Source organism: Amphibalanus amphitrite, unplaced genomic scaffold, assembly GCF_019059575.1.
Source record: "Amphibalanus amphitrite isolate SeventyFive unplaced genomic scaffold, NRLGWU_Aamphi_draft 000227F_arrow, whole genome shotgun sequence".
Taxonomy (NCBI): Eukaryota; Metazoa; Arthropoda; class Thecostraca; order Balanomorpha; family Balanidae; genus Amphibalanus; species Amphibalanus amphitrite.
Window position 1 is genome coordinate 568,412 of NW_024881722.1, and position 71,769 is coordinate 640,180.

A 71,769-nucleotide genomic window follows, 5' to 3' on the forward strand; every position below is an offset into this window, starting at 1 on the left:
GTACACTTCGCACCGTATGGCGCAGGAGCTGACGGAAGAGACGAGAGATGTGACGAGACCACTGCGAGGACTCAGACCGCCGGAAATGGCCTCAGGCGGCGCCGGACCGCTCGGCCCGTCGAAGCCCGTATACCCTGAACGGCGGCAGCTGCTGGAACAGCCGAGCACCAGCAGCGGTGGACACCAGCAGGCTGGACAGGAGCAGCTGCCGGGACAGCCGAGCACCAGCAGCGGTGGACACCAGCAGGCTGGACAGGAGCAGCTGCCGGGACAGCCGAGCACCAGCAGCGGTGGACACCAGCTCATGGTACCGCCAGGACAGGAGCAGCTGCTGGGACAGCCGATCGCCAGAGGCGCTGGACACCAGCTCTTCGTACCGCCAGGACAGGAGCAGCTGCAAGTGTCCGGACATCAAGGGTTTCTTTATCCAACCTTTTCTGGACATCAAAAGGTGTTCTATGGTACCTTTAACAACTGCACGTTCAACTGAGGCTGACTGTTCTTACTCAGTGTGAGGCTGGCTGGTTGAGGTCTTTACAATGAGCCTCACGGATGGTGAAGATTCAGAACGGTAACGAAAATACAAAATAGTCAGCAATGCTGTTTTTACTACAGAGATTATCTCAGCAACGGAACAATGGTAAAGGCTGCAAATGCTACAACTAAACGAGGGAGGAACGAGGAAGACAGAGAGAGAGAGAGAGAGAGAGAGAGAGAGAGAGGGAGAGAGAGAGAGAGACAGAGAGAGAGAGAGAGAGAGCGAGAGAGAGAGAGAGAGGAAGAGAGGGAGAGAGAGAGAAAAAATGAAATATATTAATTAGGTACGGTATAATTTCTGTTATACAGTCTAGCAATGCTAATCTTCACAGGGAATAGATTCTGTTATACCCTTTGAAGTTAATCTCTTCCCCCAAAATACTTCCATGCCCCGTTTTCTTATTTTCGTCCCCCAAAGAAAACCCCTTTAACACTCATAGCTTCAGATGTAATAATGGTGTGGCCTGTCTGGCCGTCGCGTGTCGTCGCCGGTAACGGTGGCGCGCGCGCGGTCGACGGGAACCACCGCGTCGTTCGGCAATTAGCAACTCAGAACTGGCACGGACCAGGGGAATCCGACTGACTAATTAAATCATAGCATCGCGATTGCCAAGGTCGGTGTTGACGCGATGTGATTTCTGCCCAGTGCTCTGAATGTCAAAGTGAAGAAATTCATCCAAGCGCGGGTAAACGGCGGGAGTAACTATGACTCTCTATGACTCTCTCCACGCCCGACCGGTTTCGGCCGATTACCATCTCGTCGGTGCGTGTGCGCCTGTTCTCGAAGATCCTCGCACGTCGTGCGTCTAAACTGTGCCCACTGAACCCAGTGCAACGCGCTTTCATCCCAGCACATGGAACAGCGGAGAACACCTGGCTCCTCGATGCGATCATGCGCGAGTCGCAGCATCATAGGCAACCGCTGGCAATAGCCTGGATAGACGTGGCGAAGGCATTCGACAGTGTATCGCACCAGTCGATCAGCCGTGCTGCGGAATGCATTGGCATGCCGCCACCAATCGTGGACGTGATTCACGGGATGTACACCGGGTCCACTACAGAGATTCGTCGAGGCTGTGTGATCCGGACCACCCGCGGAGTCCGCCAGGGCGATCCCCTCTCCCCTCACTTGTTCAACAGTGTCGTGGACGAGGCGGTCTGCACCCTCGGCGTCTCGCCGGTCGACCCGTCAACCGTCCTGGCATTCGCCGACGATCTGGTTGTGCTGGCAAGGACCAGCCATGTGAGAGCACCGGCTGCAGGTGCTCACCGACACCCTCAGCCAGGCGGGGCTAGGCATCAGTCCGACCACGTGCCAGGTCCTCGTCCGTAAAGTAGACGGCCGGCACAAGAGGACGTACGTCGATGCACGTCGATGCCTCGCATCAAGTCCTGGTGAACGGGAAACCGCTTCCCAACGTCGGAGCGGTCGGTGAGGTAAAATACCTGGGCCTCCAGTTGGACCACACAGGTATCAAACCGGCTACCGGAGAGACGGTGCTTCGCCAGCTTGGTGAACTGACGCATGCACCCCTCAAACCGGAGCAGAGGATGCACTTCCTGCGCGAACCAGCATCATCCCTGGTGCCTTACACACCTTGGTGCTTGGGAAATGCAGGAGTACAAAGCTGAAACGACTCGACCAGTCGATCCGAAAGAGCGTCCGTTCTTGGCTCCACCTGCCTCCGGACGCCTCGGATGCGTTCATCCATGCGCGCGTGCGAGATGGTGGTCTCGGGGTACCGGAGCTCCGAGTAACGATCCCGCTGATGAGGTACGATCGAGCCAGTCGTATCCTCAACAGCAGTTACGAGAGTGTACGTGAGCTCGCAGGAGGATCCTACATCAGGGGACTCCTGCACCAGAGCGAGCCCGTCACCCGTAATGGAGTTCGACTCGACTCCAAAGCGGCCATTCGGCGGTATCATCGCGACACATTGTTGGGAACCGTCGATGGACGCGGCCTTGAAGCCGCTGCTGGCGTCCCACACGCCAATGACTGGATCCGAGCGTCAAAGCCCCCTCTGCGGGGCTGTCACTTTGTCGGTGCCATCTTAAGGTGCGCGGCAACCTCTTGTATACGGCCCAACGGGCATCCAGGGCCAACACAGAGGGCGGCCGGGCCACCTGCGATACGGGGTGCTCCGCGTTGGAGACCCTTGCCCACATATCGCAGGTGTGTCATCGAACGGCCGCACCGCGCACCGCAAGGCACAATCGGGTTCTAGACCTGGCGGCTAAGTTCCTCAAGGACCGCGGGGCGTCGGCGCTGATCAAGGAGCCCATGATCAACACCCCCGCGGGACTTAGAAAACCAGACCTCCTGGTCAAGATCCGAGGACAAGTGGCAGTCCTCGACGCCCATATTCTGGCTGACAACGGCGACCTCGATGCCGCAGACCAGCGGAAGCGGGCGTACTACGACACGCCCGTCATCCGAGAGTACGCCGGCCACTCTCTGGGTGTCGCGCCCGAAAGTGTCCGTTTCGGTTCAGTGACGCTCAACTGGCGCGGCGCCTTCTCCAAGGCCTCGGCTGAGGCCCTGACGGATCTCGGCCTTGGCCCCCGCCATCTTGAGCTCCTGTCCGTTCAGGCGCTTGAGGGCACTCACCAAGTCTACAAGATCTTCCGTAACTCCACTGCGACTGCAAGCGGTGTTGAGGGAAGGAGGACTTGTAGACCGCATCGGCTAGGCGAAAACGGACACCTCAAGCCGGTGCCAGGACTCCTCATGCTGCGACACGCTTCGGACTAAGAAGACTGGCTAGTGTGCGGTGCGTTGGCGGGCGCGGGGGGCGCCGCCGACAGCAAGATGACGGCGGAAGCCCGAGGCGCCCCCCGCGCTCTCCACCCGAAGTCGTAGAGCCCCGCGACTATAAAGAAAGGGGCTAATCATGTGATAGCGCCTGCGTGCGCCCAGTGTCCGTGGTTGTAAGGGCGCTTACCGTTTTGACGGTTGGTAGTTGGCTATTGTCCGCGCCCAACGCCACCTACGTCGAGTACAGAGATGCGTTGGAGATATAGAGGTCAGCACCTGCTAGGGTTTGTGATGGATGACGAGAATAGATAGGCGTAGTCGCGTATTTTTAGTGAGAATATCTATGTGATGATTTAAATTGTCTTTGCTGTAGAATGTTCGGTGCATTTGTCTTTATTTATCGCGAAAGGTTTATTCGAGAAAAGGTTTCTGTCCGAAAATGTTGTCGGTTATTCTGCTGGCCCTGTGTAGTAATAGAGCTGAAGGAGAATGGTTATCGATGTAAACAAAGGGAATATTTTCATGTTTCTGCACAAAGTAGCCTTGAGATGTATTTTGGGTATTTGCGACACTTCTCTTTTTCCCGAGTGCTAATTTGGGAAAGACCGATTCGCGCTTCGTAGATATTTGTGGTAATATTGTGTCGGAGGTGTTATCGGTTTCTGTCTGGCTCTCGGTGTCACTTTGGATTTTGGATTGGTTTGGTGTATTGGCGCGGCGTGCTCTGTAAGTATTTGTGTATTTTTGGACGTAAATTTGCTGGATTATGTTACGATCTTATGTCACTTTTTATTCATGGATGTCATTGTTTAACTTTCTGCGATAAAACTGCGGCTATAATCCATTTGTATGTCAATTACCGTAGATTCATTATTTGCGCCATGTTTTCCGTCTGCGCCACTTTCGTAAACGTGGTTCGTTTACCTGTCCAGGTGTATCACACGTACTGGCCGCCCGCCTTTGGGTGGTTCGACTTGGTTGGAGAGAACTGTGACTCGCCGACTTGGCCCGCTGGGCTGGTGGCCCGCCTTGGATCGGCGACTTGGTTTGGAGCGTTGGTGTTCGCCTGATGTTCGTCGGAGACCCCATTCTGATGGTACGGGTTTATGTCTATGGTAGTATATAAATCTAGCCAATAGCTTGGTATATGTTGCTTGGTCTATGGATTCGTACGTGTCATTGTGTGCAGTTAAAGAATATTGGAAAAATTTGGTACTCGTATCTTGGTATTGGATACTTGCACATGGATAGTTGGGTGATCAGAATGAGAGATTGATCAGTGGCGATGGCTGGTGCTTGGCTTGGTGTGAGCTTGGTTTGACAATTTTTCTTTCTTTCTTTCATCTACGTGTTTTTGCTTCCGCAGAAACCTCAGCCAAATACAGCGAGTGTTGATCATCAAGGTCTTTGGTGGCGAACAGCAACTACAGTGGTCTTACGTTAATGGCGGGCGCCGAGGCGCCGCCATCCGTAGTGTATGTTTGTTATCACCCGTCTTGAAAATTTTTATAAATAACGGGAACCACCGCGTCGTTCGGCAATCAAGAAGCAGCTTAGAACTGGCACGGACCAGAGGAATCCAACTGAGTAATTAAATCATAGCATCGCTGTTGTAGCGGCTGTGAAAATTTTGATACCCGTTGACAAAGGATCCCAGAGGTACGAAGTCCCGCGAACAGCGATAGAAAAGAAGAAGAACGAGCCCGAATTATTGTTTTGAAATTTGCACTGGAAGACTGGATTTTACTTGAGAAGATTTAGATTATTTGTTGTTTTTTGTTTTCATATCTAAGTTTATTGGCAACTGTTTCATCCGCAATTGTTTTGTTTTTATTTTGCGGCTACTGCTGGCCCATTAATTGTTAAAACCGCTTTTAGTTATGAATCAATACACAATCACAGTGAGTTTTATCGATTGGGCTTACTTGGAAAGGCAAAAGTGAAGTGGCGGCAGAAACAGTTTTAACAAGGGCTTAGACATTAAACAGTTGCCATTTGCCATTATTTCACATCTTAAATTCAATGTTCAGTAATTCTTAATCAGGATAGGACAATCAACGAACGAAGAACGATCGAAGCGATCCAGCGAAGACATCGAAATCAAACGAATACGATATGGACGACCTTAATGTGGCCGAGTTGAAACAGGAGTAAAGACAAGAATAAGCACTGATAAATTTTCAGGAAATTCGGAATTGCGAAGTCGCTTAGAGCAATTATTTGAAAAATTTTTAGATGAAGTAGTCCTGAGCGCTTCTGAGGATGACGCAGCGTCTCTTCACGAATCCTGTCGATCAAAAACCCAGTTATCGGAGAAGTGTCAGTCTCTTCAAAGTAAACATGAAAGAAACAGAAAAATTAAGACATTTTTCAGTTTGAAGTAGAAGAACAAATGAACCAAATCAAAAGAGAAATGCAAGAGTTATGGAATGATCGGAAATTTGAAAAGCAGCAACCGGCGAGAAGAAACTCGAATTCTCTTTGCGAAGAAACGGTAGATAATTCGGCATCATATCGTTCCTGTCGGTCACCAATGGCGCGTCCTGATCAAGAGTCTACGGTATTTGGCCAACCTACTTTACAAATTATTAGGCAAATGCAGCTTCCCCAAATGTCTCGGCTAACATTTGACGGGAATATAATGCAATATGCAAACTTTATAAGACAATTCGAAGCCACAGTATCGAACAAATGTAATAATAATGAAGAAAGATTATATTACCTTCATCAAATGACTAGTGGAGTCGCAAATAACATCGTTGAAACTTGCTTGCACTTGCCGCCAGAGAAGGGCTACTCGGAGGCTCGCCGTCTTCTTCACAAAAGGTACGGGGATGGAAATAGAGTGGTGGCAACATTAATCGATAACATTTTGTCGTGGAAATCAATCGAAGGAAATGACGTTACAAGTCTTGATGAATTCGGAATTTATCTCAGAGGTTGTTTAAATGCCTTGCAAAATATTCCTCACGGAATGTCTGAAATTGATTCCAAGGCGATAAGACAGATGCTTGGCCGGTTGCCGTGGGAGGCAACGGAAAACTGGCGCGTACATGTCTACAATATTGAAGAACGAGAAGAGCGAAAACCTGATTTTGAAGATTTTGTATGTTTTGTGGAAAAATTTGCTAGTATTGCAGCAAATCCATGGTACGAAAGGCACATGTTTCCCACCACAAGAAATCAACGAAACCGCAACACATGGTCATGGAGCGAAACCTGGGAGCAGTGAATCACGTTCAGAGAGCTGTACCTACTGTAGACACCCTCATGACGTATCTGAATGCAAGGAATTAGCCTCATTGTCTGAAGAAGCAAAAAAATCATATGTTCTAAAAATGGGATTGTGCTTTGGCTGTTTGGAACGCGGACATATGGCAAATTCTTGCAGGCGAAGACGGCATTGCGGACGCTGCAACGGCAGACATCCTACTGCCCTGCACAGAGCGCCTATTCCGCCAACGAATACGTCTAGCGAAGCCGCTGGGATCGAAACGAATAACTTGAACGAACGACGAAGCGAATACTTGAACTCGACTATGTATCACATTTCAAACGACACGAACACCTCGAACGAACGACCGAAAATCAGCCGAATCGAGCAGCCGAAAACGACCGTGAACCACATTTCAAGCGATCGAAGTTTCATTTATGGAGCGAAGCTGAACGTTGTACCTGTTTTGGCCGTCTGTGATGATAAATTCGTGTACACAAATGCATTCCTGGATTCAGGGTCTACTCATTCGTTTTGTTGTCCTTCGCTCCTGAAGAAATTGAACTTGCATCCGCCTGAAAACACTTCTATTCAACTAAACACCGTAAATAGCCGACAAAACATCGCAAGTAACGTCATTCGAGGCATGAAAATTAGAAACCTAGACGGTTCGGAAGACATTGATCTGCCACCCCTACTGACGTTACAAGAAATTCCGCTAAACATGGCTGACATCCCTCAGGACCAGGATTCTCCACCGTATTTGCAAAATCAGGGTGTCAAAATTTATCCCGTAGATGGCCCTATCGAGATTCTACTCGGCAGCAATGCAGCTCAGGCTATGGAACCACTGGAGGTGTTACGGAGCCAGCAGGGCGGTCCATTTGCTGTCCGTACCCGTTTAGGATGGATCTTAGGAGGGGCTAAAAATGCAAGCCAAATCGCAAAATTTCACGCCGTATAAGTACAAGAAAATTGGGATTCGATCGTAGACGAGATATCTTCACCCGACATGGGTCCATCTGTTGAAGATAGGATGTGGCTGACAAAAACAGAAGCGTCGTGTAAACGAACAGATACAGGTCATTATGAAATCGCCCTTCCGTTGAGAGACAATGTCGTCGACATGCCAAATAATCGTGCAATGGCAATGAATCGCCTTGGTTCTCTGAGGAAGAAATTAGAGAAAAATACGAAATATTTTGAAGATTACGCAGCACGAATGGATGAGATGATACAGATGGGATCATTTGATACAGATTTGATCATTTGATACAGATGGGATGGGAATGGATGAGATACAGATGGGATACGCCGAAAGGGTTACAGAAGACATATGCGAGAGAAACTGTCGCAAATGGTATATACCGCACCATGGTGTGTACCATACCACCCCAGAAAACTGAGCAAGGTGCGCATCGTTTTTGATTGTGCGGCCAAATTCAAGGGTATTAGTCTCAATGCCTCCTTGCTTCAAGGCCCGGACATAACCAATTCGCTGTTTAACGTTCTCGTGAGATTCAGACAAGAAAGGGTGGCTTTCATGGCTGACATTGAAGCAATGTTTATGAACGTTCATGTTCCCGAGAAAGACAGAAACTTACTACGATTTCTATGGTGGCCATGCAATGATTTGCACAGAGATCCCGAGGAATATCGAATGACGGTGCATTTATTTGGAGCGGCGTCTTCACCCAGCTGTGTCAATTATGCGCTACGTCGCACTGCAGTCGATTTCGGACACCGTTTTCACCCAGAGGCTGGCAAGACGTTGACAGACAATTTTTACGTTGACGATTGTTTAAAATCTGTGAACTCAGAAGACCGAGCTATTGAACTGGTGGCAGAACTGAGAAAGCTTTGTACAATGGGTGGGTTTCATCTCACTAAGTTCGTGAGCAATTGTAGAAGAGTTTTGCTTTCTGTGCCTAAACAAGAGCAGTCAACGCAAGTGAGAGATATTGACTTGACGAAGGACAATCTTCCAGCAGAACACGCTTTGGGAATGTACTGGAACGTTGATGAGGATGCCATTGGTCTAAGCTTTGACATACATCGTTTTGCGATGGCACCTCACACTCGAAGAGGGCTACTGTCTGTGGTGGCATCTATTTATGACCCATTAGGGATAGCATCTCCATTCATTATGGTCGCAAAAATTTTGATGCAAGAGCTTACGCGCGCACAAGTTGGGTGGGATGAAATTGTGCCCCAAGCATTCCAAAGGAGACGGGATGTCTGGACAAAACAAGTGGCCATACTGTTGCAGTTCAAGCTGAGTCGGTGTATGTATAAAACCGCCAGATTTTGATCTTATCCAGAGCGTTGAAGTACATCATTTCTCAGATGCAAGCGAGAACGGTTATGGGACAGTTGCCTACATACGTCTGCTGGATAGAACAGGAAGGGTCCATTGCTCACTCTTATGCAGCAAATCAAGAGTTGCGCCCATAAAGACGGTGAGCATACCTCGCCTTGAGTTGTCGGCTGCAGCATTGGCTGTGAAAGTAAATCACACAATCATCAAAGCTTTAAAGCTACACGTCAACAGAGTATACTTTTGGACAGACAGTACAGCAGTTCTAAAGTATATCAGAAACGTCACTGCAAGATACCATGTGTTTGTAGCAAATCGTGTCGCGATCATCCGTGATGGATCTGATCCTGGTCAATGGCGGCACGTCTGTTCGAAAAGCAATCCTGCTGACTTTGTGTCTCGTGGGCAAAACGGAGCCAGCCTCGTCACGAACAAGGCGTGGAAAATTGGACCTGAGTTCCTGTGGAAGAACGAAGAGGCATGGCCAGAAGAAAAATAGACCCATTTGTCGACAACAATGATCCTGAGGTAAAGAAGGCTGTAACGGCCTGCACCATTCGAACTGTTGGTGCTGACAATACATCTCCAATACAAACACTTATCAACTACTACTCATCATGGTGGACTTTAACGCGAGTGGTGGCATGGCTTCTGCGCGTAAAGTCAGTGTTGTTGCGTAGAGAGAGGCGTCTTGAAGGTCTGGGAGTTGAAGAGTTACTGGAATCTGAACGCGTCATCTTGCTGCAAGAGCAGGACATACATTTCCATCAGGAGAAGCTAAACTTATCTGTAGACAACGTTCGAAAGCAGAGTACTCTGTATCGTTTGGATCCGGAAATGCATGGCGGTCTGCTTCGAGTCGGAGGGCGTTTGAGAAACTCATCACTGCCTGATGCAGCGAAATTTCCAATCATTCTACCCAACAAGAGCAAGGTGACTGAACTCTTGATACAGAAGGTTCACATAGAGATTGGCCACGGGGGACGAGAACACGTAGGGTGAAGTATAAGAGTACGCACTTAGTGGATTTCTTGCTCTCATTTGTTTAATATTTGAAAGAAAGAAATCGCAAATATGGAATATTAAAGTCCATTGAATTAGCCATCAACCCATGAGGCAACGATCCTTCAGCGTAAGTAGAAGTGGTCTAAAACTGACGTTTTCTGAATCGCTGCTGTTGCGTACTCTTACCACATGGGGTGTGTATGAGTACGCACACCATGCGGGTGGAGTACGCAAGCTTATGAATTCACACCTATGCAACTTGTACTGCCCAAATGCTTAACATCAAACTCAGAAGACATTTGAGTTATTTCTAGTACCAAAAAAGAAAAACATAAAATAAATTTTGCAAATATATAAATAAAAAATAATCAAGTCATGTGGTTCTATAAAAATGTATAATCAAAAGGGCGAATAACTCGTATTTAGAAGAATTTCGGTTACGCATCTGCCTCACAGTGCGCCATTGATGATATACCTACAAAACAAACGTCATTGAGCGATAATTAATAATTTTATATTTCTGTATATTCGATATAATGTATAATTCTGCGTACTTTTACCCTCATGAACAGTGCGTCCTCTTACCAGACATGCAATTCGCGCACTAAACAACCCTGAACATCGTGCAAAACTTCACAAACAGAATATGGCACTGCACAGCATTTTCCAAGAGAACCTCACAAGTTTCCCACAACAATCACGAAAATGTGCCTTATCTCAACTGCCAAGTATGAAAATTATTGTACCATACCATAATAATATAATAACGCTCCAAAATAATATTCATCGCCTTAAACTCAACAGCGTCGCCGCACAACACCCACGTTCCGTTGGTGACAAGCACGCACTGGCGGCTTCATGTCACTTCATTAACTCGACAAACTCGCGTTGCTAGGCAACCGAAACAGCTGATGCGTACTCTTATCGCCCGCGTCCTCTTACCCGCCCTTACCCTACTTTCAGAGTTACGAAAGTCATATTGGATAATCAAAGGAAATAGCGCCGTCAGGCGTGTTCTTGCCAAATGTCACCACCGCAGACGTTTGTACGGACAGGTCAAGAAACAAAAGATGGCGGATCTGCCACTAGACCGGGTAACTCCCTTCGATCCACCCTTTTCAAGTTCTGGAATCGATCTTTTTGGACCTTTTTTCATCAAGAAGGGCCGAGGACAAGCAAAACGATACGGGGTCATATTTACCTGCTTGAGCATGCGAGCTATCCATATTGAAGTCGCCAACAGTCTCTCAACAGATTCGTTTATATGCGCTTTACGGCGCTTTTTAGCACGCAGAGGACCAATCAAACAGATGAGATCCAACAGAGGTACCGATTTTGTAGGAGCCATGCGTGAGCTTGGCAAGGAGCTGGAATCGTTCGTGGAACAAAACAAAACAATGCAAGAAACATTGCTCAAGAACAGGATTCAGTGGCGTTTTAAAGGGACTATCCCACCTTTAACATGGGGTTTGAGTTGAGATAGCCAAGTTTGCGGCGAGGTTCAGAAACCACTATCTATCTAGGTTGCAACCCCCGCGGCCTCTTGGTGTTGAAGAAATTCGTTCCCTTCATTTGAAAATGGGCCTTGTACAAGGCCCTATCTTCAACATGGAGCGACCGTTAGTGTGACGTCACCTCGTTTAGCCATTCTGATTTAAATGGGTTTGTTCGTTGAAAAATTGCTTAAAACTTGGTCTGAACTTTGTTGTGGTGCCTACAGAGTAAAAAGAATCAGCTTTATGACAGTAATGTGGCCTGGGGAAGGAGGTAATTTTGGGATGTGACGTCATATATTTGAAAGTTTGTGTTTGGAATATGGGAAGCCTAAGATGTTTAATGAAAAAATGAATGCCAGAACCGTGTTCCTGGTCATCCAATCTATAAAGTCGGGGACAATTTAACTGGTTTTAACAACATTTTAGAAGGTGGGATAGTCCCTTTAATCCTCCAGGTGCTTCCCACTTCGGCGGTGCATGGGAACGTATGATCAAGAGTGTACGCAAGATTTTAGATTCTTTGCTTCACCTGCAGTTCCTCACCAAGGAAACGCTTCACACATTCCTGTGCGAAGTTGAATACATACTGAACAGCCGCCCATTAACACCTGTGTCCGCCGATCCAAAGGATCTGGATCCTCTGTCACCGAACGATATTCTTCTTTCAAGAGGATCGCTTTCGATCCCAGTTGGCGTATTTAAGGGTGAAGACCTTCATGGACGAAAACTTTGGCGACAGGCTCAGTATCTAGCAGACCAATTTTGGAAGAGCTGGCAAAAAGAATACCTACCTCCCGCTACTACAAGAAAGATCATCAAATCAGACTCGGCAGAACAATTTAGCGGTAGGTGATGTGGTTCTTGTCGCCGATCATACGATAACTCGAGGCCAGCGGCCGCTCAGCCTGGTGACATCAGTGAAAAGAAGCACTGATGGCCTCGTGCGCTCTGTATCGGTCAGAATGCGTGGCAAAACAGTAGAGCGTCCTACGAACAAGTTGGTTTGGATCGAGCGACAGAGCCAGTAGGGTCAAGAGACACAGTAGGAACGACATTAGAAAACAGAACTAACTAAAGTACCGAAGAATTTGAAAACCGTACCCGGTTTTACGGGGGGGGGGTGTTGTAGCGGCTGTGAAAATTTTGATACCCGTTGACAAAGGATCCCAGAGGTACGAGGTCCCGCGAACAGCGATAGAAAAGAAGAAGAACGAGCCCGAATTATTGCTTTGAAATTTGCACTGGAAGACTGGATTTTACTTAAGAAGATTTAGATTATTTGTTGTTTTTTGTTTTCATATCTACAGGGTGACTTTTTTTTTACTTGTTAAAAAGTAATGAGGTCTAGTGGCATTAAAATATAAATATATATTGCAAAATTATATACCAGGATGACAAGCATTCTGGGACATTTTGATTTCATGCAGACACGATGTGAAGGAACGTCCATCGTGTATTTTACTTGTGCTTGAAGTTGCCCCCTCTCTCACCGACACGAATATGCCCGCCTGAGCACGTGTTGAACAGCACCGTGGACTCCTAGACCCTTTAGGCGGACTGAAAAGGCTCCTATCACCCATTTTTAGCTCTGCCAGATATTTCCAATGTTTTCTTGTTATATCTGCCATAGCTGGGTCCAAAAACTAGAAGTCTATGAAGGGCAGGTCGAGGATTTCGATACTGGCGGCCCTGGTGGTGTCTGATTCGCTGTTTTTCTTTCTCCCTGAAGACTGATTCTTCAGAGGCTACACATACGCCAGATGGACCGTTTGAAGGTTATTTATGACTAAAAGCTTGTTCGTGCATTATTTAACGTCTTTCTGGGATATCTCCTCGATGATTGCATGCTTCGAATTGCCTCAATGCTTCAAAATCATCGTTTTGTGTCGTTCCTTACTGAACGGCGGTGGACCATGCGTGCCCGATTGGTGGGACAATTTCAGGCACCATTGGGGCCGAGGCCTTCGGTTAAAAGGGACAAATCATGACACCATACAAAATGTCCCAGATTTATATATCACGTGCATTGCTTTTTTGCACGCGATTTTTCGATTTAGGGACCACCGTTGACATTTACTTTTTAACAGTTAAAAAAAAATTACCCTGTAAGTTTCTTGGCAACTGTTTCATCCGCAATTGTTTTGTCTTTATTTTGCCGCTACTGCTGGCCCGTTAATTGTTAAAACCGCTTTTAGTCATGAATCAATACAGAATCACAGTGAGTTTTATCGATTGGGCTTACTTGGAAAGGCAAAAGTGAAGTGGCGGCAGAAACAATCGCGATGGCCAAGGTCGGTGTTGACGCGATGTGATTTCTGCCCAGTGCTCTGAATGTCAAAGTGAAGAAATTCATCCAAGCGCGGGTAAACGGCGGGAGTAACTATGACTCTCTTACGGCCTCGAATGGACGCGGCCTCGAAGCCGCTGCTGGCGTCCCACACGTCAATGAGTGGATCCGAGCGTAAAAGCCCCCTCTGCGGGGCTGTCACTTTGTCGGTGCCATCAAGGTGCGCGGCACCCTCCTGTATACGGCCCAACGGGCACTCAGGGCCAACACAGAGGGCGGCCGGGCCACCTGCGATGCGGGGTGCTCCGCACTGGAGACCCTTGCTCACATATCGCAGGTGTGTCATCGAACGGCCGCACCACGCACCGCCAGGCACAATCGGGTCCTGGACCTGGCGGCCAAGTTCCTCAAGGACCGCGGGGCGTCGGCGCTGGTCAAGGAGCCGACGACCAACACCCCCGCGGAACTTAGAAAACCAGACCTCCTGGTCAAGATCCGAGGACAAGTGGCAGTCATCTACGCCCAGATTGTGGCTGACAACGGCGACCTCGATGCCGCAGACCAGCAGAAGCGGGCGTACTATGACAGCCCGTCATCCGAGAGTACGCCGGCCAATCTCTGGGTGTCGCGCCCGAAAGTGTCCGATTCGGTTCAGTGACGCTCAACTGGCGCGGCGCCTTCTCCAAGGCCTCGGCTGAGGCCCTGACGGATCTCGGCCTTGGCCCCCGCCATCTTGAGCTCCTGTCCGTTCGGGCGCTTGAGGGCACTCAACAAGTCTACAAGATCTTCCGTAACTCCACCGCGACTGCAAGCGGTGTTGAGGGAAGGAGGACTTGTAGACCGCCAATGACCCGACAAGGGATCGGGTAGGCGAAGAGTCCAGTCACCGACCATACCGATGGACACAACAAGCCGTTACCTGGACTCCCGAAGGTGCGATACGGAACGGATAACGACGACCGGTGGTGTGCGGAGCGTTGGCGGGCGCGGGGGGCGCCGCCGACAGCAAGATGACGGCGGAAGCCCGAGGCGCCCCCCGCGCTCTCCGCCCGAAGTCGTTGAGCCCCGCGACTATAAAGAAAGGGGCTAATCATGTGATAGCGCCTGCGGCGCCAAGTGTCCGTGGTTCATGTTAATGGCGGGCGCCGAGGTGCCGCCATCCGTACTGTATGTCTGTTATCACCCGTAAGTGAAAATTATAAATGCAGACCTAAATAGCCAAATGCCTCGTCATCTAATTAGTGACGCGCATGAATGGATCAACGAGATTCCCACTGTCCCTATCTACTATTTGTATTTGTATTTGTAAAAGCACGACCCCATGGCTCGGACCCCAACCATGCTCGAGCATCGAGTCAACTCCATCGTCGATGCAATGCTGTGTGCTGGACTGTCCATCCACCCAGAAAAGTGCTGGACGTCAGTCGCCAGGGTCGACGGCCGGAAGAAGATCCGGTTCGTCGACGCCCAGGTCCGCATCACGGTACGGGGCTCTCCCCTACCCAACCTGGGGAACGAAGGTGCGGTCAAGTACCTGGGCATCAAATACTCCAGCACAGGGATCACCAAGGATTTAGGATTGAAAGTGACCGAACAACTGGCCGAAATCAAGAGAGTCCCCCTGAAGACGCACCAACGCCTCACCGTCATTCGCGAGTATGTGATTCCACAGGCTTTGCACGTCCTCGTGCTGGGAGAAATCCGTCGAAGCCCGCTGAGGGCCCTTCACCAACAGATCTGAGGCGCAATCACGAGCTACCTACATCTGCCCAAGGACGCCCCCTCGGCATACATACACGCCCACCCGAAAGACGGAGGACTCGGCATCCCAGAGCTGAGACTGACAGTCCCAGTCTTGAGGACGGCAAGACTCACAAAACTAACCATGTCCGAGCTCGGCCCCGTCAGGCGGACGACGGCATCTGGCACCTTCAGAAAGATGGTGGAGAAGTCCCGGCCGCGTGATTTTTTTTCCCAGCCGGAGCAATGCACAGTGCGCGTTTGATTGGCTTCCCTCCCCGGTCAGTGACGTCAGACCCACAATGCATTGGGGCTGCTTAGCAACAGCGTTCGCATCCCACGGAGTCGCTTCTGCTGGTGCGTTGTGTTTCGTTCGTTGGCCATCGCAAGGCTATATAAACCTATATGTTATATATATGTTGTTCTATATACCCTGATATAAACCGCCATCGGTTCGGGCAAGAAGGTATATAAAAACACGTTCGGGTTCGTTTCGTTTGGGCGACGTTTGGGTTCGTTTTGCAGGTGAGTTTGAAGCGCTTGATATCAAATACCACTAGCTGGCTTGTATACTATGTTTGTTACGTTATTTTTTATGCAAAGAGGTGTTTACGCCGGGATTGCCGACTTTCTTTCACTTTATCTTCGCTGATACCCATTTCAATTTCATTTCAAAGTTCAAGCGAAGTCTCCCATAGGTACATGGGGCACAGGTGAGTGGATATCAGAAGTATTAATTTGTGTTCACTGTTCATCATGACTGGATTTATATTATTTTCCATGGAATCTGAGAAGTGTAGTGTTCAGACACGGCGCTCAGTTGAGACTTCTCTCCCTTGCATGGAAAATGCTTACTGTTGAACTTCCTTATTTTTCAGGCTACATGTCTGAAAATGGCTAATATCAAGCTGTGCCCATGCAGCAAGGACAACTCGACTAGTTTCCGGAATCTTACGGTAAGTAAACGTTACATAAAATGACCTCCTGTCTGTTTTATCCATTCACTTTCCTTGAGATGAGATAGGTAAGGCCCCTGTCAGATCTTGAGAACTTAACGACTGATTTTGATGGGACAAACACCATTTGATTCCTCTCAATGTAAACTTTTAGATTCATCCAAAAGAGGTGGAAAAAGTTCAAAAATAGGGTCTCAGAGGGCAAGCAATTCTGAAAATTTCGCATATTTCACCTAACCCTTATAATTGCAATAACTTTGTTGTTTCTCATTCAATTTAGACAAACCTTAGGATATGTTTCTTTATACATGGGTCCTTCAAATATGTTGAGGATTTTGTAAAATTTGAAAATCATAGGCGGTTTCAGGTGGGTAAAAATGGGATAAATATTTTTGAAGTATTTTGTTTAAAAAAGAAACGTCTTTCGAGCATAACTTAAGGTCTGTGAGGTACTCACATGATTGGAATACCATGTAGTTGCTTATTTATGCATAGCATAGTCGGATTCAGGTACAGCAGAACGGGGGAATCAAGATTACTTCACTTATATGACAGGTCTCATGCGAACATGAGGAACTCGCTCCTCATCGGCAAATGTAAGAAAAGTCAAAGTTGGGCGAAAAATACCCTCGATAAACTAGCCTTGGACTTTGGAGACGTCCCTGCTCAAGCTAGGACCTCAAAATTTTGGTACAATGTCACCAATTAACCCGCCAGTTGCTGGGGGGGGGCGTTAAACACCCCCACTTTTTTCGCCGGACCATAGCATAAAAACGGCGCGCCGCAGGCGCGCCAAATTTTGGGTACCTGTAGGGAATTTATTGAACTTTATTGTGACAAAGTTTAAAAAAAAAATCAGTCAGAAAATTTTTGAGATATCGAGGTTTTAGTTACGTCATGATTTCTGAGTTTTCGACCAAAAACGGCATATGTTCAAAAAATCATATAAAATCACAGAATAGACCTACAGACATGCCGTAAACGCCATAAGACTGCCAATACCATGAAGAATCAAATGGCTGTCTTCGATTATTGATTATCATTCCGCATTTTCCAAAATCTTAAACTGAATCTTGGCAATTTCTCGTGACTACTTCACGACCATGATACATGAATTTCTTAAATTGAACTTTTTGAGCCAAACACGTACCCTTATGATAAAATGAATGTCACCATCGTGTTCTACGCCCCAAATTACCCATAAAACATGTGTCACAGGCTGCGAATATCAGTTTTGATTTTCGGGGATATGTGCCTACCCGGTGGACCTGACCTTGACCCTGACCTATGCTTGACTGACCCGTACATGGAGCTGACACTCTTGTAGGCCTTATATGATGGATTGTGCACCGTTTGGACAGAGTTTATGACGAGAGGCGCCATAGACCCGGGAACAGGGGGGGGGGCAGCGGGGGCGCTTGCCCCCCCAACTTGGGAGCAGAGGGGGCGGCGCCCCCTCAACATTGAGGCAGCGAGGAAAGGTCTTTCCTCCCTTTTCCGGACTTCTTTCCTTCTTGTTTCCTTTATAGATCTAAACATCAACACACAACATCTTCCTTGCCATCTGAATGGTTTCTGCTGATACAGTATCGATTTGACAACATCTGCTATTGTCATCCCGCTTTGATTTGGGCCTGACCTTGGCCATAAGCTTGGCAGGCCAGTTTTATACTGGACCATTTTGAGTCAACTTTGAGAAATGCATAACGTACAACGGTGGTAAAATCGTTGCTATTGGTATAACGCAGTTTACCCGCTCCGGGTGTGAGGGAGGGGTGTGGGGCAATGAGTGCACTGACGTGGCGCCCTCGGTATGGGATGGGATGCATGGGATACATTAGAGGGCCGGTATGGGATTAAAGCTCAGCGACACTAAGGGCCTATGTGGTGCCCAGAGCCTCGTCTAAGGAATTTTCACTGGGGGGGGGGGGGGGGGCCAGAGCCTGAAGGAGCCAAACCTAGGGTACCCCCAAATATAACTGTTTTCTCACCGGATTTAGGCCACTTATTTTTCATCACAGCCCTGATATCATGATTTTTTTTTTTAAAAACTTAAGAAAAAAAATAATAGGCTATCCGACCCATGCTTTTATATAGTTTGCAGCCTCCTCACATTGCCCCATCAGACAGTAATAATCACACTTATCGGTGTTGAGCGTTTGTTTGAGTGGCAGTGCCTTGTCTAAGGAATTTACATGCCGAGCCTTATGTCGGGGGCCCACACGCATATACTGAGCGTTTGACTCTGAGCTCTGCCGAGTTCTGAGGGCTAATACCAGCTTCTGGACCCACGCCGGCCTCTATGGTAGCCCATACTGGCTTTATATGATCCATACCAGGCTTTAAGGATCAATCTGAGTGGAGGGAGACAGTATTTTCCCACTAGCCCCCCCCCCCCACAGACTATAGTGTAATCATGTAATGCCTACGTATCAACTTGGAGACTGATGGCTTCTCAGGTGGATTCTCCGTAAATCGTAATCGCCGTGGATGTCCGACACAACCTGAAGGTTGTCATAGGCTATAAACTACAAAAAAAATGAAGATTTCCCCGTGTAGTAGTGCAATTTGAGGCCCGTTTGGACCCTACAGCCTGGCATTTGGCTGGCATTTGCCCACCGGGACTCCACGCCGACTTCTTTAGATAATCCAGCTGTCAGTTCCCGTCCCCACAGACAGACCACCAATCTGCGCCTACGTACGACCACCACGGGATCCTGCTTCATTACGATTAGGAGCTACTCTAGCCGCACACCGGTGACCGTCCAGCCAGAAGTTGGACGCCGCATAGTGAGGACGACGATAGGCAAAAACAAGAGATTAACGCCCCGAGGACAGAAACAACAGATTGATACGTAAAGGAGAAATTTTTGTCGGTAGAGCGTTGTACTCCTCGTGGTGAGGGCACGCGTCCCGGTTATAACAGTCCGGGCTCGAAGCACGACAGAGCCGCTCGATGTTTATGACTTATGAGCCTCCTGGCGAGTATGGTTGCGGTTGGTGGCAGGCCGTAACCAGTCGAAGTCAGTGAGGGGACCGGCCGTGCGCGGCTATGTGCATACGTTAAACTTTGGGCTCTAAATTCTGCCATAGATCAGGAATTGCGCGATCGGAGGGTAGAGGGCAGGGCCAACGCAACAAGCTCTGCTAAGCGGGGGCTCTGTCCTTGTGAATCCTTCCATTCAAAAGGTTCGGACTAAATTTATAAAAAAAAAATATCCGAGACACGGAGTTGGGCGCCTAAAAAGACGAAATGTAACGTATTGCTGAGCGAAAAAAAAAATTGGTCAAGGTCAGGTAAACAAAATGAACATTTGATAACTGGCCTAAGTAATCGGGTAGGTATCAATGTGCTCACATTCCATCCATGTTTCGTTTACACATTTGCTTTTATGTGCACTGACGCCTTGAACTAAAAATTCGTTTGCCTTTTGGCTAATATTGCCGGCCCCCCCCCCCCCCAGTAGTGACTTTTTGCCCTGACTGGGGGGGGGGGGGGCCTGGCCGATGACTGCGGGGGTTTGGCCCCCCCAGTTAACATGTTAGACGAGGCCTTGGGTTATCGGCAGCACCCTCAGAATCACCGGCGTAGGGCCCTCAGAGCCGTCGGTAAGGGGCCTTTAGAGGCACCGGTGTGGGGCCGTCATGCAGGTGCCGGTGTGGGCGCTCAGAGGGGCTAGTGTGATTCTCTCAGAGGCGCCGATGAGGGTCCTTACAGGCGTTGCTGTGCAATGTCCCAAAATTTGTCTATTTGATTGGGAAACGACATCCAAATGAAATTCATTTTCCACTCTCACCACCATTTTTAAGAACAATTTTCCACTCCCAAGTCCCAACCAAGAAAACATAGATTTTTTACCTATAGAAAGACAGTTGTGTGGATGCCCAGTTAGCATCAAACATTCTACACCCTAGAATAAAATGCATGCTTGTCATTTGTCATTTCTCACTCCTTTTTGATCTAATCGAATCAGCAGTTTTCCACTCTCTCCCCTCTTTTTGGTGGGTAATTTTCCCCTCTGACACCCAATACAAAACTCAATTTTGGGACACTGTTGCTGTGGGCCCTCAAAGACGCTGGTGTGGAGCCGTTACAGACGGGTGTGGGGGCTTTAGAGCTGCTGACGCGAACTCTCTACAAGCCGGCAGGGGGTCTCAGTGACCGGCAAGGGGTCCCTAGGCCGGCAGAAGAAGTCCTGTGGGGTCCTTAGAGACCGGCATGGTACTGTCAGACGCCGGTGGGGCCCTCAGACTCACCGGTGTGGGACCCTCAAAAGTCACCGGTGGGTGGCCTTCAGATGCACAGGTGTTGGTTGGGTCCTCACTCCTCAGAGCCGCCGATACAGGGCTTAATTTTAATAGGCACTGATGTGCACTCAGAGTTGGGGGTGTGAAACCCTCAGAGACACTGGTGTGGGCCCTCATAGGCGCCGATGAGGGCCCCATAGTTGCCGTTATGGGGCCCTCAGAAAAATAAGTGTGGGACCATCACAGGCGGGAAATGTCCCTAGAACTGGCCCCTCATAGGCCGGTAAGGACTCTCAGAGGCCAGTAACGGGCCTTTGGAGACCACCGAGGTGCCCTGAAAAGGCGCAAGAGGCGCTCAGAAGCCGGCGTGGGCCCCTTATGGAGATCTTAGTGTGGCTATTTAGGGCCTATGAGGTGCTCTAACGAGCCCCATGGGGCGGTCAGCGGTTTGACCTTCAGCGGTCAAATGGCGCCGCAGGGCCCCTCGGACCCGAAGGTCCCTTTGAACCCGATGGGGGGGGGGGGTACGTGTCCCCTTAGACCCCTAGCTACGCCACTGTTTCATATGCATCATGTCAGGTATTTTAGGCTCGCCCCCCCCCCCAACTTGAAAATCGTTCCCGGGCCCCTGAGAGGCGCCCATTGCGAAGTCCCGAAGTCCATGCTGCTGAAAGCCCGATTTCAGGTTTTTGACCTGACCTTGACCAGACCTGTGACCTCAAAATTCAACTTTAAAGTACTCATCTGAAGCGTCTCATCGCGTTCTTTCGTTTGCCGCCTCCTGCGTTTCGCTGCGCCTATTGGTTCTCGAGTTATCGGCTGGGGGCGTTTAACGCCCCCCCCCCCCCCCAGCAAACGGTGGGTGGCGAACTACCCCAGCAACTGCCGGGCATCTGAAAAGTCCCTAACTCTAGTCAGGAAGCTGGCGCCTATGACTTTCTGTGGAGAGGAGAAAAACTACCAGGGGGAGGGGCGATTCCCCCCCCCCCACCAGTAAAAGGGTTAAACATTTTGCGGAGTGCGCATAACTTGAGTCTTACAGCAAACTTTCAACATTTTCTTATGAAAATAAACCATATAAATAGCCGTTGTGCCAATGTTCGACCAACAGTTTGAGTTTTCGCAGAACCTTGCAAAAGGCACATTTAGGAACAGCATGCCCTAAATGTGCCATGCTGTGTCAACGTGCAAAGCTGATAAAGGTAACAATAATCGGAGGTTAACCCGCGCGGGGCTGGGATCTCCAGCCGAACGCGCGGGGCTGGGGGGGGGGGGGTGTAAATTTTACCCCCCTGTTATCTCCCGAACTAATGGTCCGATTTGGAAAATTCAAACGCCAATCGAAAGATCTCATCACCAACAACTAAAAACATGTACTTAATTTAAAGTTTGAGGTCAAGGTCAAGGTCAAGGGTACAAATTGCAAGTTTCTACAGTATCGGCCTGGCACCGTAGTTGCCGAAAAATGGAGTCATGGACTGAGACTGATTGCCCAAAAAGTGTTCTTATGCTACCAAGACAATATTCGTTGCATACAATATCATTCAGAGGTCAAGGTCAAGGTCAGGTCTGAGGTCAGGTCAGGTCAGGTCACCAAAAACAAAATATAGAAAAGGGCATGTGCGACACATGTTTTATGGGTCATTTTATTCATAGAACTCAAGAGGCACACTCAATAGGTGATATGGACCACATCTGGAAGAATTTCAGGTCGAGGTCAGGTCAAGGTCAGGTCAAGTGAGGTCAAATTTTGAAGTTGGTTGTTAAGGCCTAAAAAGGCGTCTATCTGATACAGTTTTTCACGGCGAATCGAATGGTGCTATTTTTGTTTCCGTACGAGGTCTAGAACTTCCAAAAAAAATCATTTTTCAAAAAATTTGCTTGTCGTGACGTCATAAAATTTTGAATAACTCCCACATTTTTGAACCGATTCTTCTAAAAATTGGTATGTAGGTGCACATGGACCACTTCTCTGACATATATTCCGGTTTTTCCGATACACGCAAAATTTTGGATTTTATAATTATTTTCCCAAACAAGTCAGTTTTTTAGAAAAATTGGGCCAAAATCAAACATTTTCAAAAACCGAGATAGCAATTTGATAGACAAAGTAGAATCACGTATAACCTTTTTGTTACGTCTTGATTCCCTTAAAAATGAAGATGTTAGGGGCGTTTGAAATTTTGCCGTTTTTGAGGCGAAAATGGCGAACATGACGTCACTAAAACGTCATTTTCTCAAAAAATTTCCGAAGGATTTCGTTCAAATTTTCAGGGAACGTGTCAAATTGATGTAAGCACTGAAAGTTTGCTGCGCGCCGCCGTTTTTGAGACATTGCAAAAATTCGCGAGGGGGGTAAAATTTACCCCCCCCCCCAGCCCCGCGTGGGTCAACATTTAGATGAGATTGGAGGGTAACATTTAGACCTGTTTTACGGCTTACAAAATTATGGAAATATTGTGGTCAATGCCGGCGGAACATGCCGTCACTATGACGTTTTTCGGCCGACCTATCATGATCTTAAAAGTTCCCTTTCGTCTACATGTGGAGAAGGTCGCTACGTGTCCCCTGGTTTGGTCTGCGTAAGCTGGCCCAAGCCCGGGTCCTTCCGTGTATTAGTGCCAGGCTCATGGCTACCCCTTAGTTAGTGTCAGGGGGAGGGGCGTTATTCTCCGCCCGGAGATCTCGCGATCTCCTGAACTGATTTCGAAAATTCAAACGCTATTCGATTTCTCGTTTTTTTTTCTAGAGGAAGCAAAAATCAAAGTTTTGGGGGCGCAGTAGGGTGGTTATTCTCAGGTGCTACACAGCTCGCATATCAGTTTTGCCCGACTGCCGCTCAGTGGAGGTGCTCCCAAAAATGAGCCCTGGAGCCCCTGCTATTGAAGATAGACACCACCTTGGACAGGACATGCTTATTATAGTGTTGAGAACAGTCTGAAAGTTTCAAGCGGCTAGCTCAATTCGTTTTGGAGATATCCACGTAAACCCAGGCCCCATTGCTGGTCAGTGGGGCCCTCCCGAAAATTAGCCGTGGAGCCGCTGATGTTCAAGATAGAACCACTATTTTGACAGGATATATATGCTATCAATATGAAATACTTTTAAGTAATGCTCAGAAAATTGCATTTACCTAGCTCAATTCGTTTTGTAGATATACACGAAAGACTTGAACACTGCCCATCGCCGCTCAGTGGAGATCCTCCCGAAAATGGACCCCGACACACTCCCGTTCAACAAATCGACGCTATTTTCGGCTTTTCGTCGGCTTTTTACTCCCTCGTTCCTACCACATACCTAATCCTATCGTAATCCTTTGCTTGTCAGGAGCTGCTTCCTACGAACTACGACTACCGCGTATGTTCCTTCGAAGGACTTCCCGGTGACTTTTTCGACACGGTATTCCGTGTCTCTGTAACACGAGAGGAAGAGCTCCTGACTTGGTTCGCCGAATTCCAGTCAGCAACGAAGCAGACTTTCCGTGTTGATTCGACCTTCCCTGGTTTGAAGACGGAGGAGAGCAAGAACAACCCCCGATGCCCTAACCTCTACAGAGTAAGCTTTGTGTGATGTATTTTTATTGTAAGTGTGACCGAGTTCATTAACATGAACTGAAAATGATTACTACAAGCGTGCTCTTATTAGCAACCCTACTCATATAGAAGCTCAGAACCTCGTAAAATGGATTGCCATTCCAATGTCTTTCATCTTAAATGTCTGCAAGCATAAGATCAGATTAATTGGTGTCACAATACAGTCCGCCACTGTCACGTGTTTCTTTTTTCCTGACACGCTTCCAGCCATGAGTCGTTACGTTTGCGATTATCAAATTCGCCATTGTCACGTCTTTTAGTTGTCACACTTTCCTGTCCACCCAACGTCTCTTATCCATGTCCTCTGTCCATTGTTGGCCATGTCTGTCGCGCAACGCAACCTACCAGTCTGAATTGACAGGAACCATTTTATCTTTTGGCAGACCAGATGGCGCTGCCAACACAAGACCAGACCAAGATCGGCAACAGCTGACCTTAAACCGTCCTCAAAAAACACGACCTGCCCAGCCCGGCTGTCGTTGACGCTGAAAAAACCTGCCAAAGCCGGCAAGCTGAGCAAGTAAGTATTAACCCGCGCCCCGTAGGGCTACCGGCGGACCCTACCACCCGTAGGGGGGGGGGGGCGTCTCGCCCCCCCCCAAGATTTCGGAAATTTACCAGCCGATTTTCAAAATTCAAACGGCGTTCGATAGCCCCACCCGGAAACTACATTGTGACCAAATTTCATTGACCTAGGTCAAACCGATGACGTCACAGGTCAGATCAGAGGTCGGATTTTCACCGTTCACAGGCATTTCATGAAATGTGTTGTGAAATCGAGTAAATTGGTAAGTTATTGAAAACCATCGATGGTACATTGTTCGTCAAACACATACTTCGCTATCTGAGGTCACTGATACCAGGTCAGGTCACAGAGGTCAGGTCACTGGGGGTCACCTGGGGGTCACAAGTCACAACATGAAGGTGTCGTGTGATACATGTTTTATGGTCCATTTTACATGACAAATGCGATTATGTGGGTCAGGCAGCCTTTGAATTAAAGAAAAAATCGTTCGACGCAGCTTGGCAAGACGAACGCGATAGTGCCTACATTTTTCTTAACCTCTTTGGTTGTTTTTAACAGGCAGAAAAATCATCTCGAAGATGGGCTTCTTGGCGTCGTTAGCATCCACTTCAGCCACAACCACGGACTGGAAGTCGCTGACGTCCTGAAGGAGAGGGATGTATCGACGGCGACCAGGGACCGTCTTCTGGAGCTGTTCCGGATGGGCTACTCGGCTGAGCAGGCGCGAGACGAGCTCATCTCAGCTCTACAAGAGGAGGCCGGAGACGATTTCTACCGCATCGCAGCGGACCGCGCCCACTGTCCTGATGTTGGCTACTGTCACCGGTAAGAATGGCGGATTTATGTTGTATCCGAAGGTTGGGACTTTTCAATTAAGACAATCACTATTCTTTAGAATTGTGATTTTCTATTGAAAATCCCAACCTGGGCTACCTCTCTAGGGGGGTGTTTAGCGTTTCTGCCGCGATTTGGGTCATTTTGATCGCCGCCGAAACGGCACGGTCAACTTTCTTGCCATTTTCAGCGTTTGGTCCCGTATGGGGAGCTACCTTTTGTATATTTTTATTAATTGTTGTTCATTCCAAGTGCTCACTAATAGACGACAACCTCAAAACTTAACCCGCGGGTTGCTGGGGGGGGGGGGGAGGCGTTAAACGCCTCCACTTTTTTCGCCGCGCTATAGCATAAAAACGGCGCGCAAAATTTGGTTACCTGTAGGAAATTGATTTAAGTTTTTGACAAAGTTTAAAAAAAAAAAATCGGTCTGAAAATTTTTAAGGTATCGAGGTTTTAGTGACGTTATGATTTCTGAGTTTTCGACCAAAAACGGCAGATGTTCAAAAATCATATAAAATCACACAATAGACATACAGACATGCGGTAAACGCCATTAGACTGCCCATACTATGCACAATGAAATTACTATCTTCAATTTTTGATTGTCGTTCCACATTTTCAAAAATCTTGAACTGAATCTTGGCAATTTCTCGTGAAGTCTTGACTTCTTCACGACCGTGCTCATGCATTTCTTAAATTGAACTTTTTGAACCAAACACGTACACATATGACAAAATGAATGTCACCATCGTGTTCTACGCCCAAAATTACCCATAAAACATGTGTCATAGACTGCGAATACCAGTTTTGATATTCGGGGATATGTGCTTACCTGACTGACCTGACCTTGACCCTGACCTATGTTTGACTGACCCCTACATGTATCTGACACTCTTGTAGGACTTACGAGTATATGAAGGATTGTGCACCGTTTTGACAGAGTTAATGACGAGAGGCGCCCATCGCGAGGTTCTGAAGTCCATGCTACTGAAAGCCCGATTTCAGGTATTTGACCTGATATTGACCCGACCTGTGACCTCAAAATTCAGCTTTCAAGTACTCATCTGAAGCGTCTCGTCGCGTTCTTTCGTTTGCCGCCTCGTGCGTTTCACTGCGCCTATTGGTTCTCGAGTTATCGGCTGGGGGCGTTTAACGCCCCCCCCCCCCAGCAAACGGCGGGTGGCGAAACACCCTGATGAGCAACTGCCGCGTTAAGTCGCCTCAACAGGGCTCAGGTTAAGCATGTTAACGATTGCCATTGTTTTTTGATTGCCAACAGTTTGCCATTGTTAACGATTGAGGGCCGTCCGATTTTGCTATATTAGCTGTAACTGGGCGTAGTTTACGCATTGAATAAGTGGGGGATCCCCTGCTTTGAAGGCTAGCGATTTGAAGGCTACCGCCATTGGTAGCAGTTGAAGTGCAGTGCGTCTTCGGTGAGCAATATCTTTCGGAGCGGAATTAGACTCCGGCCCTCGTGCTCCGCACTCGGGCCTCCGTCAATTTTGCAAACCTCGTTTCCAGATAATTTCGTCGGCCCGGTCAGTAATATATATCACTACCTTGAGGTCTGTTTTGCTGTTGGGCAGCTGTAAGGTCATGTGACATAATCAAAGGTCACCAAAGGTTTTTGGCCAATAACTCCGTACAGGAACAAGATACAGCCGCGCGGATGGTCTCATTGTGTTCAGCTCGTCAAGACGCATCGAATGATATACATGATGACCTCAAGGTCACGTGACCTGAGGTCAACCTTTGACCTTGACTTTTCGAGGTCAACATATATATCATTCGATGTGGATTGACGAGAGGATCACGATAATGCCCTTAGTTTGTTGCTATATTGACCAATTCGAAAAAAAAAACGAATTATTCGAGAAAAACTCCATATCTAGCGCCGCCATTTTGACTTTTTCGACCCCTGTGACGTCATCTTTGACCTGACCTGAAAACGACCTTTGTAAAAATTGTAGACCTTGACCGTGCGTATCCGATGCCGTTTACCGCTTGTCGCTATCTTGCTTCGTTCTCGAGATCTCATGGGGGGGGGGGGCGGTCATCCGCCCCCCCCCGTCGGTACGAAGTTGGCGCAGACCCCCGTCGGTGCGAGTGTTAAGTTATTAACTAATTATCTAGTGCATTTATTTTAATTTAACATCGTTCAACTTCTACACAACGTTTTAGTGCGACGCGTATAGGTAGTAAGGCTTTTCTATGTTTTTGGAACACCGGTTAAATTTTGTTCTGTCACTTCCGCCTCCGTCGCCTAAACTGTTCGTAGCTCATAAGTAGCTACCTGACCATTCCCAATCAACAAGTAACACATACCATCTAACCATAGTCCACAATTCCTTTAATTACAGGTTGTACCGGACAGAATTCAAGAAAGTCTACGGCGAGCTGTCCGGAGAGAAAATGCTGGACGGCCTTCGCTGCCTCGTAGAGCAGTACGACGGAACGTCGGGCGGTCGTGCTGCTTTGGAGGTGGACGACCACAACGTGGTGGTGGCTATCGTCACGCCGCTGATGCGCCGAGTCTCCCAGCTGTGGCCTCGAGCCGCAGAAATGTTGTTCGTCGACTCGTCCGGCAACATGGACCGGAGCGACAGTCGTCTCTTTCTCCTTCTGACTCACAGCCCGGTCGGCGCTCTCCCCGTGGGGGCCATCGTCACGTCATCAGAGTCGACCAGCGTCCTAACGGCAGGGCTCCAGCTGCTGTTGACCCTGATGGATGAGCAGAGCTTCGGGGGTCGAGGAGCACGTGGCCCGGTGGTGGCCATGACGGACGACTGCGCTGCCCTCAGAGCCGCACTGAGGAATGTCTTCCCCGAGTGTCGGCTACTGCTCTGCTCATTTCACATCCTCCAGGCTGCCTGGCGGTGGCTGTGTGGGAAGCAGAGCGGTGTCGCCGCTGACCAGCGACAGGAGGCGTTGCAACGTGTCCGTGCCCTCCTCCGAGCCACCACTGAGCACGACCTCAGCCAGCGCTGGGAGGAGCTGCTCGCCTTCACACGGACGAAGAAGCTCGGACACTTTGAAAAGTACATGGAAGAGCGCTGGATCCGTCGTCACGAGTGGGCCATGTGTTTCCGCTCGGACCTGATGGTCAGAGGGAACCACACCAACAATCTGACGGAGGCGGCCTTCCGCATCATCAAGGACAAGCTCCTGAGGCGGCTCAAGGTCCACAACACCACCCAGCTGGTCGACATCGTGATGATCCGACTCGAAAATGAGTACTCGCGCAAAGTCCTGGACGCTGCAAACGGAAGAACGCCGGCCTCGGCACGCAAGCGCTTCTGCCCGTCGGCAGATGGCATCGACAAGGCGTCTGTGGAGCAGGTAGGTAATGGTCTATCAAATGTTAAGCATGAGATGCTTTTATTTCAGGATTGATTGTATTGTATTTTTATTGGTCGTTTTTTAAATAAAACTACCACAGTCATTAATTGGGTGGGGTTTTGTAACCACATGCCAAATGATTCCTGTGGTTGGGCTGCAGCTTAGTATTCGGTTAATTTCCCTGGAACAATGACGGATGCTTAGAAAATTACATTACGGCATCGATTTTCTCATATTCGTCTCGTTTTTCACTCTCACAGGTGGGACCGTCCACGTACCAGGTGTCCAGCTTCACCAAGTCCGGTGTCTCGTACACCGTTGACACGGATCTGGAGCTGTGCACGTGTCGTGTGGGAGCCACTGGAGCGCCGTGCAAGCACCAGGCAGCTGTTCTGCGGAAGGAGCCTGCCATGGCTGATGCGGCAATCAACTTCCTGCCCACCCTCAGCGAGAAACAGCGTCACCTCTACTTCCAAATCGCCACCGGTAGGTTTGAGATCAGCGCGGAAATGTCAGTTGCGATGATCAAAGGCAAGGTAAATACAGGGAGTCCACGTCAAAAGTGTACCCAGACTTTTCTCCCTAGGTATTTTATCTTAAACACATCACACTCACAATCAAATGCCCTTGTTTGAGAGCCAAGGCAATGGCAGAACATTTGCTATGCTTCTCTTACTGTGCTGGGCACTCTGCTGACCAGCGCGTGCCGTCTAGAGCAACTGCTCTATATGAGCCCCTTTACGTCGGGCCACCGCCGGCAGACGGACCGGCTGGAGGTGGGTGATCGCATTGACGACCATGTGGGAAGGAAGGCGACGGATCTCGTCGCTGATGGCGTATTCCAGCTCCTGGGTCGACACTGGATTGCCGGCGTACACACAGTCCTTGAGAAAGCCCCACAAGAAGAGGACTGGGGTCGGGCGAGTGGGGAGCCCATTCCACCGCTCTTTTCAAGCTGATGTGGCGGTCAGGAAAGTGCTCCTCCAGCCATTCCAGCGACCGTTTGGCGGTGTGAGGCGGCGCCCCGTCCTGTTAAAACCATTCTTCATGGCGACGGAGGAGCACTTTCCTGACCGCCACACCAGCTTGAAAAGAGCGGTGGAATGGGCTCCCCACTCGCCCGACCTCAGTCCTCTAGATTTCTTCTTGTGGGGCTTTATCAAGGACTGTGTGTACGCCGGCAATCCAGTGTCGACCCAGGAGCTGGAATACGCCATCAGCGACGAGATCCGTCGCCTTCCTTCCCACATGGTCGACAAGGCGATCACCCACCTCCAGCCGGTCCGTCTGCCGGCGGTGGCCCGACGTAAAGGGGCTCATATAGAGCAGTTGCTCTAGACGGCACGCGCTGGTCAGCAGAGTGCCGAGCACAGTTGAGAAGCATAGCAAATGTTCTGCCATTGCCTTGGCTCTCAAACGAGGGCATTTGATTGTGAGTGTGATGTGTTTAAGATAAAATACCTATGGAGAAAAGTCTGGGTACACTTTTGACGTGGACACCCTGTAAGCTGCAGTCGATTTTTTTCCTAGTTACGACAGCATCTGTTTATCGATAATTATATGCAGATCGTCTTTACTGAACTGGCGCTTAGTCGGGAAAATCGGTCAATCGGTCCAGACTTTTTATTCAGTATCGGTAATTGTTCGATCTCGTTCCGTAGTTCGTTTCGTGCGTGTCCGGATAACCAGAAATGTTCGATACCGTAAACGGGGGTGACTTATACTAAAGTTTTGGGGTAAAAAAAAGTCAAAACGTTCAAGATCCCGAGATAGACATTTTATAGCGCTTGTTATTTTACATACTTGCTGGCTTTTTTGACATTTTGCTTCGAACATAATTTTGGTCAAATTTCAAACATTTAGACAATTTTGCCCAAACAGGACTCTAGTGATGTCACAATAAACGCTATTGTCTCAAAGGTTTTCAATGGGATTTCGATAAAGTTTGCCCAGTCGATGTCAAATTGATGTAGAATAATGTACCCCAAATGTTGTGGCAATATCTGCAACGGTTTTGGAGTTATCGCAAAAATCCGTGAGGAGGACAGATTCTGCCCCCCCCCCAGCGGGGCGTGGGTTAAGGTACACCGAATACTTGAGATATCTGTGACCTTTGGTTATGGAGATATAACCTCGTTCTCGAGGCCATGTCCTGGCCCAAATAATCTATTTGTACTATCTTGCGCGGTGGTGGTGTTTGGACCGCTCATGTGGTGTGTTTTTATAGTCATTGTTGATTGTTCTCCTGTTGACAGGTCTTACAGCACCCGGCGGGTTTTTGGCCTCAATGAGGCAAAATCCGCGGGAACCGAGCCGCACGAGCCAGCCAAGCACGAGCCGAAGTGACGCATCAGCCGAAGATCAGCAACCTGACGTGGCGAGCGAGGAGAAGGCGGGCGCCAACCTGGGCGACGGGACAGCTGACCTGATCGCTCGGTGCCAGGCTCTTTGTGAGTCATGGCAGGCTGACCTGATGCGTGCACCAGAGCTGTACGGCCCCGCACTAAGCACTTTCATTAGCCGTTACGAGCGCATGAAAACGGACAATTCGCGGGTGTCAAGTTTGCACCAGTTTGGCACTGGTTGCAGCGCTGTCCCTGCAAGCTCCTTCAAAAGCTCTGTGATGATAGGCGTCCAGCCGACAGCAGTGGCTCGCAGGAAAGTCCCAGTTGGTGGCAAGCGGCGTGCTTCCACTGGGAGACCCAAAAAAGACGCCGCCGCTGGCGACCACGGTGCCTACGCCGTGCCAACAAAGGTCGCGAAGCAACCTCTCTGTGCTCAGGTGGTGCCCTCAGCGCGAGCCCCACACAACCTGGCGGAGTGTGTGGCTCGAAACGTCTCTGTGGGTCGAACCCACAGTGCCTAATGTGTTCAACTTTTATGCGTTCTATCTTTAGCGGCCGGATTGACCGTCACGAGCTGGTGGCGAAATTCAGCCTTGTCACTCAGGTTAGGCGTTCTCGGCACACAGGCCTTTTTCATGTCCCATTTGGCAGAGTTAATGCTGTGAAGTGTGACTTGTTTATTCGACTATCCAACCAACTAAACAAATTCTTACACGAACATTCGGAGGCAGACTTCTTCCAGCCGTCATGTCATTGGAGAGCACTACTGCTCCGCTTTGCGAGTAGTCAGGGTACTTTTAATGAGTGATATCGACTGATGTCGGCCAGCACTCTTTGGCTACTTACTTTCTGTGATCGCTTCTGGTATATGTGTATGTATGCTGGGAGGGGGGGGGGGGCGGGGAGGGGTTGTATGTGTGTAAGGGGAGGGTAGAGCGGGTTGAATGCCTGAGTGGGTGGGATGGGAAATTTTATTGCGACTGCAGCCTTAATGTGGGCCTGGGCCTGTGGTTGTTATGAAAATAAAGAAATAAATTCAGGATGGCAGTTCTGATGTAATATCCTCAATGCGGACGGTGAAAGCTTTGAACGCGTCGATGATAACGGTCTGGCGGAATGCGAGCAGTGATGCCAGACGGTACTCGCATGTGTAAATACATGTTCCAGTGGTTCTGGTGCTGCTGAGACAGCGTATGAATGTCAGGAAGGCGATCCGACTCGCGCGGCGGTCAAAAGCTAATTGTTGGCGCGCGACACCCATATTCGTAAATGTTTCAGCGTGATTGTTTTGAGCTTAATTAAGCTATAACCACGAACTACAACGCTGTTTTCTTACTCCAAATCTCATATCTTCAAAGTGGAATATTTAATCTAACATGTCTGGGTGTAAAAGAGATGCAGCCCCCCCCCCCCAGTGGGAAATAGCGGAGGGCACCCACCTGACCGGAGTCCGAAAGGCAGGCTCCACTGTGTCTATCAAGTTCGCAATAGGAATGATTAAAAAAAAAACATGCAGGGTAAAGTCAATATCTTGCGAGAAATATTTCCAGTGTTCCAACATCCAAAATGCTTATCTCAAAGAATAGGACGCTTCATACATATCTCAATCAAAGACTACGCTTCCGTTCACCAACCATTACGTCGCGTAGAATACACATTGCGCATCCTCATTACACAGCGGCATCAACTCAACGGCATTTGATTTGAAATCTCCGGAATCGAAAGCGCTCTCCGGCATCCCTGTGTGACATCTTCTCGGTCTGACGTCACGGGCCGGAGCGGCTAGCCAATCAGAGCCGCCCTGTGTATTGCTCCGGCTGGGAAAAAAAATGACGCGTCCCGGCCAGTCACCCCCAGGGACGGACCAACGTTAGACAGCAGAGAATCCATCCGGAAAGAGCATAGGCGCCAGCTACTCTCGAAGGTTGACGGAGCCGGCCTCAAAGAGGCGCCCCATCACCCCAAGAGCCAGCGGTGGGTGACAGCGCCCAACCCACCCATGCCTGGAGCAGCCTACGTCGGCGCAATTAAAATCCGAGGGAACCTTGTCCTCACCGGGCAGAGAGCAGCAAGATCTCGACGTGGACAAGGCTACCATCTTCATACCATGTGACGCAGGCTGTGGGCGGCCAGAGACGATGGGCCACATTAGCCAAGCCTGTGAGAGAACACGCCTCAACAGGACGGCCAGACATATCGTGTCCTAGCCCAGCTAGAAGGATACCTCGGGGACAGCGGAGCTCTACCCATCAAAGAGCCCGCCATCCCGACCCCTGCAGGACTTCGCAAACCCGACCTCATGGTAGCCACCAACACCATGGCGGCTGCAGCATCGGCTAGGCGAAAACGGACACCTCAAGCCGGTGCCAGGACTCCTCATGTTGCGACACGCTTCGGACTAAGAAGACTGGCTAGTGTGCGGTGCGTTGGCGGGCGCGGGGTGCGCCGCCGACTGCAAGATGACGGCAGAAGCCCGAGGCGCCCCCCGCGCTCCCCGCCCGAAGTCGTAGAGCCCCGCGACTATAAAGAAAGGGGCCAATAATGTGATAGCGCCTGCGTGCGCCCAGTGTCCGTGGTCTTATGTTAATGGCGGCGCCTGGGCGCCGCCATCCGTAGTGTATGTTTGTCAGCACCCGTCTTGAAAATTTTATAAATAACGGGAACCACCGCGTCGTTCGGCAATTAAGAAGCAACTTAGAACTGGCACGGACCAGGGGAATCCGACTGACTAATTAAATCATAGCATCGCGATGGCCAAGGTCGGTGTTGACGCGATGTGATTTCTGCCCAGTGCTCTGAATGTCAAAGTAAAGAAATTCATCCAAGCGCGGGTAAACGGCGGGAGTAGCTATGACTCTCTCAGGCTTTAACCTGGTGTTCAGGTGTTTAACCTATGGCTCCTCGCCGAACATGTCCCGGAAAGCCTACGACATGCGAGAACCACCCTGATACCTAAGGTGGCAAAACCAAACAGCCCAGCACAATACAGACCTATATCGGTGACCTCTGTGGTACTGAGACTCTTCACGAAGATTCTGGCAAGCAGGTGCAGCAAGGAAAGGCCCCTCGATCCACTGCAGAGGGCTTTCATCCAGGCAGATGGATGTGCCGAGAACGTCTCAATACTTGACGCGCTGCTGTGGCGAGCCCGGGCAAGACTGCAGCCGCTGGCCCTAGCATCAGTGGACCTCGCAAAAGCCTTTGATTCAGTATCTCATCATTCAATCACACGAGCTATGAAGCGATTGAGGATACCAGAGAAGGTGATAAACACGGTTGTCTCCTTATACACGAAGGCAACCACAGAGATCAGACGAGACACAAAGATCCAAGTGAACAATGGCGTCAGGCAGGGGGACCCGCTCTACCCCTACCTATTCAATGCAGTCCTGGACGAAGCAATCCAGAAGCTGAAGGAGGATGCAGGCGATGAGGCGGACCCACCTCCGATACTAGCGTTCGCGGATGACGCGATCATACTAGCGAGAACACCGCGAATGCTGCAGCACCGCATACGGATCTTCGCCGAGACACTGGCGCCAACGGGACTGAAACCCAATGCGGCAAAATGTCATTCCCTGACCATCAAAGTGGATGGCAAACACAAGAAGACGGTGGTGGACAACAACGCCAAGTATACAATCGCGGGCCAACCGATACCAACCATGGGGCCCACCGACAGTATAAAATACCTGGGCGTGGAGATCAGCGCCTCCGGCGTGCTCATGTCGGCTGGAAAGAGACTCCACAAACAACTAACAGAGACAGACCGAGCGCCTCTCAAACCGCAACAGCGGCTGTTCATCCTGAAGAGGCACATCATACCCGGGATGACACACACACTCGTCCTAGGGAAGACGAATATCACCAAGTTGAAGGCCATGGACATCACCATCCGCACCATGACCAGGAAATGGCTGCACATACCGAAGGACACCCCGGTGAGCTTCTTCCACGCAGCGCTGGAAGACGGGGGTCTCGACATCCCGGCCCTAGTCGATACCATCCCTCGGCTAGTGAAGAATAGGCTTGCAAAACTCAATGACAGTGACCACCCGAACATCAAGTTGGTCACCCAATCAGGATACCTGAGTCACCGCGGCGGAGTGGCGAGCGGGGCCATGACGGCTGACGAGAACAGAAGGAAACGCGCCCAGCAGCTGCTCTCGTCAGTTGACGGGAGAGGACTGCACGCGGCGAAGAACTGCCCAGCCTCCAACCGCTGGATAGATCAAGGTGGTCATGTGCAGACAGGAACCGGATTTGTGGGATCCATCCTAGTGAGGGGAAACCTCCTATCCACGGCCGTAAGACGGAGCAGAGGAAGAGGTGGTGGTACGCCGCCGAACTGCGACGCCGGCTGCGGCAAGCGTGAGAGCCTGGCGCATATAAGCCAGACGTGCATACGCACCCACGGAGGGAGAGTTCGCCGCCATGACAAGATCGCCAAATACACGGCTGAGATCCTGCGGAAACAGCACTGGAAGGTCCTCGAAGAGCCGAGGATCCAGACCGCAGAAGGTCTACGGAAACCGGACATTGTGGCGTCAAAGGGCCCGGTCACCAAGGTCATTGACGCCCAAGTCCTGGCGGATAACGCAAACCTGGAGACGCAGCACAAGGAGAAGGCCGACTTCTACGACACCGACGACATCAAGACATGGATCAAGACGGAGACCACGAACCAGAACCAAGCGATCAGCTATACCACCATCACTCTCAACTGGCGCGGAAACTGGTCGCGGACTTCAGCAGCTGATCTCCAAGAACTCGAAATGCACAGCAAGAACCTAACGAAGATATCAACGATGACGTTGGAGGAAACCGCGTGGATGCACAGAGCCTTCAGACGGACAACGGTGGGTCGTCGCGGCCGGGGGGTCGCGAGTGACGCTCACGGCCGATGACGCGGCCGACCCGCATCTGGGGACTCCCCCGGGGAGTATAACCCGGGAAAACTACGTCAGCCATCGGGCTGATCTTGTGATAAATGTCTTGTGTAATGTGTCCTATGTCCGTTGTGTATGAAAATAAAATTTAAAAAAAATGCAAAGAGGCGGCCAACCGCCATCCCAAGTCCCTACCAGCCGCCTCCTTGTGGCGCAGCCCTGGCAACGGCCCGTGGGGCTCCCGCCCTGCTGTCGGCCAAGGGCTGGAGGGTAACCGCTAGCCGGCGTGGGTTACCAGCCCGCGCCGGCGAAGCATGTTTGTGGCCCGAAAGACAAAACAAAGAAGAGTGACAATGGCGGCGCGAGACGCCAACCACAGTCTACCAGGGCGGAGGTCGCGGGGGGGGGGGGGGTCGGCGGGGGCCTCGGTCCCCGCCGGCGACCCAACACCTGACCAGACGGAGTGTCCCGACTGCGGTCGGCGATTTGCCACCTTTGCCGGCCGCAGACTACACCAACGCCGGGCCCACCTCGCCGAATTCCAACAAGGCGTCGCCGAAGACCGGGCGGCGATCAAGAAGGCGAGGTGGGACCCCGAAGAGCGTCATCTAATGGCGATGCGAGAGGCGGGGATGGTGCGGCAGGGAACCAAGAACCTGAACCTGGCCCTGGCGGAGGTGATGCACGGCAGGAGCGTGGAGGCCATCAAGGGACAGCGACGCACTGCTGAATACAAGAGGGTCCTGGCCTCCCTCCTGCCGGACGCAGGCGATTCAAGTCCACCTACCGCCGGGGCCGCCGCCGCGCCGTCCTCGCCGGACCATCAAGCTCGCCAACAGACTACGAATGACGCCGCGCCGCCCCGCTGGCTCGGGGCGGCCGCACCCACCACCGATCTGTGACGCGGCACACCCGCAAGGGCAGCCCCAAACAAGCGATGTTGCACACTCCCCGAAGCAGCCCCAAAACGAGGCAAACGCGAGTCCAGCCGCGGAGCCTCCGTCGGGAGACATACCTGCCAGGGACTCGGCATCTAGATCGCCGAGCAACATCTGGTGTGAAAGAATCCGAGATTACTTGAGTCTCGGGGAGTCACCGGGCGACGCGTGGGGCAAGCCTATCTTGATGGAAGCCCAAAGCCTGGTCTGGAGGGAGTCCCAGGGTTGCAGGACAAGGGACCCTCAGATCAGAGCGTTGCTCGACACTCATGCCAAGGAGGTCGAACGTCGGCCCGAAGCGCCGCCACCCCGCCGCCCACCGAGGAGGTCCCCCCCTTCGCAGGGGGACAAGGCCTTGTCTTGGAAACAGAGGCGGCGGGTTGAATACGCTCGTATACAAGAGCTATTCCGAGCGGACCCTACTCGATGTGCCAGGACGGTCCTCGCAGGCCACTGGCAGTACGAGTCGCTGACGGCAGCCCCTGCGGTGTCGAAGGAGGACCAGGAAGCGTTCTGGGGCCGGCTGTTCTCCACGCCGAGTACCCCGGACGCCAGACCTGTCGTCCCGGTGAGAGACCCGCAGTGGGCGATGCTCAACCCCATCTCTGTCGACGAGGTGAGCAATTGCCTCAAAGACATGAGTGCGGAGTTGGCTGCGGGGGCCGATAAGTTGACTGTGCGGCAGCAGCGAAGCTGCCCACGGTCAACCCTCGCCCGGCTCTTCAACCTCTGGCTGTACACGTCGTACGTGCCCGAGGCTCTGAAGCATGCTCGGACAACGCTGATTCCCAAGGCACCCGGGGTCTCCACGCCCGACCGGTTTCGGCCGATTACCATCTCGTCGGTGCGTGTGCGCTTGTTTTCAAAGATCCTCGCACGTCGTGCGTCGAAACTGTGTTCACTGAACCCAGTGCAACGCGGTTTCATCCCAGCAGATGGAACAGCAGAGAACACTTGGCTCCTCGATGCGATCATGCGCGAATCGCAGCACCATAGGCAACCGCTGGCAATAGCCTGGACAGACGTGGCGAAGGCATTCGACAGTGTATCGCACCGGGCTATCAGCCGTGCAGCGGAACGCACTGGCATGCCGCCAACAATCGTGGAAGTGATCCGGCATCCGCGGGATGTACACCGGGTCCACTACAGAGATTCGTCGAGGCTGTGTGATCCGGACCACCCACGGAGTCCGCCAGGGCGATCCCCTCTCCCCTCACTTGTTCAACAGTGTCGTGGATGAGGCGGTCTACATACATAACTATGTACATATGTACAGCGTGTCCGGAAATTATTTGCCCCTTGGTCATTCAGATATAAACCCACCGTGCGCTTTAAGAACTGTTTTAAATTTGCTAAGACCGTGCCCCAGGCTATAGTCTGAATCAGTACTACTAGCTGAACCAAAATACACACATATGAACGAGCTCAGAGAATATTTTTGCAATTTACATGCCATAAAAAATGTGAACAGTCTTAACCCGCGCGGGGCTGGGGGGGTAAATTTTACCCCCCCTCGCGAATTTTTGCGATATCTCAAAAACGGCGGCGCGCAGCGCCGCCAAACTTTCAGTACCTTTTCTTACATCAATTTGACACGTTCCCTGAAAATTTAAGCGAAATCCGTCGGAAAATTTTTGAGAAATTGACGTTTTAGTGACGTCATGTTCGCCATTTTCGCCTCAAAAACGGCAAAAGTTCAAACGCCGCTAACATCTTCATTTTTAAAGGAATCAAGACGTAACAAAAAAGGTTATACGTAATTTTACTTTGTCTATCAAATGGCTATCTCGGTTTTTTGAAAATTTTGGATTTTGGCCTAAATTTTTTCAAAAAACTGACTTTTTTGGGAAAATCATTATAAAATCCAAAATTTTGAGTCTATCGAAAAAACCGGAATATATGTCAGAAAAGTGGTCTATGTGCACCTACATACCAAATTTTAGAAGAATTGGTTCAAAAATGTGGGAGTTATTCAAAATTTTATGACGTCACGACACACAATTTTTTTGAAAAATGACTTTTTTGGAAGTTCTAGGCCTCGTACGGAAACAAAAATAACACCATTCGATTCGCCGTGAAAAACTGCATCAGATAGACATCTTTTTAGGCCTTAACAACCAACTTCAAAATTTGACCTCACTTGACCTGACCTTGACCTGACCTCGACCTGAAATTCATTCAGAGGTGGTCCATATCACTTATTGAGTGTGCCTATTGAATTCTATGAGTAAAATGACCCATAAAACATGTGTCGCACATGCCCTTTTCTATATTTTGCTTTTTGGTGACCTGACCTGACCTGACCTGACCTTGACCTTGACCTCTGAATGATATTGTATGCAACGAATATTGTCTTGGTAGCCTAAGAACACGTTTTGGGCGATCAGTCTCAGTCCATGACTCCATTCTTCGGCAACTACGGTGCAAGGCCGATACTATAGACACTTGCAATTTGTACCCTTGACCTGACCTTGACCTTGACCTCAAACTTTAAATTAAGTACATGTTTTTAGTAGTTCGTGATAAGAGCTTTCGATTGGCGTTTGAATTTTCCAAATCGGACCATTAGTTCGGGAGATAACAGGGGGGGGGGGGGTAAAATTTACCCCCCCCCCCAGCCCCGCGCGTTCGGCTGGAGACCCCAGCCCCGCGCGGGTTAATAGAGACGCGAAAACTGCAAAATCCGTTTCAAATAGCCCCACATTGTGGAAGTACCTTCTCAATGGGTTTCTAAACGTAAATTAATCGCGAGGTCACCGAGCCGGTCAAGTACCTGAAACTATCCCTCTCCCCGAAGGAACCAAACAACTATGACACGCGTGCGGCGGTCTAAGGCCTCTAGGTGATCCGCAGCACTGAAGCCAGAGAAGAAACTGAATATGATCCGTCGTATCCTTCTGCCCACTCGGGCTATAAGGCGTACAGTGGGTCTATTTAACCCTCGCCCGCACATGCCATTTTCCCATCCTAGAACGCACATGGGGGGGGGGGTGGTTGCCACCCCCCCCCGCGCCATTTCGTTCCTGTTGGAGATAGAGCTTAGCAGTAAAGACCAAAAAGATTCTTTGGGAAGATACGAATCCAATGATACCCAGTTTTACCTTCTCAGGTCAGTCATTGACCTTCCAGGTCAGGTCAAACTAAAAAATGTTGCTGTTTTGGGTCACCGTTGGATATCAAGTGCGCTGCTTATCAAATACCGATGACGATGCTGTTTTCTGGTGCCAAGCCAGCTAGAACCTCTTTGTCACACTATCCGACCAGAATTTTGCTGCTGAGGTCATTTCAGGTCAAGTTAGGTCAAGGTCAATTATATGTGTTTGTATGTCTGTGTGTGTCTGTGTGTATACTGATGTGTGCACCGATTGTTTTTGGGTCCATATCACATGAAATCATGATCTGAGAAGCTTTTACCAAAAATGCAGTCAAAAAACTTCACAAAAAGTAAATTCAGCTTGCCTAAAACGCAATTATCTTAGATGACCTAGGTTGACCTTGACCCTGACCTTGACCCCTGTACATCGTCGAACAACATGTTCCATGATAGGTGGGAGGTAAGACTGGCAAAAAAGGCCGAAATCAGGGTGTCAAAAGCTCACAAGGCCCATGGCAGACGCAAGATGTTGAGAATTGGCCATTTGGGTCATGACATGACCTGAAAAATAAGGTCATATCTCCGAAACCAAAAATCACAGAAACTTGAAATTTTCAGTGGACATCAAGAAAGGATAGAGGAGCAGCTATACGAAAAATCAGCCCTCTAGCTCTAAAAATGTTGAGTGCAGAGCAGAAAGACTGCCTGGGGGGGGTGGCAACCACCCCCCCCCCCATGTGCGGGCGAGGGTTAAGATCTCCAGAGCCACCACGTGGCGCTACGGTCGGGGTAGGGCGAGTCCAAATCCCGAGGGAAGTGAGGTCACCGGTCATTGTGGGGGAAGGAGGGAGGGGGAGTGATGCGGTATCACGGCGCACGGGGCGTGCGTAGCGCCGGGAGTGGGCCGCCCAGGGCCGCCCGCCACTGCGCCGAGGCTGAGGAGAGGGGATGATGGTTGCGGGTGCGTTCACTCCGGTATGGTGGTATCCTGTTCATGTGGAACCAGCAGGAATGCGACTGAAGGGAATTATTATCTCAAACAAACGGGCAAGCCAGAGGCAGCGTCAGTTCCAGCCAAAATGTTGAACAATGATAAGTAATCGAAATCTAGGACGTATTCATAGCATGCAACTATTCAGTCGATAGTTGCATGATGCTTTTCATGATGCATGATGAGGCTTTTCTATACTGTTATTTGAATTAGATATTTTTCATTTGGCACGTTCAGTTTTAGTGGGTTTTATCGGGCCGAAAAGAATCAGAAAAGAAAAAAAAAGATTTGAACTGGCTCCAGAAAAATGTCCAAAAATATTTTCTTAAAATTGAAACATAACTAAACATTTATAAGCGATAATTTTTGACTTTTGAGAGGATGGGAAAGATATTGGGGAAAGATGTCATCGTGCTTATCTGTGTTGCAGTAGAAGGATAGGTTTTGGTTTGTGTCTAGATAAAACCAGACCCGGGAGTGGGACTCGAACTCACGACATCGCATTCAGCTCACAGGTTACCCAACCTCAACGCTACGAGCACCTATCGCCCTGCGCAGCTTGCTCAGTGTTTCGGCTAGAGTTCGGCTAAAGTGTCTGACGTCTGTCAATAACACGAGGCGAAACCCCAAGGTAAATGTCCGTCCCGGTAGCTCGGTTGGTAGGGCGTTGGACTCCATGTGCCATGTGGTGAGAGCGCACGTCCCGGTTGCAAAAGTCCGGGTTCGAAACGCGACGTGTGCTTGACGTTTTTGACCCTCCTGACGGGTATGGTTGTGGTTGGTGGCAGGCCGCTGCCAGGCAAAGTCAGTGAGGGGGCCGGCCGTGCGCGGTTATGTGCGCACGTTAAAATTTGGACTCTAAATTCTGCCATAGACCAGGAATTGTTTGATCGGAGGGTAAAGAGCAGGGTCAACGCAACAAGCTCAGCTTAGCGGGGACTCTGTCCTTGTGATTGCTTTCATTCAAAAGGTTCGGGCCAAGTTTAATATCAAAAAAGGGGGAGCCGAACCAGGTTGGGCCGGATTGAGCCCGGTTGGACCGGTGTCTTACGCACAATCATGGTCAGACAAAACAGGCTTATTTCGGGTCAAATATTTTTTTATTAATTGATGTTATTGTTTTTAGCTTACACGTATAATACCTTTTAGCTTTTTCAACTCGAGACTTCATGCACAAAATGTGGCATTCGTCTACTTTTCTTCATCTTCTCTTAGCGACTTGATTTGACCTTAAAGGCCCATCTTACCAGCAAAAAATCACCTGCGTGATAATTATTTGCCAAAGGGCGCTCAACGCAAGAAACGCCAGCCGGTCAAAAAACTGGCGAACGATACGATCTTTCTATTGCTTGAATTATATTCAATGAAAATTTCAGGAAACATAAATAATCTTGATCCTTAAAGCTATTGGGCGCCCGGAGCATTCGCTAGCATTCCATTGCCAGCTGCATTACCAACATCACAATTGCATAACTTTGGGTTCATCATAGTTGATAGATGAACCGGCCACAGCAAACCCATGCCTCATTATCCCTTCCTTCCAAGCAGCCAACTGCCAAGCTAACCGGCCGCCCGGCCCACCACCGCGATATGGAACAACGCTGGACTGCGCCATTTGCCCGCGGCAGTGCCCCACCACGCCGGGGCTGTTTGACAGGTCACCCGCACCGTGACCTCGCCACCCGCCCCGCCTCCCCCCCCCCACCTCCCCATCGGGCCCAGCTCGGTAGTGACCTCTCCTTGAATCTCACATGGACTCGACTGAGGCTCAACGCCATCTAGTTACGTCTGGAGATCCTTACTAGATCCACTGTACATATATTTCGTTATGGTATCGTCCCGTCTTCAGCTGCGCCTAGCTGGGCAGGGTGACCGGTGGAGCGCCGCGGGGTCCAACGTGTGGCCCACGTGACCTCTACGGAGGCCGGGACATTGTTGGCGGGTGGCCACTGGCCGGTAGATTGGTTCAGACTGTGAGCTGGAGCGGAGTGTAATGTACCGCCTGAATGTGCCGAAGAAGCAGAGACAGTCTACATTTGGTGACAGCAGCAAACTACAGCTGCATACCTTGCGGCTAAGCACTCGGGCGCCGATTGAGGAGACGCACCAGCTCGATCGTATCGTGCGTAGGACGGTAAGGGGAATCCTCCACCTGCCTCCCGGAACGCCGACTGCTTTCTACATGAAAGCGCCCGATGGTGGTCTTGCCCTGCCGGAAGTGTACTCCACCGTGGGTTACACCCGCCTAAGCGACTCGTGCGCCTAAAGGCGAATGCGGACGAGCTCGTGGCCAGCTATGCCCGAACGTCCGAAAGGCTCGAAAGAGAGTTGCGGTACTGGGTTGGGGCACTCGGCAACGAAGACAAGTCTGTCAAACATTTCTTGGCACTCGCGTGCCGGTCACACAGCGCGAGCAGAGGCCTACCGAATCACTGGCAGGTGGGGCGGGTGTTCAACGCAAGCTCGTCATTCGTTCGGTACCCGTGGCTCACGAGACCGGAATCTCTCAATGGCGATCAAAGTGCCAAAGGACGTCGCATAAAAATCATAAAAGCTTAACGATCATTCTTCCAAGAACTAACACCCTTTACAAAGCAATCTTGGTGACGACCACAATCCACAACATCTTCGAACGCATGATAAAGCACCGGGTGCGCTACATTATGCCGAAACAAAACTCATTATGTATGTAGCCGTAGCAGTTACTGCGTATATTTCTGTGGAATGGCCCCGACTCTGTCTAGACGAGTGGTGTGGCCGGTCGCGGCGCCCGGGGCCCTGTGACGTATTGGACCACGTGACCTCGCCGAGACCGGGGGTGCGCGGGCCGATGCACACAGCCGCTATCCGGGTTCAGAAGTGGCCAATACCCTAATTTTCGACAAATTTTAAAGCGTGATTTTATCACATTTTCTGGTCGTAAATTGATCAGACTGTATAAAATATCATTCAGAAAAAAATATTACTCATTCTGGCACAGATTGGTGGGCTCCCAAAGTACACCGTTTTGTTTTGCTCCGTGAGACCGAACTTGTGCTGCGATTTTCATGTAAATGTTGACGAGTCTCCTGTCATATTCTTTGCTTGAAAATGCGTAAATAAGATATCAGCTGAAAGGGGAAAATGTGCGAAATCCATTGGTAACAAAAGTGCATCTAAAAAACTTCCCACTCAGTTATTGTAAGCTAATTGTTGCACACTTGCAAAAAGCAGAAGGGCTTGAGGATTTCAATATTTACATAGGCCTACCAAAAAACGCACAGCGTGCTTCACATCGAGACAACGTCCATAACATAAACCGTACAATTGTGATTCATTTGCTGAAAAAATTAGGTCGGCATCACACTGCCGGCAAAAGTTATTGCAGGTCTAGTGACGCTAGGTCGCCGCCCGGCCGACCCCGGTCAGGTCGGCCGGGCGGCGGCCGTGCAGCTGACGTCCGTGCGGTTCGGCAGCTGACCAATCAGCTGCGAGAGAGGAGCGCGGTCCGTCTAATCGCCCCGGCAGTTGCTTGTGCGGAGGGGTGCTCGACGCTCGTGTCGATTGCATTTGTTGGTTGTCGATTGTCGATTGACTTGTGGGTATACTTTCTGGTGACCAATAAATGTATGTACGTCGTCTAACTGAATGTAGTCTGATCAAATTCAATAAAGCAAAAAGACATCGAGCCAACAGAACATCGTAAGAATGCCCGATATGGTTGATAACATTCAGAGCTTTGGGGAGCAGCCATCGACCAGAATGAACCTTATTGGCTTTGTATATAATATTTGCATTGCTTTAGGAAAGTTTCAGTCAGATATCTTCAGAAATGGCAATGTTATTGGCTTTTGCATTTTACCGTAGTCGGTTAATCACAATTTTCGATATTGCAAAGGCAATTTCAGTACTTTATTGACATCGGATCTAAAACGAATAGTATCATCGTGTTCCAGACAGACTTGTGCCGTGACCAAAAATCAAGATCCAGGATCCTCAAGGTCCCACGGCAAATTCAATTTCTAGAATCCAAGGTTTCCAAGGTCCCACGGCAAATTCAATTTCTAGAATCCAAGGTTTCCAAGGTCCCACAGCAAATTCAATTTCTAGAATCCAAGGTTTCCAAGGTCCCACGGCAAATTCAATTTCTAGAATCAAGGTTTCCAAGATCCCACGGCAAATTCAATTTCTAGAATCCAAGGTTTCCAAGGTCCCACGGCAATTATACATTGCACGATCCACAGTCCCCAAGGTCCCACGACAAGAATGCATTGCAGGATCCACAGTCCCTAGGGTCCCACGACAAGCGTGAATTTCAGGATCCACAGTCCCCAAGGTCCCATGATAAGTATACACTTCAGAGTTCAGGGTCCACAGTCCTCAAGGTCCCACGGCAAGAATACATCAGGATCCAATCATCCAAAGTATTCAGGGTCCCACAACAAGAACTTAAACTAACATTCTGATGAGCAGGCTTACTTCTAAATATTCTGCCAACAGATGCCCAGCAACATTGAAAGGGGCAGAACCTATGCAAACCTGTGGTGGTTTAATCATTTACCAACATACTACATAGGTAGGGGGAGCTTCAACACAAGTCAAAGTTAACCCGCGCCCGGCTGGGGGTCCTGGATTTCCACGCCCTGCTGGGGGGGGGGGGGGTGTTTGAACACCCCCCTTGTAACTCGGCTCCTGGGCCACGTAGCGATACGCGGAAGGCGGCGTTCGAAAGAGCGTCAAAAATAATGACGAAATCACTTCGGTCAATTTTTTGGTCAGGTCAAAGGTCAGGTCACCAGAGGTCATTGAAGGCAAAATTTCGCCGATTTCCAGGTCGAATGGCGAAAATTTCCAAGAAGCCAACGCATAACTCGGGAACCAATAGAGCTACAGCGCCGCGGAAAAGCGCATTCGATAGCCCTATTAACGCCCTTTCTGAGTAATTCTCTCAGATTTGACCTAACGTCAACGGTTTTGCCTGCAGGGGGCAAAAACTGCAAAAATAGCCGATTTTTTCGGAAACAGTTTTTCTGCAATAACTTTTGACCCAAGCCCTGTACGAGCTTACTTTTACCGGCATCGTGTTCCTCTCGTCAAGACGCATCGAAGGAACTATAACTTGACCTTGAAAGGTCAACTTGAAAATTTGACCTCAGGTCAAGGTCATGACCTGACCGGAAAGGGTCATGTTGCATATCAGTCGATCCGTATCGTCGAGCTGAACACATCTCAGGCGTTTTCATCGCTCTAGCATGCCTCTATCAAAAGTTATTTGCGAAAAACTGTTAGATACCATTCGTGACCTAAGATGACCTCAGGGCATAAACAAGGGTCACGGACACCATTTTGATGTTCAGTGTGTCTAAACCACTTGTAATTCGGTGTTTGGGAGTGTTTATAATGTCTTTCATCCAAAAGAGGCGCATTTCAATTTTCTCCCTTTGACTTATAATGGGGAGGTCGCAAAAATGACCTGACCTTAGGTCATCGATATCAAAATTCTGAGATATACATTTTGTACATGCTATTGCTTTTAGCAATCGCTGAAAGTTTCAAAGCGATCGGTCACTCGGTGTAGCTATGACAGACATTGAAACTTTTTATGAGGTGAGGTCACTTCAAGTGACCTGGTGACCTGACCTTGAATGATCTTGGTCTGAAATTTTCACAACATGTGTAGAATTGATGTATGATAAGGTGTACCAAAATGGCGGCGCTCCGCGCCGCCGTTTTTGAGATATTCGCGAAAAACCACAAGGGGGGGGGGGTGTTCAAACACCCCCCCCCAGCAGGGCGCGGGTTAAAGATGAATCATATAAATCTCTCCTTCTTTAGCCGGACAAATTCATAAAAATATAGGTAGGTAAAAGGTACCTTGCATTTTGTATTGTCATGTTCCTTTCAAATCAATCTTACCTGATCATTAGGAATGTAGGATAGCACCTTACAGTTATTGAAGACAGAAATCCAAGTATTCTCTCAGGCAAGATAAAAAAAAAACAGAAATAAAACCTACAGGCTTCATAAAAATGGAAAAATTGAATTGGATAGGTATACGCTTTCGATTTTCTGCACATTCAGTTACATAATACCTAGAGCTCTGTTCGCACGCCGTTTATTTATCAGCAGGCTGCGACCATGCTGCTAACTTCTTGGCTCCTCATTGGTCGAATTCAAGTGGTCTATTCGTTAGACCAATGAGGCCAAGCCGCGCCAGCAATAACCGACAGCACGCTGATATAAAAACAGCGACTGAGCAGGGCCCTGGATAAAAACTCAACAAATATGTTCTAAGTCTTGTTTGCGCGAGTGCTCACAGAAAAAAAAAACTGATCGATTAAGCCAATAGAATTAGAGTATCAGCGAGCGCAAACATTACTTACTGTTCATTCACATTAGCTTGAAGGCTCTGAACAAAATTCCATCCGACAATTTTTTCGTCAGACGGTTCTTCGTCGGCAGATTTTCGTCTGACTTTTTCGTCTTGCATTTATTCGTCTGTAAGTGGTGCATTTTTCGTCGGAGTATTTTACTGTCCGGCATTCTTTTCGTCTGGACGAGGCGGAAAATGTCCTTACGAAAAAAATGCGCGGACTTAAAAATGCACAGGCGAAAAATGCATAGACGAAAGTCTGCGGACGAAAATCTGCATACGAAAAATTGTCCGACGAAAACCTGCTAAACGGAAAAGTTGAACTGTCATGGGTGGAATCATTGCTTATATTGGATACTCGCTCATTGCGCAATGGTGATTTGATGACTTGCAAATCAAATAAGTTTGACACTTACTTGGTCAGTGGGTCAGGGTAGCTTCCAAGGAACTTCAAGCCCGGCATATCACAACCCAGAAAACAAGGCCCAGAAAATACGTGAGTTGAGATTACAAAAGAACTTTCCAAACCGCCACTGTCCACTGTTTGACAGTTTCATATTCCATAACATTGATAATGTAAAAAGCTACCAGGTCTCTTGTTCCAGTTCTGCCTCACAGCCATGACAATGATTTGGCTCTGTATATGTCTACACAGTCTGGTTCATTTTCTCTTCATGTATCTATCTTAGCCCCTTGCAGCTGGTTGCTCAGCGGCTCAACCATAGATATTTATTGAAGTGTTTACAGACAAAACCTAGTGCAGGGTCCTTATTGGCCATGTGCATTCTTGAGGTCCCTGAAGAAAATGATGGTGTAGATCCAGACCCTTCTCCTACGATCCCATGACAAATAATAAAACTGGGACTGAAGGTCTGCATTCTGCAGGGTCTTGCAGCATATCAAAATTTTGAGGTCCTGACCCCCCTGGGTTTCCATGGTTTCAGGGTTTCCATGGTTTCACGGCATATAAAATGTTGAGGTCCTGGGTTTCTATAAGGGTTCCTGGTTCCTGGGTTTCTATTTCTATTGATGCCACATAAAATGTTGATGTCCTGGGATTCCAAGGTCTCGCGGCATATGCAAATGTTGAGGTCCTGGGATTCCAAGGTCTCGCGACATATGCAAATGTTGAGGTCCTGGGATTCCAAGGTCTCGCGACATATGCAAATGTTGAGGTCCTGGGATTCCAAGGTCTCGCGGCACATGGATGTTTTAAGGTCCTGGGTTTCCAAGGTCTCACGACAAAAATGACAATGCAAGGTCCAGGATCCATCAAGGTCCCAGACCTTGGACTCTGCGAACCCTGGATCTGGGACCTTTTTGGGACCTTGGCACAAGTCTGGTTCCAGAGCTCAAATTGCATCCGATGCACATCTTTTTTGTTAAGAATGTTCAACTTCAAAATTTGACCTTTTTGACCTCGCCGTGACCTGACCTTCATTTATCGAATGGAAATAGTTTCGAATCGGACGACCCAGATGACATCATTTTTAGATGCTTTTGCCGAAATGGACCATTAAATTGATGTGTCGCATGACCTTAAAAATGTATACATTTTCTTCCATGACCTTTCCACGACCTTTTGTGACCCATGACCTTTCCATGACCTTTTGTGACAAAGTTAGGTTTCGTTTGTCAGCTATTCCTATCAGAAGCCGTTTGAACTTTTAGTATTGAACGAGTAGTTTCGGAGACAGCAGGGAAGCTATGCAGAATCCCCTCCCGAGTCACCCACGTTATGGGAATACCCGTCAGCCGCGGATTACAAGCAAAAATATTTTTACGGCAATGATGTATCAGCATGGATGCTCATACGTTCCCATATGTGACCTTAAGGTTGACTTCACATACTATAAAAATTTCTGGGCAAAATGCAGGGGGAGGCACTCGCCTTGGCCGTACATGGGCCAGAATGTCTAACGATTTCCGCCATGTTGTGTATACCAAAGTCTTGAAAAGTTGATCACTGCAATCAAACTGCAAGCATGAAGCAGCAGCACTTTTGAGTAGTGTACCTCTCACTAAACTGCACCTCTGCTACCGTACATGCAATTTATATTTCTGGTATACACAACATGGCGGAAATCGATAGACAAAAACAAGTCACCAATGCTCCTTCCAGTATATATTAGAGTTCAGTGGCAAAATGTCAACTGGTTAACGAGTTATCGCATTTTGGCCACTTCCGAACTCAAATAGCGGCTGTGTGCGATGGCCGGCAGAATGGTGCTGGCCTTGATGCTGGAGTGACGGCCAATACAATGCAGTGAGTGACTCCGAATGTGAGAGTGCGGCAGTGCAGTGACGGGCTACAATTATACGGGAACAAAGTGGCTTTTATCGCGGCAAAAAAATACATCTGATAACATTGTAGCCATTACATCAGACATCAAAAACAGCCTACACTCAAACCACAGAGCAGCAGCACTTCGTATCCACCTAAAGAACGCTTACGGGCTACGATACGCTAAACACCACCTTTCTACTCAATTACCACAGAAAAGAAGTTTCTGGAGACCTCCTACACTACCAAATCACTACGTTACAAAAAGATCCTTCCAAGTAAAATACTTCGATTCCTCATCCAACACCACGATTCCCACTTCAGGTCTAGCGCAAGACTCGGTCCTCAGCCCCCCTTTTATTCATCATATCTCTAAACTCTACCCTCAGAAATGAGCCACATCCTTCAAAAATCGCCCTAGTTGTTGACGTTTGCCGGCGGTGTCGAGGCCCAGCCGAGACGCAGCTGCTCTCGCTAACCGAATGCCCTACGACAAGGGAGGCACAAATTCGGCGCCACAACTGGGTGAGTGGACTGATCCGTGACCGAGCTCAAAACATGGATCCGAGATCTACCATCCTGAGCGAGCACAGGGTGCCGTGTCACGGAGAAGAATACCGCCCAGACCTGGTGGTGGTCAGCGGCACAAAGGCCACTGTTGTGGACGTCACTGTATGCTATGACAACCGGGCCGATCGCCTCATGGCGCGGTACCGGGATAAGATCCGAAAGTACTCAGTGATTAGAGAGGCCCTGCGCGAACAGTTGAACAGTGACCCGGCCAGAAATCGGCCCGAGGTCACAGAGGTCTCGGTTGACGCGTTTGTCATCGGCTCAAGAGGCCTGATACTGCACGAGACTGCGTGTGGGTCGCTCAAACGACTCAAACTACAGCCATCCTAAGAAGAGGCTCGAATGTGGTTGTCCATCACTTGAGGGTAGAAAAATGCAGCCCTAGTCAACGACACCATTAAAGGTGTTCACGAAAAGTGGTAAAATATATTTAGGTGCGGGGATAATGATATACATAGCCTGATGATGAATCTGCCCGTCCCCAACCCAACACGGCTAACCGAAAGCCGGCCATATATGTAAAAGTTCGGCCGACCGGCGGCCTTGGGCATGGCCCAAGCGAGGACGGGCATGTGTAATACGGGGCGGGGCAGGTAGAAAATGGTGTGTGTGTGGTGGGTATGCAAAATGTGTGCAAATGACAGTATAATGTGCTATCGAAAATAAATGAAAAAAAGACGCCAGACCGGGTCGAGGGCAGCGGCGGCATGCTTTCCAGCAACAAGAGCTGCCACAACGACAGTGGGCGGCGTCCCGGCCACAGGGGGCGGTGACGGCACATCAAACTACACGAGCTCCCGCCTGCCCCTGGGCCAACGAGAGAAAGATCCACAACAGTGGGCGGCGTCCCGGCTCCGGGGGCGGCAGCGGCACTACCTGGAACATCGAGAGCTGCCGCCCGCCCCTGGGCCGGACGCTGGGGTGACGGTGACACTGGGGTGTCGCCCAGGTGTCGCCGCCCCTGGGCCGGCGACACCCACTTCACCAACGAGGGCCGCCACCCACCGCTGGGCAGGCCAGTGGAAGACGGAGAATGGCAGCAACGAGGGCCGCCACCCACCGCTGGGCAGGCCAGTGGAAGACGGGGACGGCAGCAACGCGGCTTATACAGGGTGTTTCACTAAAAATGTCAAAAAGTACTTCATTATAAAAGGTGCTAAAAAAATGCAAAGCACATTTTTTTGCACGTGCTTTGGTTCCAAATGCTTGGACATTTGTATTTTGACACAGATTAGTTGCACTTGACACTCTGGCTGCGTAGGAGAAGGGACGAAAGACACCCATCATTTTTATTCATGAAGAGCAAAAGAAGCCCCTTCACACCACAACAGGAGGGTTGGATCATTCTCAAATTTGGCGCGACCGGAAAGATCCAGGCGGTACGCAGACTTTACAGGAAACATTATAATCTCTCACCTCGCTCCATTCCAAGTTTCAACAGTTTTAAACGGGTCATCCAGACGTTCCAGAATGTTCATTCAGACACTCCCACGAGTCTCAAGAAACGGGGCCGACCTCCGATTTCAGCGGAACTGGTCGGAAAAGTAAGAGATTTCTTGAAACCCTATCAAGACAATAAGATACAAATCTCGACTTCAGAGATAGCTAAGGCCTTACAGCTCTCAAAAACAACAATATGGCGCATCTTGAGAAAAAAGCTGGGATGGTTTCCTTACAGGTCGCGCACTGTGGTCCCTCTCTCCGACGCGCACAAGGCGGATCGGGCCGCGTTCTGTCAGTGGCTTCTTCAGCAGCCTCCGGAGTTTGAAGAACGCGTCATCTGGAGTGATGAAAAGTGGTTTGTTCTTCGACAGAAACCGAACAAACAGAATGAGCGTTATTGGGCGCCATCGAATCCTGATGTTGCAGTGGAATGCAACGAGCAAGGAGGGCTCAAGGTGATGTGCTGGGCCGCGGTCATTGATGGACGGGTGCTGCTGCATTGGTTTGACTCCAACACCTCCGTCAACGGCAAGACCTACCTCAACATGCTGGAGAACGTGATGTGGACCGCTGTTCGGCATCAGGCCACAAGAAGGGGCTACTGGTTTCAACAGGATGGAGCAAGTGTTCACACGACCGTGGCCACCAGGAACTGGCTAAGCGAAAAGTTCCCGAACCGAGTCATCAGCCGCCTCACAAACCGCCCCTGGCCAGCACGAAGTCCCGACCTGTCACCTCTCGACTATTGGTTTTGGTCGGTCGCTCTTGCAGAGCTCAGTAAGAACAAGATCACATCGCTGCAAGAGTTAAAGCAGGCGGTCCAAGACTTTGCAGACGGTCTGGATGCCGAAGACGCGAAACGGGCGGTGAGACATCTCCGTGACCGCGCAAAAGTGTGCGTCGAAAGAAGGGGCGGCCACGTGGAGTAGGGGTGATGGACCACCGTATGCCACCGCATATATGTAAATGTCCCACGACTGTGAGTACAATGATGTCCAATTGTTATGACAATACATTTTTGTTGTGTGCACTTTGGCCTTCTACTTTTTGACATTTTTAGTGAAACACCCTGTACTCGTGTTAAGTGTAAAAAGATACACCTCCGCAAGCAATGAGCCAGAAAAGTTGGCGGCGTTTTCGGAGGGGATGCGTCGGGGGCAGCCGTAGCGTGCGATGATCTTGGATTAACGGTGATATCGGCAACGGTAGCGGAAGACACTGGGTAAACTGGGTAACCTTCACACCATTGGCTTAAATAACAAAATACGACGAGATATTGTTTGTTCCAAAAAGATAAGAAAAAAGACGGCAAAAAGAAGAAAAGCTCCAGCAAAAGCATGTTGACCGCCGCGGGGGTGAAAGCGGTTTCAACCACCATTGGCTTGGTCACTGGAGGACCGACAAGAAAAGGACGCTGGAGCTCGCTGAGACTGATCAGCTGGCCGTCGCCGGGGCGGTGACGACCACTTTATCAACAAGAGCTGTCAGCACATATATCAGGCGAGAAAAAAACACTTACATACATACATACAAAAGACAAGAGGCAACACAACAATCTATTTAAAAAAGGCCAAAGAAGTTCGTTTGTCACCATAAATTCGGCATAGAATCCGAAAAAAGAAAGAAGAACATAGCAAATCAGATACCAACTCAGCCGAAATCGCAGATGTCGGATGGCCAGAAGAGGCCAATAGAGTAAGCAATCACAATGCGCAGTGTGGCAGGCAATGCACAGAAAATGGACGGAAATGGTTTCAAATGGTTCAGTAGAGTAGAGCTGGCCAATGGAACCTCTTGAACGAGGAACGGGTGTGGCTCAAAAGCTGCATTGCAAGCAACATTGATCACTTTGGCTTGTCGGCCTGGTTGGCCGTCGCCGGTTCGCGCCGGTAGCGCGCACAGTCGACGGGAACCACCGCGTCGCTCGGCAATTATAGCTCCTTTTTTAAAGTTCGACCCTCACTGTAATCGTCTCTTTGAACACAGCACGAGAATTGCTAGCTGAATTGCTGAGAAAACTGGTTGGTGCACACTGTATTGGAGTAATGAATAATAATTGCCAAATAACTTTTAAACGCCGATAATATGCCATTATGTTAGACGCCCTGAAATTTACTGATAAGTTCATTTATCATTCCTGGTAAGTCGTCTATCCCTGTGGTTTTGTAAGCATAGGCAAATACGTGCTGCAAGTCTGGGAAAATACATGTCAGGTAGAAATAATTTTTTATGAATTTGATCGTCTGTGAAATCAATGACCGTTTCCATGGGCATCACTGATCCGGATCAATGACTCGTAACGGCTTAGGCTGCCCATGGAAACACCCGTAATCCCTTACCGCTTATCCGGATTCTAATCCAGCTTCGAAAGAAGCTGAGCCGTTACGATAGGGATTAATGTTGGACTTTTTATTTTTCTTATTTTCATTTTAATTGCCTTAATGGGCCTAGATGCATATATCACATCAAAATTATTTTATTCAAATTATACTGTTATTAGAATGATATGTTTCAAAATTTAGGCTATATTATACAGATTTAAACCATTGGCAGATATTTGTTTGTGCATTCCTCCTGCACGGTGTCGGGCATTCCGCTGCTCAACACATCTACCAGTCAGTTATCTTGCTACGATTTATTGTGCCAATATTCTACATCTATTTGTTGATGTTCAATGGGAAATCATTATTTAAATTTATTATTTTGTAAACATGAATCGAACTGAAAAATGAGTTAATATAGACAGTTTTTCCAGATTTTTAAGACAGTTTTTTTAGACAAGATTTTCCCAATAGCCGAGTTTGCTATGGGTATGAATGATAAAGGAAAGCTTATTTTCAGGACGGAAGATCCTTGTCGATTTTCTGCACAAGACCAGGCAACAATGTTAACTGGACTTTTTATTAATTGCCAAAGTGCGCCATACTCGTCTCTCCTAAGCCGATCAGTAGAGGCTGAGCTCTTATTTCACTGATCCTGATCAGTAGGGGAGAGTGGGGCACATTCGTGCAAAAAATGGATAAATCCATATATCTGTTCGTCGGTTAGTGCCAAGATTACTTTGGTTAGTGCAATGGCAAAATTGTTGATTGCAGTATGGAAAGGAACTATTGCAGATATTTTTCCTCTTTAAAAGTTATCCTCTAAAGTTATCGCTTCCATTATAAAAAAAATGACTTTTAATAACTCTGAACGTTTGCACGAAACTGCCCCAGGTATGGGGCACATTCGTGCAAGGGGTGGGGCACTTCCGTGCACCCTGCAAAGTTCGAGGAATTACCGGGCATTGCCAGAAATTTACCAAAAGAAATTGGCAGGGGGTCCTTTCACTTGATTCCTTTCGACAAGAATGCATTGCACAACATATGTAGAAAGAATGGGCTGGCCAACAAGAATGTGCCAACTGCCGGCCATCGACCTGCCTCCGTGACCTCTCCAAGGTAACGTGAATTACTTGTCACGACGTCGCAAGCAGCCCAGACGTAGTCAGGCGAGCGTCACTACTACAGATAAAGTCATAAATCGCAAAAACGGAAAAAATATGGAGGAATGTGCCCTAGGCAGTGCGTACACGAACCTGCCCCACGACGTTATTTGTAATATATTTCAAAATTTCTTATTGAAAAAAATGACAGTTTTTCAACAAACAAGTTTGAAGCAGTTCCGGGAATAAAGTGAGCTTCTTCGCACCCAATTTTGAAAAGTTAAACCACATTTCCGAGTCAGGATGACGAAAATGGATGATATGAGAAAAGTTTGGAAAGCGCACGAATATGACAAATTTGCGTTTTTATCAAGCATGACAGCAGGTACAGTGTTGTCTTTTACAGTGAACGAAGGGCGGCAATGATAGACGTATTTTCATAATTTACCTTTAGCTCGTGCAGTCACTCGTCTTCCCATAAACTGCTAAAAACGAATGTGCCCCATGCACGAATGTGCCCCACTCTCCCCTACCGGCTTTACCCATGGAAACGGCCCCAGTCATCCGGATCAGTAGCGGCTTCACTGATCCGGATACGAATCCCTTTGCCCATGGAAACGTAGTCAATGTGCACCAACCAGTTTTCTCAGTAATTCAGCCAGCAATTCTCGTGCTGTATTCAAACTGCTAAAAAAAAAACGAACTATGAGAGGGAACTCAGAACTGGCACGGACCAGGGGAATCCGATTGACTTATTAAATCATGGCATTGTGATGGCCAAGGTCCGTGTTGAGGCGATGTGATTTCTGCCCAGTGCTCTGAATGTCAAAGTGAAGAGATTCATCCAAGCGCGGGTAAACGGCGGGAGTAACTATGACTCTCTTACACCGCCAGGCACAATCGGGTTCTGGACCTGGCGGCCAAGTTCCTCAAGGACCGCGGGGCGTCGGCGCTAATCAAGGAGCCGACGATCAACACCCCCGCGGGACTTAGAAAACCAGACCTCCTGGTCAAGATCCGAGGACAAGTGGCAGTCCTCGACGCCCAGATTGTGGCTGACAACGGCGACCTCGATGCCGCAGACCAGCGGAAGCGGGCGTACTACGACACGCCCGTCATCCGAGAGTACGCCGGCCACTTTCTGGACGTCGCGCCCGAAAGTGTCCGTTTTGGTTCAGTGACGCTCAACTGGCTTCTCCAAGGCCTCGGCCGAGACCCTGTCGGATCTTGGCCTTGGCCCCCGCCATCTCGAGCTCCTGCCCATTCGGACGCTTGAGGGCACTCACCAAGTCTACAAGATCTTCCGTAACTCCACTGCGACTGCAAGCGATGTTGAGGGAAGGAGGACTTGTAGACCGCCAATGACCCGACAAGGGATCGGGTAGGCGAAGAGACCAATCACCGACTGGACCTATGGACACCACAAGCCGTATCAAGGACCTCTCAAGGCGCGACATGGATTGGATCGTGACGACCGGCAGAGGTGTTGCGCGTTGGCGGGCGCGGGGGGCGCCGCCGACAACAAGATGACGGCGGAAGCCCGAGGCGCCCCCCGCGCTCTCTGCCCGAAGTCGTAGAGCCCCGCGACTCTAAAGAAAGGGGCAAATATGTGATAGCGCCTGCGGCGGCAAGTGTCCTGTGTCTAATGTTAATGGCGGCGCCGTATGCATGTCAGCACCCGTTTGAAAATTCTGATAAATATACTCTAAATAGCCAAATGCCTCGTCATCTAATTAGTGACGCGCATGAATGGATCAACGAGATTCCCACTGTCCCTATCTACTATCTAGCGAAACCACAGCCAAGGGAACGGGCTTGGAATCGTCAGCGGGGAAAGAAGACCCTGTTGAGCTTGACTCTAATCTGACTCTGTGAGGAGACACGGCAGGTGTAGTCTAAGTGGGAGACGCAAGTCGAATGTGAAAGACCACTGCTTTCATTGTCTCATCACTAACACAGTGATAAGGGGACTCGAGCTCTTCGGAGTTCGCGATTCTCGATTCAAGGCGCAAGGCGGCTTGTCCGTCTGGCCGACCCACGCTGAGGACACAGTCAGGTGGGGAGTTTGACGGGGGCGGTACATCTGTCAAACGATAACGCAGGTGTCCGAAGGCCAGCTGGGGCATTCCACGATAGATCGTACCACTTTTTTCCAATTTGACACCCTCATCTCTCGGAATTTGACGAAAATTGGTCTCAGGGGTAATCAGGGGCTCTGAATCTACCTGTAACAATTTCAGGCTTATCAGATAAGTATTTTTTGAGTTATGGCGTATAACATTTTTTGGATCTTGCTTTGCAGCGCTAAGTTTGGCGGGCTGTAACTCTAAGACGGATTATTCAAATGCCAAATGTTAGGTAACATTGAACTTGCAATGAAACACATATTAATATGCATTTTTGAAATTTCGAAAAATACGCTATTTTTGATATATGACATATCGAGTTTTCTTTCATTTGTATTTTTTGGGCTTTGGGACCAAATTTTTTTGAATTTTTATTTCTTTAAAAAAAATATTTAGCTCATTGTTAAGAAGTGTGCAAAAAATTAGGAAGGTGTTCTTTCTATAAATGTAGGGGAGAGTGGGGTAATTTGGCCGGTGGTGTAAATTGGCCGCCCCCACTTGTACGTCATCTGACAAAAGTGAATGAAATATTTCTAGTCTCTATTCATCCGTCATTAGTAGAACTAACCCGTCGAAAAAATATCAAAACTTTCCCCTTTGTAATTTCATTGAAAATCCATATAACGTGAATTTCATCAGAAAACGGTAACTTTTACTTCCGTTTGAAAAATCGTATAACAGGTAATATTTGGGCTGTAAGCGAATTCCGATATTGTAGCCCAATTCTTGGGGGTGTTCAGCAGATTCAAGAGAAATTTCGTATGCTTCCGTATAACCGTGACGACTTTATAGACAAAAGTTTTCAGAATGGTAATGTGGGGTAATTTGGCCGGGGCTAGCGGGGCAACTTGGCCGGTGCGCTCAGGGTCGCTATGCTGGGACGGCCGATTTGCTAAGTGCGTGGTGCCGAGCTGGTTGGGCTCACAGCCGCCGGCGGTGGCATTGCGGCACAGTCTGCCTTCAAGGAGCTGGTATACGCTCCCGGAATCTCCGCTGATTGGCTGCCGGCTCCTGGTCACATGACCTTAAGGCGAGGTCAGCTCAAGACAGAGAAGGCAATCCCCAGTCTGAAGTGAGCGGTCAGCGGGGGCCGAGGCGCTTTCTGTCTCGTTCGGTGCAGAGTTCAGGTCAGTCTCGGTATGCGGTTTTAATATCTCCTTGTAGTTAGGTGTTCTTTTTAGTATAAATTTTAATAGACATTGATCCTGATAGAATAAATGTATCAACCATGCTCTTACCTCCTAGCCAACATGTCATTTAACTACCATTCTTGCCCAATGTCCATCTTCGGTCCAGCCTCCTAAAATACCTGAATTATTGTTGTTTGCCTAGGACAGAGACTGGTAAATATTGTGAATAGGATATTTTTGCATTTATTAAAAAGTTGCAGATGTAATGTGGTTGTTGCAATTAAACATTTCACGTTTTCACTGTTCTACGCTCCGCGGGCACTACTGGTTGCGTTATAATTACATGCGTGCTATATTTCTCCCGCAGGCAAAGATGCGCACCTACACCCGGCGCGGAACTCGGACCGTGTACAGTCGCTTCCAGCTGATGAACGCGGTGGATCGGGTGCGGCATGGCGCCTTGATGAAGGACGTCTCTGCCGAAACGGGCATCCCCGTGCGGTCACTGCGTCGTCAGAAGAACAGCGGGACCACCAGAGGGCCGGGCAGAAGGAGAGTGTTCACTGCGGCGCAGGAGGCTGAGCTGACTGATTATATCGTCGCGTGCACCGACCGTTTCTACGGTCTCAGTCGCACTGAAGTCAGGAAGCTGGCGGCAGACTTCGCTCAGGTGAACGGTGTCAGCATTCCGCGAGGCTGGGCAGCTAGTGGGCTAGCTGGCACTGACTGGCTGACTGGCTTCCAGAGGCGTAACAAGCTGTCACTACGCAGCCCGGAGGCTACCTCGATGGCACGGGCCAACGGCTTCAATGCCAAGGCGGTGGACCAGTTTTTCACCAACCTCGTCACCCTGCTGGAGAAGTTCAGCTTCGGCCCCGGCCGGATCGTGAGCCTGGATGAAACTGGCATCACGAACGTCGCCGTCTGCCCCAAGGTTCTCGCGCCGACCGGCCGAAAACAGATTGGGCAGATCACTGCCGCGGAGCGCGGAACGCTGGTGACTGCGGTCGGCTGCATCGCCAACGACGGGAACACCATCCCGCCGGTCCTGCTGTTCCCGCGCCTGCGTGTGCCCGTCGATCGACTGGGCCGGGGTGCTCCACCGGGGACTCTGACGCTGAACTCGGCGACCGGTTGGATGACTGCCGAGATCTTCGCTACTGATGTCCTCCCACACGTCGTCCGCCACACGAAAGCGAGGCAGGACAACCCCATCCTCCTCTTGCTGGACAATCACGCGAGCCACGTCTCCCTGGAGGCCGTGCGATTCTGCCAAGCGAACGGGATCCACCTGCTGACGTTCCCACCGCACTGCTCGCACCGGCTCCAGCCGCTGGATGTCGCAGTGTACGGGCCGATGAAGTCCGCCTACAAACGAGCTCTGCATGACCACCAGATGACGAATCCCGGACGGCGCATCGACCTGTACCAGATGGCGGACATCTTCCGGCGCGCCTACGACTGCAGCTTCACCAGGAAGAACATCCTGAACGGGTTCGCAGCATCTGGTGTGTCGCCTTTAAACAGGGACGTCTTCGACGAGGCGGACTTCGCGCCAGCGGCGGTCTCTGTGCCGGTGTTGGTCCCGTCAGCGGGCCAGCCCGCCGTGGCAGAGCCCGAGCCGCCCGCTGCGGCTGTGGCTGTGCCTGTGCCTGCGCCAGAGCCTGACGGACCCGCTGAAGCCAGTCTGAGAAGCCCGGAGAGCATCCGACCCCTCCCGCGGCTCCAGGTCAGCGAGCGAAAAGCTGGCCGTAAAAAGGGACAGTCCAGAGTAATGACCAGCACACCAGAACGGGCAGTTCTGGAGGAGAGTCATCTTGCGCGCACAGAAAAGAACAAAAGGAAAAGAGTTCTTCAGAGTGGAGAGGGGCCGTCCAAGACGTCGAAGCGCACGGCCAGCAAACTGAAATGATGGAGGCGACTCTCGCACCACTCAACCATACCTGTGTTTGTTTCCAGAGCAATATTTGTTCACCATGTTTTTTTCAAAACTGTCTGTTTTGAAGCGTTTTGTTGCTGATGAATCGCATACAATAAAGATACGTTATAATAAAGATGTATTTGTCATTACGGCGAAAACGAGGTTATGACTAACATAAAAATTCGCGAAAGAACACCTATGAAAATGACATTGCGCAATGCAACACGACTAACTTGTTAGAGATTGCACCAAACTGAGAGTTGCATCTGCGGTTCGCGAATAAAGATCGATGATATTGTTGCGGACATGGAAAGGCTACAAGATACTTTTCCTTACCTGAAATAAAATAATTTTAATTATTTTTCTAGCAATGCCCCCTTCACTTCTAATCAGGTGCACGATTAATTTTTTATGACAAATTAATACGAATGTATGATTGAGCAGGGTGTGCAAGGAAATCGCATTGTGAGTTGCTCACGAACATGTTTAAATCACTGACAAAACCTGAGTCAAAGCCGTTCGAATTAAAGTCGGACACCGAAGCACCCTCCAAAATGTGTATAGAACACACGTCATTGCTGACACTGAAGCAGACTCTTCTGTAACATAAAATCATGACCTCAAACTAACACCGGCCAAATTGCCCCACCCCCCCGGCCAAATAACCCTGCTAGCGGGGTAATTTGGCCGCTGTGCAGACCTTTGTAATAGGTCAAAATTTCAATATAGGTAGTTACTCTATCATTTCAAGTTTACTGTCCAGGAAAGTAAAATGAATGAGACACCAGCCAGCATTGAGAAAGTGCAAAAATGTGTCGTCAATTTTAAGATATATCGCTTTCTAAAAAAAGCGGCCAAATTACCCCACTCTCCCCTATTTATTTTACGTCACGATAACGGTTTCGAATAGTGATTTTGGGAGGGGAGCTTACAAATGGCGTGGTAAAGCTGCCTAGTGACATCACGGGTTACTGAAATTTCAATTGAAGTCTTAGTCATCTGAAAAAAAAATGAAAAGAGGGTTCATCCAACCCTCTTTCCTATAAGCGCGAGAATGAAAAAGGCTGTTTGGTTCTGACATTGTTTTGGACGCCAATGACCATAGCTGTCCGAGATAAAAGTTACAGGACGCATACATGGTGTCCTCCAGAGGTCTCACAACTTATATATCTGGGAATTTTTGAAGGTAACATGAGTCACGTGACATCACTGTTATAAGTCAATAGGGAAATATAAAATATGTTATTTTGGCGCCGATAATGATCTAAAACTATCTCACGTACATGGTATCGTGATTTCATGCACTTCTTGCAAAGTCCAATGCTTCACTTTTGCATTGTTAACCGTGCGTGACGTCATTTATGACGTCACTAGGGTCGTACGAGTTTTTCGTCAATAACTCCCGATCAAATTGAGCTAGAGAGTCGGGAAAGCCACTAATGGACTCGGGAAGACCTTCCGAATCGAATGATATGCCATATGATACCCTTTGCCCAGCTTCGTGACCTGAGGGGCTCTGACCTGATCTTGACCCGAGGTCAACTACTTAAGTTGACCTCACCCTAACAAAAAGTGTACCATTCGACGTACCTGAGCTAGGCGAACACAATGATGCCAAAATCGCGGCTCTGTGGCCATTTTTTGCGAAGTTATTTACAAAAACCGAACCCGTAACTTCAGTCACTTGACCTGACCTCAGACGCTACCGGTTAACCTGAGACCTTAAAATTGGGTACCAATCGCTGCGACTTGTAACGGCACACACGTTCGTTTTTTCCGCGAGGCTCTACCTCTATTAGAAGCAAAACGGCGTGCTGGGGTCGTATCAACCCCTCCGAAACCCATTTTGTTTACGGGAAAATGAGGAACTTATAGAAAGAACACCTTTCTAATTTTTTGCATGTCGATTTGCAATGACATGAAGTTTATTTTGAAAAAATAAAAATGTGAAAAATTTTGGTCCCAAAAGCCATTAGAGGCAAATGAAAAAAGATTAAGGTTTTTGTTCAACAATCAAAATTTTTCTTCACAATTCTTAGAAAGTAATATCCATTTTTGGTTCATCGCAAGCTTCGTGTTGTTTCCTGTTTGTTGGTTGCATAACCCGTTCTTGAGTTATAGGCCATCAAACTCACCGTTACAAACCGAAGTTAAAAAAATGTAATGCAATATAACTCAAAAAGTTTTGATCTGAGAAGTCTGATATTTTGCCAGGCGTCTTTGGGGCCTATGATTACCCCTAGGACCGATTTTCATTAAAATCTGAGAGATGAGGGTGACGGGCCTGGTACGATCTATCGTGGAATGCCCCAGCTCAGAGGCGACAGAAACGCCTCTGAGCATATTATCTTTTATGTAATAACAATCCATGTAATAAGTTTTTAGTAAATAGTAAATAGGTATACTTTCACTTGTTGCTATTATTCTTGCTTAATGCTTTACCGTGCTTTGCATGATTTACTTTTACCTCCGAGTCCGGCCCTATATTTTCCACCATGGTTACCGCGCTGGCGAATGACAGTTAACCGAACCGAATGTGCGCAGAGCTGCTGAGAGAGTCTTGATGCCCAGGTGCAAATATCTCCCTAACCGAATGCCCTACGACAAGGGAGGCACAAATTCGGCGCCACAACTGCGTGTGTGGACTGATCCGCGACCGAGTTCAAAACATGGATCCGAGATCTGCCATCCTGAGCGAGCACAGGGTGCCGTGTCACGGAGAAGCACGGTACATAGAATACTAGGTAACACCGGTTTGTCCGCTCAACACGGGGCCAATGGTCACCACTTTCTTCAGCTGACGTCTGTGACCTTGAGCTGACCTAGGACGATAAACAGCTGACAATTTAGGCCATTTGGAACTCACTTGACAGCTGAAGAGCGTGATTTAAAATATAAATATTCGTCAGACACTGACAAAAGATATTATTCACCAGTCATTTTTTAAGCACATTCTGTCATAATTCTGATTAATTGATTCTGTCATAAATTAGCTAACTCCTTCTGCTCTTCCACACGGCAGAAAATGCAAGTGCAAATTCTGCAGTCTTGAAGTGAACCAAACACTTATGATACACATGGTCGTTTCTCTCAGAGCACAACGGAAACTGTGAGAAAACAAGAGAGAGTCGGACTCTAAAAATGAATGAATTTGGAAGAAAATAGCATTATTTTTTCCTGTGGAAATGTTGACTTTGAAAACATTGGCCATCAACTTTAAAATCGCCCCCAAATCTGAAAATGTGTGAATTGGCAAAACAGGCAATCTTGTTGTTTTTGCCCAAGTTTGTTCATGATTTAGAGAGATTCGATGCGAAAATGCACTGATATATACTTTTGAAAGCGAGGTCTCGATCAGTGTATTTATTTTGATTTTTGACTTAACGCTAGTCCCACTTTTCCTTCCAAGAAAATATTTTGTCAATTTTTCAATAATTCTTTTATGCGTCATTGCTTTTAAAATAAAGAGAGTCGGACCGTAATTCTTTCAAAATGACTGATCGTGCTCAATATCTATCGGAATATATCAACAGATCGGCCAGACTCATTGGCTAAATATGTTTAAATTGCATTTTTCTTACTTTCTGCAGATTTTCCTGCAAAATTTTACTGTAGTTTAAGATGCGTTTCCTGCAGATTGTGTTCACAGACCAATGGGAGACAAGTATTTCTTCATCAACAGGTTTATTCGCCATCAATTGGTCTAGCGGGTGTTTTTTGCATGCGCAGCTTATGTCACAGCTGCGTAAGAACACGTTCGCTATTAATCATAATGGATATTTCTTTTCGGGATATCAATTCAAAGGGTCAATGCAAGGTCAATGTGCTTCGTAGGATTTGTGGCGGCGGGATTATAGTCATTAACTAATTACTTGATATCAGATTTTAATGAGGAGTGGTCTAATGCCGGCACGACTGTTGACTTTCATTGTAATAGCCTGAGCTGGTTCCTGGGCCGCCTCAGATTGCAGGATGGTGTCAAGTATCTTGACCTGACAGGAAGGAGGGTACCCTGACCCCTAGCTCAATATTAATCTTAGATGAGGTACGTATATATGTCTTAGGGCTTGTTTAAGTTTTAACCTCACCTACATATTACCTAACATAACCTGAAATAACCAACATGCTAGAACCCTAATTTTGGTCAAATGCAGATGAGCAGAAAAATATTAACTTTTTGACAATTTGCCATGCCTATACCTATGTCTGGACGAGGGTTTGTTGGTTACTGTGTAGATAAACTATGGTGAAGATAAAAACATCTACCGTAGCCTTACCTTGCATACCAACCTACAACTTTTGGTAAATGTTCAGAAAGAGTCCGATTCACTTTTCAGGCATACATTTTTGTTAATTCTTACACTATTTTGATTTGACATCCTGACTGAATCCAGATATGATATTTACATGTGATGCAAATACAAAACAAAAATCAAACCTTACCTAACCCCATGTTGCATATTCATATCAACTGTAGATCAGAGTTTTTTTTTCAACAAATACCCATCTTTCATCCTTTCAGCATACCTACAACCTACTAAACAGCCTAGGTATCAACCTACCATTCATACTTTATCTACACATAGGTACATATTGATATATTGGGCAAATATGGGGTATGTTTTGTTCAGTAGGTCATAGAAGTCAGGTGCCTACATGTTATCATTTGTCATGCTTTGATTTCAGGTGGTGTCTTGTGGGCTTTATAGTGGGCTTTGTGGCCCTCTCTAAGTGCAAGGGTTAAGTGTTGATGCACATAATGCAATGTGTTTTTTTCATGGACGCAGGAACCTCACAAAGTGGAGGGGGGGGGGCAGAGAACCTCAATGTCACTTTGTGGGAACCCCAATACCCCTATGATTTATGAACAAATTCTTTGCAGTTTTGTGCTCATCTCACCTTGCCGAACCATTTCTTGCTCTTAGTTTTGAATTTAAATGAAAATAAATATTTTACTTTAAAAATTAGCTTAGCTGAAAAGTGGGGGCATGCCCCTCCCCCGCTCCTACGCCTATGTTTTTTTTTCTTAAAGGGACTATCCCACCTTTAACATGGGGTTTGAGTTGAGATAGCCAAGTTTGCGGCAAGGTTCAGAAACCACTATCTATCTAGGTTGCAAGCCCCGCGGCCTCTTGGTGTTGAAGAAATTCGTTCCCTTCATTTGAAAATGGGCCTTGTACAAGGCCCTATCTTCAACATGGAGCGACCGTTAGTGTGACGTCACCTCGTTTAGTCATTCTGATTTAAATGGGTTTGTTCGTTGAAAAATCGCTTAAAACTTGGTCTGAACTTTGTTGTGGTGCCTACAGAGTAAAAAGAATCAGCTTTATGACAGTAATGTGGCCTGGGGAAGGAGGTAATTTTGGGCTGTGACGTCACATATTTGAAAGTTTGTGTTTGGAATATGGGAAGCCTAAGATGTTTAATGAAAAATAAATGCCAGAACCGTGTTCCTGGTCATCCAATCTATAAAGTCGGGCACAATTTAACTGGTTTTAACAACATTTTAGAAGGTGGGATAGTCCCTTTAATGGTACAAATCATCCAGATTCATATGAGAAGGGTTGGTAGCTAGCTACGAAACCAATGCTTCAATTGTTTATTGTTTTCTTACAATAAGTCCCTCCTCTGCCAAGCGCACTTAACTATCTACTGTCACAATGCAGTGTGCGTCATGATTTCTCAACTGTATGCATACAATTCTAGTTGTCAATCACACATTGTTTTTTTTTTTTTTTTTACAGGCTTTCCGGTTATGACTGAGGCCGGCATCTCACCTGTCCTGGCTACGCCAAATCATTGCGGATGCCGGATGCCGAGGACCGGAGAGCCAACCGCTTTGAGGCGTAAGCTCTGTGGCGTGGCTCGAGTGATCACCAGGTTCTGGCGGCTACGGCGCCGTCGATCTGGTTGAATAGCTGGGGCCTGGACGAGGGTGCCCTCAGTACGATGGCCAATCGGTTACGTCTGAGGGGCGCTCGAACACGCTGCCGTCGCGTGGCTGCCGGCGGCCGCCCCTCGCACGTGGATCTCCTGGAGCGAGGACTGCGAGAGGCGGCCGCATCATCACCTGTGTCTGCGCTCAACACCGTGCCACGCACTAATGGCGGAAGTCCGACTTTCTCCGATGGAGGAGAGAAGCTGGACGCTGGCTGCCAGGCTGCTGGGGAGGGCGCTGGCTCTGCCATCAGGGGACCCCCTGCGCGCGACCGCCGAGGCCTCGGCACCGGCGCGCCTGTCTTCGGTCCGAGGCTGGAGATTGCGAGGCCGCCAGACCTGGGCGAGAGCGAGAATCCCACCGTGGCAACAGACGGCTGGCGTCACCTTCCGGTTGGACGTGCGCCCGATCCGGGCTGGGGTCACGGCGGCGGAAAGGGAAAGCGTGGCTACGCTGCACCTCGCGTCCCTGCCCCTGTGTGCTGCCCGGCTTTGGACGGACGGATCTGCGGAGGGCGGAGTCTTCAGGCGCTGGGTGGGAGCCGTGCTGGTCAGGCTGGACGAAGAGGCCGAGGAACTGCGGGCCCCGGCCGGAGAGCTGTGCTATAGCTACCGCGCGGAGATGGTGGCGCTGGTGACCGGTCCGGAGACCCTACTCGGAAGGGACAGAGACCAGGACCTGCGTTCCGTACCTATCTGCCAACTGTGCGGTGGTGCTGGTGTAGTGCAGCATTTTTGGATGGATAGCTACATTTCACGATTAGATAGCTGTTACGTTTCAGTGCAGGTGGCGTGACGAACAATGTGGTATCTGTTGGCCACTTCTGCGGCCGCTGCTATTTCCTACTCGAAGGGGGGCGCGCTGTTTGGCTGGGCCGGCAGGATGTTCCCATTATGTGTCGAGGACAAAGCGAGTATATTCATGTTCTTTTAATGCACAGAGGTCTGTTGTGTATGTGCCTGAAGTTTTATTTTAAGTTGACGATTGCGTAGGGCAGATTCATCTTCTCTCTTTCATTTTTGTTGCCACTTTAGCGTTCATGTTTGTTATAAGTGTCCTGGTCCTGCTTGGTTGTCATCTTTATTCGTGATGTATTTTATTTTAAGAACATGCTGGTGATCAATGCAATACACTTTTGGTTAATAATGCTGCTTTAGCTCTGATCCTTTGTGGTATGTCTTGTTTGTACGACTGCGATAGTGATTTTTCCTCACCAAAATATGCAGGTATGAGGTAACCAATGTAAATGCTGCCAAAAGTTTGTCATTACGTGATATATCTAAAAAACATCAAGTTCCTGAACGTGGTCATGTACTACGTAACCGGAAACTCAATAGGACGTGGAATTATGTGAAGCAAAACTACAGAAGTGAGGCTGGCCACGCCAAAATCAAGTGAGATATGTCTAGCCTTTCTTCAGCCGCCAAGGCTTCGACAGACTATCCGCGGGTTCGGTGTCTCTCGAGCTACGAAGATTCAACGTCGTCCGGCCAATCCTAGGTAAGGTCAGTGGGGGCTTAGCTGTGGTTATGGAACAGGATTGGCCGTCCGAGATTGTTTGTTTGTTTTGTTGGGTTAGGCCCGTTCGGTCAGACAAGACCATTTCAGAGCCGGAAGGATGATAGGAATTAGGGGGAGACATTGGTCTGGGCAGGCACCCTAGAGAGTCGCTGGGGCTGAGCCCGTCCAAATGGACAGGCCGACCAGTCCCCCAAGCACTCTGCACCCGGCTACGGGATGCGCTCCCTCGGGAGCAACGGTGCCGCTCCAAGGGAGCAGCCCGCATGAGATAAAGTTGCCTGTCCAGCCCGGAGGGGGTTGCGGCGTTGGGGAGAAGGATTTCAGTATCCTGAGGATAGAAGCACGGAACGGTGTGCCGTTCAAGAGACTCTGAACCTGGGTTATGTGGCAGCACATCTATGTCGACATAGTGTCGTCGCAAGCTGCCCCACTCGACGAGAAAAGGTAAAACCGTCCCGTCCTAGGCTGATAGGCTTAGCTAGGTGGCAGCACAGTCGCGCCGGCAGGGGGCAGTGCCACAACCAGCCGACTGATATTTTCGTGTGACGTCAGAACCGGTGCCTCCCTGCGGAGAAGAATACCGCCCAGACCTGGTGGTGGTCAGTTGGCACAAAGGCCACTGTTGTGGACGTCGCGCTATCTGCTATGACAACCGGGTCGACCGCCTCAGGGCGCGGTACCGGGATAAGATCCGAAAGTACTCGGTGATTAGAGAGGCCCTGCGCGAACAGTTGAACAGTGACCCGGCCAGAAATCGTCCCGAGGTCACAGAGGTTTCGGTTGACGCGTTTGTCATCGGCTCAAGAGGCCTGATACTGCACGAGACCGCGTGCAGGTCGCTCAAAAACCTCAAACTACAAAGCCATCCTACGAAGGGGCTCGAATGTGGTCCATCACTTGAGGGTAGAAAATGCAGCCCTAGTCAACGACACCATTAACCCTATTCCTGGCGGGCTCCGCCGGGACAAGAAACTGGCGGGGGGGCCGATTCGGCCCCCCCCCCTGAGATCTCGAGTACGAAGCAAGATAGCGACAAGCGGTTAACGGCATCGGATACGCATGTACAAGGTCTACAATTTTTACTCAGGTCATTTTCAGGTCAGGTCAAAGATGACGTCACAGGGGTCGAAAAAGTCAAAATGGCGGCGCTAGATATAGAGAGTTTTTCTCGAATAACTTTCGAATTAGTCAAGATAGGAACAAACTAAGGGCATCATCGTGATCCTCTCGTCAATCCGCATCGAATGATATATATGTTGACCTCGAAAGGTCAAGGTCAAAGGTTGACCTCAGGTCACGTGACCTCGAGGTCATCATGTATATCATTCGATGCGTCTTGACGAGCTGAACACAATGAGACCATCCACGCGTCTGTATCTTGTTCCTGTACGGAGTTATTGGCCAAAAACCTTTGGTGACCTTTGATGACGTCACATGACCTCACAGCTGCCCAACAGCAAAACAGACCTCAAGGTAGTGAAGGTTGATCGTATATGAAGTCATAAATGGTATATGGGGCCATTCCGACCCGTTTTAGTGGTAAAAACAGGGAGTTGATTTTTCCCCCATTGACTTAGGTATAATGGGGAGGTCGCGAAACTGACCTGACCTTAGGTCACCGATATCAAAATTCCGAGATATACAAATTGCACATACTGGTACCCTAACTAAAGCCTGAAGAGAAGAAATTGATTGGTCAAAAACTCTAGCTCTGGCGTGATTGCAAACTTTTCTGAGATAGGGTCACCAAACCGCCTCTGGTGACCTGACCTGAGGTCAGATCAACTCAAAATTTTCAGACATGTTGCGTAGAAGCCTTTTAGGAAAAGTCAGAAAATTTGAACTTCCTAGCTCAACGCGTTTGGGAGAAATAACCAAAAAACCTCAGGGGGGGGGCTCCTGAGGCCCCCCCCGCCAGGAATAGGGTTAAAGCTGTTCATGAAAAGTGGTAAAATATAGTTACGTGCGGGGATAATGATATACATAGCCTGATGATGAATCTGCCCGTCCCTAACCCAACACGGCTAACCGAAAGCCGGTCATATATGTAAAAGTTCGGCCGACCGGCGGCCTTGGGCATCGCCCCAGCGAGGACGGGCATGTGTAATACGGGGCGGGGCAGGAAGAAAATGGTGTGTGTGGTGGGTATGCAAAATGTGTGCAAGTGACAGTGTAATGTGCTATCGAAAATAAATGAAACAGACGCCAGACTGGGTCGGGGGCAGCGGCGGCATGCTTTCCAGCAACAAGAGCTGCCACAACGACAGTGGGCGGCGTCCTGGCCACCGGGGCGGTGACGGCACATCAAACTACACGAGCTCACGTCTGCCCCTGGTCCAACGAGAGAAAGATCCACGACAGTGGGCGGCGTCCCGGCTCCGGGGGCGGCAGCGGCACTACCTGGAACATCGAGAGCTGCCGCCCGCCCCCCTGGGCCGGACGCTGGGGTGACGGTGACGCTGGGGTGTCGCCGCCCCTGGGCCGGCGACGCCCACTTCACCAACGAGGGCCGCCACCCACCTGTGGGCAGGCCAGTGGAAGACGGAGAATGGCAGCAACGAGGGCCGCCACCCTCCGCTGGGCAGGCCAGTGGAAGACGGGGACGGCAGCAGCACGGCTTATACTCGTGTTAAGTGTAAAAAGATACAGCAAAACAAAGTATTTTTCCAGGCGTGGGCCAAAGTTCCCCCTGGAGGACAAAGTTGCAAGAAACTACGATATCCATCTTACATGAACTTAGACAAAAGTTATCCTAGCTCGTTGATGCAAGAATATGGCCGATGGCCGATGGCCGATGGCCGGCAGAATGGTGCTGGCCTTGATGCTGGAGTAACGGCCAATACAATGCAGTGAGTGACTCCGAATGTGAGAGTGCGGCAGTGCAGTGACGGGCTACAATTATACCGGAACAAAGTGGCTTTTATCGCGGCAAAAAAAAAAAATATATCTGATAACATTGTTGTCATTACATCAGACATCAAAAACAGCCTAGCCCTACACTCAAACCACAGAGCAGCAGCACTTCGTATCGACCTAAAGAACGCCTACGAATGACGATACGCTAAACACCTTTCTACTAAATTACCGCAGACAAGAAGTTTCTGGAGACCTCCTACACTACCAAATCACTACCTTACAAAAAGATCCTTCCAAGTAAAATACTTCGATTCCTCATCCAACACCACGATTCACACTTCAGGTCTAGCGCAAGACTCGGTCCTCAGCCCCCTTTCATTCATCATAATATCTCTAAACTCTACCCTCAGAAATGAGCCACATCCTTCAAAAATCGCCCTAGTTGCTGAAAACGTGTGCCGGCGGTGTCGAGGCCAGGCCGAGACACAGCTGCACGCCCTAAACGAGTGCCCAGGGTCAAGGGAGGCACAAATTCGGCGCCACAACTGGGTGTGTGGCAGACTTGTAAACGACTCAAATTTTTTTTGAGTCGATTCTTTGTTTGAGTCTGGAAATTTGAATCGATTCATCAAACGACTCATGATGTTAAATTTAATTGATTCGAATCAACTCATGACTCATCAAGTTCCTCGATAAAATGATTCGAATCAACTCATGACTCGAGCAACTAGCCAACGGAATGATTCGAATCAACTAATGACTCACATTTTGATGAATCGATTCAAATCAACTCATGACTCACACGACATTTTTATTGAACTTATTTCATTCAACCCATGACTCACTATAGGCATTTGTTGATTATTTGACTCAAAGCTATGACAAAATGAATATGCCGCATACCACAATTGTATTAAGCAGCATAGTAGCCTTGACCAAAGATTCAAGCAGCTACCTAGTAGGACTAGGCAGTAGGTACATAGGTACCTACCTTACACCTACCTATCTTCAACACTCAACAGTCAACAGTGCAATATCAGATAAATTTGTAAGTAACTCTGAGAGACAATTATAATATAAGTGAGGAC

The 71,769-nt window shown here is 49.0% G+C and overlaps 3 protein-coding genes and 1 long non-coding RNA gene across 5 annotated transcripts; all 4 read left to right on the forward strand.

Annotated features, from left to right (window-relative positions):
- The first annotated feature begins 3,472 nt into the window (after positions 1 to 3,472).
- On the forward strand, positions 3,473 to 4,693 carry LOC122385684. The gene is made up of 2 exons (XR_006257248.1): positions 3,473 to 4,021; positions 4,228 to 4,693. It is a non-coding gene; the product is annotated as an uncharacterized LOC122385684 (long non-coding RNA).
- Positions 4,694 to 13,609: 8,916 nt separating this feature from the next.
- On the forward strand, positions 13,610 to 14,272 carry LOC122385693. Its single transcript, XM_043374142.1, has 2 exons — positions 13,610 to 13,618; positions 13,952 to 14,272. The coding sequence occupies exons 1-2, from the start codon at positions 13,610 to 13,612 to the stop codon at positions 14,270 to 14,272; spliced, it is 330 nt and encodes a 109-aa protein (XP_043230077.1).
- A 1,329-nt stretch (positions 14,273 to 15,601) lies between these two features.
- LOC122385685 lies at positions 15,602 to 32,089 on the forward strand. 2 transcript variants are annotated; one of them, XM_043374131.1, is made up of 8 exons: positions 15,602 to 15,879; positions 16,233 to 16,310; positions 24,018 to 24,113; positions 24,535 to 24,671; positions 25,236 to 25,502; positions 27,878 to 28,856; positions 29,117 to 29,342; positions 31,112 to 32,089. In XM_043374131.1, exons 2-8 carry the CDS (start codon positions 16,248 to 16,250, stop codon positions 31,720 to 31,722), a joined length of 2,379 nt encoding a protein of 792 aa, XP_043230066.1. In that variant the 5' UTR covers positions 15,602 to 15,879; positions 16,233 to 16,247; the 3' UTR covers positions 31,723 to 32,089. The 2 variants fall into 2 exon arrangements, with proteins under 2 accessions (XP_043230066.1, XP_043230067.1); XM_043374132.1 differs by lacking the exon at positions 24,018 to 24,113.
- Positions 32,090 to 59,221: 27,132 nt separating this feature from the next.
- On the forward strand, positions 59,222 to 60,493 carry LOC122385686 (MFS-type transporter clz9-like). The gene has a single exon (XM_043374133.1). The coding sequence runs from the start codon at positions 59,233 to 59,235 to the stop codon at positions 60,355 to 60,357; it is 1,125 nt and encodes a 374-aa protein (XP_043230068.1). The 5' UTR covers positions 59,222 to 59,232; the 3' UTR covers positions 60,358 to 60,493.
- The last annotated feature ends 11,276 nt before the right edge of the window (positions 60,494 to 71,769 follow it).

Excerpts from the sequence above, each read along its gene's own strand:
- LOC122385686 (XM_043374133.1), top strand. The coding sequence starts at position 59,233 with ATGGCACGGGCCAACGGCTTCAATGCCAAGGCGGTGGACCAGTTTTTC.
- LOC122385685 (XM_043374131.1), top strand. The coding sequence starts at position 16,248 with ATGGCTAATATCAAGCTGTGCCCATGCAGCAAGGACAACTCGACTAGT. Across the intron at positions 24,672-25,235 it reads AAAGCCGGCAAGCTGAGCAA|GCAGAAAAATCATCTCGAAG; the intron begins GTAAGTATTAAC and ends TGTTTTTAACAG. Across the intron at positions 28,857-29,116 it reads ACAAGGCGTCTGTGGAGCAG|GTGGGACCGTCCACGTACCA; the intron begins GTAGGTAATGGT and ends TCACTCTCACAG.